Below are 72,089 nucleotides of genomic sequence, written 5' to 3'. Positions count from 1 at the left end.
AGGGAGCGATTCTGCCGGCCGGCACTCTGACTCCTTTTGACTTTCAAAAAATGAAGATTTATGATGCATATTCTTTGCCTTCTTCACTCCGTCCAAAACTTCAGCTAAAAACAATGGCGATTTTGTAATGTGCGCTGATTTTTGTTAAGTGCCCACCAGCATTTTTGGGAGTGCTCACAAACGCCGTCGTAGAAAATATCTAAGTTGGCCAAACTTGCTTAAATGTCAAACACTGGCGCAGACATCAGGTTATGCCCCCTATGACACAAAAAAATTGTAAGTGAATTACGCTGGCGCAGAAACTTTGGGGAAACTTGGGAGATTTTTATTTACTCCAAAAAAAACGGTGGACGCCAAAAAAAGGTACAGAAACTTGGGGAAATAAAGTGAAAACACAAAGGAAAATTAAAATTTGGGATTTTTAAGCTCAGACAAGCATCTGTCTGTGTTGGAGACACACAAATATTGACACATTGAGTTTTTACAACTTACAAGCAGTTCAAAGATAAATGTAAACAAACCCTTTCATTGAACCACAGTCATAAAACCTCACAATGAGCTCAGCTAACCAGATGATTAAGTCAGTTAACAATGGACTTTTAAATAGGTTAAAAACATTTGAAATTTCTAATAACTATACAAACGTGGCAGATCACTTCAAGGAAGACACAAATAACCTTCCGGATGTACTAGGGGACCAAGGGTCTAGTGAGAAGGAGGAACTAAAGGATATCCTTATTTGACGGGAAATTGTGTTAGGGAAATTGATGGGATTGAAGGCCGATAAATCCCCAGGGCCTAAGGAAGTGGCCCTAGAGACAGTGGATGCATTGGTGATAATTTTCCAATAGTCTATAGACTCTGGATCAGTTCCTATGGACCGGAGGGTTGCTAATGTAACACCACTTTAAAAAAGGAAGGAGAGAGAAAACGGGTAATTATAGACCGGTTAGCCTGATATCGGTGGTGGGGAAAATGTTGGAATCAATCATTAAGGATGAAATAGCAGTGCATTTGGAGAGCAGTGATAGGATTGGTCCAAGTAAGCATGGATTTATGATTTGGAATTTTTTGAGGATGTAACTAGTAGAGTGGACAAGGGAGAACCAGTGGATGTGGTGTATTTGGACTTTCAAAAGGCTTTTGACAAGGTCCCACACAGGAGATTGGTGTGCAAAATCAAAGCACATGATATTGGGGGTAATGTACTGATGTGGATGGAGAACTGGTTGGCAGACAGGAAGTAGAGAGTCGGAATTTCTGAATGGCAGGCAGTAACTAATGGAGTGCCGCAGGGCTCAGTGCTGGGACCCCAGCTCTTTACAATGTATATTAATGATTTAGATGATGGAATTGAGTTTAATATCTCCAAGTTTGCAGATGACACTAAACTGGGTGGCGGTGTGAGCTGTGAGGAGGACGCTAAGAGGCTGCAGGATGACTTGGACAGGTTAGGTGAGTGGGCAGATACATGGCAGATGCAGTATAATGTGGATAAATGTGAGGTTATCTACTTTGATGGCAAAAACACGAAGGCAGAATATTATCTGAATGGCGCAGCAGCGAGACCTGGATGTCATGGTTCATCAGTCATTGAAAGTTGGCATGCAGATACTGCGGGCGGTGAAGAAGGCAAATGGTATGTTGGCCTTCATAGCAAGGGGTTTTGAGTATAGGAGCAGGGAAGTCTTGCTGCAGTTGTACAGGGCCTCACAGTTTTGGTCTCCTAATCTGAGGAAGGACGTTCTTGATATTGAGGGAGTGCAGCGAAGGTTCACCAGACTGATTCCAGGGATGGCTGGACTGACATATGAGGAGAGACTGGATCAACTGGGTCTTTACAGTTTAGAAGGATGAGAGGGGATTTCATAGAAACATATAAGATTCTGACTGGACTGGACAGGCTAGATGCGGGAAGAATGTTCCCGATGTTGGGGAAGTCCAGAACTAGAGGACACAGTCTTAGGATAAGGGGCAGGTGGTTTAGGACTGAGATGAGGAGAAACTCGGGAATTCCCTGCCGCAGAGAGTTGTTGATGCCAGTTCATTGGATATATTCAAGAGGGAGTTAGATGTGGCCCTTACGGCTAAACGGATCAAGGGGTGTGGAGAGAAAGCAGGAAAGGGGTACTGAAGGAATGATCAGCCATGAATCTTATTGAATGGTGGTGCAGACTCGAAGGGCCGAATGGCCTACTCCTGCACCTATTCTCTATGTTTCTAAATCACTCAATGTATTGCGGCGTTGTTCCGCTGTCCGTGGAACGGTGGAGTTGGCGCTAACAACCATCGCAACTTCTGTCCAGAAATTCTGAGCCTTTTTCATGATGACATCGTTAGATACATCCATTTCACTCATCTATTTAATGATAATTATTTCAAACTATTTCAAGGTTTTTAAAAGTCTTTAAATTGTTTTAAATCACTTTTATTAAAGACTTTGGGCTCAAGTTTCCCCTCCCGCCCCCCACTGTAAAAACGGCGCACCTCCATGTGGTGTGGTGAGTTTCTGGTCGAAAAAGTGCGCAGAAAAATTAACTCAGGATTCTGTCCGATCCTCGGGTGTTGTTTACCCGCAGTGTGGTGCAGCACAATGAGAGGGGGGCGGAGCTAGGGCCGTGCTGGCTAAACAAAGCCGGAGGGTGGAGGGGGGACTAGGGTCCAGGGTCTGTTTCAGTGCCGGCAGCACATTGGCAGTCGGCCATTTTTGTGCCTAATTGATTTTTGGAGCCTGAAGGTAAGACACCCAAAGATCTTTTATTCTCTCCACCTCACCCCTTCAGTCATGTGATTTCTCTCTCCCTCCTCGTCACCACCCCCAGCCCCCCACCCCCAGCCTGCTGCGTTTAGCCTTCTCCCTCCTCCCCCCCCCCTTAAAATGCTGCGTTCTCCCGCACCTACCCCAGGCTGAAGGGACTCCCGCATGGATAGCCGCTGCCGACTTTAGTTCAAGGAGGATTTACTTCAGTTCTTGGGCTTGTTAATGTAATTATTTACTTCGAATGCTTATTACTTTTTGTGCTTTGTTTGGTGCTTGGTGGTGTTTTAAATGTAGTTCGGACAGAAGTGGCAACATGCACTGACCTAAGTTAGTTTGGAGCAACTATTTGCTGGCCAAACTCGCTTAAATGGCCAAAACAGGCATAAATGGCTGGAAACGCCTCCTTTTGAAACAAAAACTAAACTTAAAAAAAAACCTAACTAACTCACTTACACTGGCGCAAATTAAATGGCCAGAATTGCAAATCAAGTACCTCCTGGGGAAATTTGGGCCCTTTAATACGATGTAAAATCTTTCAAATCAATTTGACAGTCTTTTAAATTTTCTTAAAGATTGATAAAGTCTTTGAAAAATCTTACCTTGAAGCCTTTCCAGTGACCTTCAATGCTGCAAACTGGTGTAACAAACAAAGATGCATGGCCTATTTAAATGAGCTTCCTGACAGGCCTTGTGGGCAGGACTACTTTACGAATGAGGCCGCAGGCTTTGCGCGTGCAGCGTTCCTGAGGGTATGACATCATGCGCCGCCCGGGAATCTCCCAGAGAAAACCGCAATCGTAGGAGGGCGCAGGACGTGAAGGTAGGTGTGGATCGGATCGTAGGATTGCAGGCGAGCACTCGCAGGAGGCCTCTCACCGCAATTGTAGACCCAGCTCACTCTGCACACACAGACATTCTCACCATTCTCTCTCCTCCACTCCTGCCGCTCTTTTTAAGGCAGCTCTTCATGGAGAAAGTGAATACAGGGCTCATCGCTTTGAAGACTCAGCTTGAAATTAGTAAGCAAGGGTGATGTCACTTTGAAGATCATCAAAACAACAGCTGTAAGGGGATTTAAAAGCATCCTTTTGAATTGTCCTGAAGACCTTGAGGGGAATTTCCTGCAGGGAGGCGGGTTGGGGGCGAGGCTGGGTTTCCCACAGGCCCTGCCGACTTTAACGGCAGTTCCTGATTTGCGGGTGAGGCCGCGGTTTCCCGCCCGCAGTTAGTGGGGGGGAGGGCGTGGGCCTCGTGGTGGGGTCTCTGATCGCAGGGGGGTGGGTTCAGGAGGCCTCCCTCCTGGATGCAGCAATCCCCACCTCGGTTTAACTGTCGGGATTGTGGGAATCCCAGCCACATGCAGTTACATTCAAAATGCTTTATTACAATATTTAAATTGACGTACCACCCCCCTGGGAGCGGATTGGTCGCCCACTCCCTGTCCTGCCTCATGTACAAACACATTCTTACCTTGCATCTTAACGTTAATTGAGGGAAATCATTTTCTTTCCCCTGCAGCTCCAGAAAAGAGTGTGAATTTCATCTCTAAGCTCCCACAGTCGCTGCAATACTTTGTCAAGGCCAAACCAGTGGACAGTTGTATGGTAAAATAAGTCACGGTGTTCGGCGTCAGTGTCTTCAAGAAGCAAAACGAATTGTCGATTAAGTCCCCTTGCTCTTATGTAGTTCAGTATTTTCACTACTGTGCGAACAATATGATCAATGTCCAGGATTTGCAGAGGGCCTGCTGATATATAATACAATGCAGAAACATTGGGCCCAAAATTCCACTTTGTAAAATAGCTCCCTTTTTTTGGCGTTTTTTCCAATTAACTGACTTTTTTTAGTCCAAAATTATGGCCAAAAAAAAGTCCTAAGTTTCGCCAAAATTAGGTGGAGCTCATTTTTGGCACCGGAAAAGTGAGGAATCCAGCAATTCTTGCGAAGTCTGTAGTCCTTTCATGCTGTGCCTCCCTGGTCATCGGGAACTTGCATAGAGTACAGTAGTCACCTGGCGAATGCAGCTATGTGTAGCATGCTGTGAGATGCAACATACGTCCCCAGTTGATGCTTGAAAGGAGCCAGAGGCATAGAAGGCAAGTGCTGCAGTCACCTTCACCTCTACGGGCAGTGCAGTCCTCCTCCCGCTTCTAAACCTCCTTTCGAAGGCTGCTCAGTTGCAGATATGATCGCCTCTCCCTGTAAACATGATCTGGGTAACGCCTCCCGAGCTCTCTGATACCTCAGATATTGCTGACGAATTATCCTTCTTCTTTGAAAAGCCAGCATTCAATATGCACACACCACATTTGGCTTCGTTAGAATTGCCCCCATTGTTTAAAAATTTTTTTGAGAACGAATTCAAAGCACTCTAGAAAACCAAACACAGCCTACCCTCCAAAAGATTAATGCCCTAGTCGATCGGACCCACTCTGCGCATGCGCAACACTTGACTCGAAGTATTTAGGTTTCCAGGGTAACACGATGCACGATTGCAAGTCGGCAGAGATATCGGCAAAACAATACAAGAGAAATTCAACATTGGGGGCAAAATGTGTGATTTAAATGTTTGCACCGAACTGTTGACGTCCCGTCTCCGCTCGGCGCTCGTCTTCGAAAAACCCCGGGAGAGATGGAAGATCAGACCCTATGTGCCTCCAGCCCAGGAGCAGTGGAGACGGGATGTCAACAGTTCGGTGATGGAACTGAAGCACCTCTCGCAATTTCAGTTTTGAACTGCAATAAAGTTTGTCTTTTCCCTCCGTACAAACATTGTTAAGTAGTTTGTATATAATACAAGATTTGTTCACTTCCCTCCAAAAGCTAGAACTCAGCTCCGTTTCCCATGGTGGCGTCGATAATGCCGAGGCAAGGTTTTAAAAAGTCCTTATAAAAATCCTTATTGCCGAAACTCGCAAAAATGGCATCATGGGTAGGTTTGATTCCGAGTGACGGCAGAAAAATAGTACTTAAAAAAAAACGTCTGTTATCTGATAAGCACGGCGTTATATCATTGATGAAACTAGCAAAATCGCTTCAAATGAAATTAGCTCCAAAAAACTGATAGATCCAAAAAAATAGAGCTAAATGATAGTCTCAGGGTCTTTTAATCACCTACCTGCTGTCCTGTGAGGTCACTCCTTGATTTGTTTTTTGGTTTGTGAATTCGAATGTACCGCCACTCCTCCTTGCTGCCACTCATGTCCGCTCTCTAACCTGTTGTTATAGCGACAGTGGTTATGTGGTCAATGGTGACTTTTCTAATGTCAAATACTCTTGAATATTCAGTTCCCAGCCTTCAGATTATACCCATTTATTTCTATTTGTGCCATCAACTCATCTATCTTGTTACAAATGCTGTGTGCATTCAGATAAAGGGTGTCATGTATGTAGACCATGTATACTAACTATATAGTCACATAAGGTGTGCCACCAGAGGGAACTGCGGTGGGAAACCTGAGGGTCACGCCCACCATGCTTGTGCCTCACTCTGGAGTTACAATAAATGGGACTAAGGTCACAACAGCTCAAGTACAATACTCGACATTGTGGAGTCATTCATAAGAGTATTAAAGACATAACAACTGGCGATGAGATTACGAACTTTCATGCAAAAATGACTAACGTTGGTGCATTAGAAAAGTTCTCAGAGAGTGAAGATTGGGAAGCCTTTAGGGAGCGGCTCAACCAATATTTCGTAGCGCGATGATCTGGCCACGCTGGCAGATAAGCGGAGAGCTATCCTGTTGACCAATTGTGGACCCGCGGTCTACGGTCTAGTCAGGAATTTACTTGCACCAGAGAAAACAATGACCCAAGTCATACAAGGAGCTGAAAGTGCTAATTTGGGACCAACTCAAACTGAAGGAGAGCATCCTCATGGCCAGACATCGATTTTATACACACCGCCACTCCGAGAGCCAGGAAATCGCGAAGTACGCTGCCGACCTCAGACATAACTATCTTCCTTTGTGCTAGGTATGACTCCAGCCAGTGGAGAGTCTTCCCCGATTCCCATTGATTTCAATTTTACTGCTTTTTGTGGACAGGACATACCACGGCAGTTTTCCACATTGTTGCGCATATACCAGTGTAGTAGCTAGAGGACGGTGCCCGATGTTGTCGGGGCCCATAACTATGCTCAGCCATTTGATACCACGTGGAGTGAATTGAATTGGCTGAACACTGTCATCTGTGATGGTGGGGACCTCAGGAGGAGGGCGATATTGATCATCCACTCGGCCCTCATGGCTGAAGATGGCTGCAAATACTTCAGCCTTGTCTTTTGCACTCACTTGCTGGGCTCCACCATCATTGAGGATGGGCATATTCATGGAGTCTCCTCCTCCATAATTGTCCACCACCATTCACAACTGGATGTGGCAGGACTGGAGAGCTTTGATCTGATGGGAAAGCAAATTGTGAGGAGGACGCAAACTATCTGCAAAGGGGTATAAATAGGCTAAGTGAGTGGGCAAAGATTTGGCAGATGGAGTATAATGTGGGAAAAAGTATGGAAAATAAAAAAGCAAACAGGGACCTGGGGGTCCTTGTACATTAAACATAAAAAGGCAGTATGCAGGTACAGCAAGTAATCAGGAAGGCAAATGGAATGCTGGCCTTTATTGCAAGTGGGATGGAGTATAAAAGTAGGGAAGTCCTGCTATAACCATACAGGATATTGGCGAGACCACACCTGGAGTACTGCGTACAGCTTTGGTCTCCTTATTTAAGGAGGGATATACTTGCATTGGAGGCAGTTTGAAGAAAGTTCTTCATGAGATTGATTCCTGAGATGAACTTATGACGAAAGGTTAAGCAGGTTGGGCCTATACTCCCATTAAGAAGAATGAGAGGTGATCTTCTTGAAACATATAAGATTCTGAGGGGGCTTGCAGGGTAGATGCAGAGAGGATGTTTTCCCTCGTGGGGGAACAATTAGAAGGAATTTCTTCTCTCAGAGGGTCAGGAATCTTTGGAATTCTCTACCCCAGAGACTGGGTCATTGAATATATTTAAGATGGAGATATACAGATTTTTGAATGATAAGGGAGGCAAGGGTTATGGGGAGCGGGCAGGGAAGTGGAGTTGAGGCCAAGATCAGATCAGCCATGATCTCATTGAATGGCGGAGCAGGCTCGAGGGGCCAAATGACCTACTCCTGGTCCTATTTATGTTCTTGTGATCTGTTGATTGTGGAATTGCTCAGCTCTGTCTATAGCATGCTGCTTCCGATCTTTAGCATGCACGGTAGTCCTGTGTTGCAGCTTCCCCAGGATGGCACCTCATTTTTAGGTACGCCTGGTGCTGCTCCTGGCATGCTCCAGCACTAATTGAGCCATGGCTTAGGCTCTCATGTTACTAGTTCACCAATCAGTGAAAATAATCTTTTAATATGTAGTGTCTTAATCTCTTTGGCCCTTCCATTAGATCCCTCTCACCATCTCTGCTCCTGTAAATACAGATCCAGTTTTTCAAGTCTCACATAACTACTATGGAGGAAGTACTTGCATTTATATCACCATTCAGCTCTTCTGGATGTCCCAAAGCGCTTTACAGAAATTAAGCACATTTGAAATGTAATCAGTTATGTAGACAAATTGGACGGCCAATTTGTACATTTAGAAGTCCCAGAAACAGAAAACAATGTAAATGACCAGTTAATCTGGTTTAGGGATGTTGGTTGAGGGATAAATATTATGTGCTCAAATCTCTTGGAGTGAAGCCGTGACCTTGTGACTCGGGCCACTCCTTTGGTGCTTCCAGTGTTCTCAGAGCCCCTCTTGCGACCTCACCGATGGACAATCAGGCACTTAGTGCAAGTGCCACTGCCCACGAGAAATGCCAGATTGTGGACTTACTCCTTAAACTGTCGGAGCACACTAGTGAATCTACAATGCACTTTTTCCAAGATTCCAATATCCTTTCCGCCAAAATGCAGTGCTCCAGTGACAGTCTAACTCAATGTCTTGCACTGGCTTGCCACTTACCCCATGTAAACACTAGATCGTCCAAAAATGGGTATTATTTCCGGCATAGGTGGTAAAAATGGGTTTTCACATCGCCGGCTTCTCACCCATTCTCAAAGCCCCTAGTCTCCATTTTTGAAATTGGGCATTGACCTTCTGCCGGAAAGTGTTGCCGTCCTTAGGCATGGCAACGCTCGATTCCCACGATTCAGGTGGTCAAGGGTCATCATGACATGCGCAGAAGAGGAGACAGAGAGAGAGGGAGCTGAGAGGGACTGAAGGCGTGTGTAGGTGTGGCTGCTTTGGGAGGAAGGGGGGAGAGTTTAGAGCTTTACAGAAACTAGGGAAGCATTTACCAGCCACATATTTGCCCGAATTTGGCCTATAATGGAGGGAGAGGAGGAGGCGTCACAGCCGCTGTGGAGTCTGATGGTGGCAAAAGCAGTGAGCTTGGAGAGGAGCACATTGGAGGACGCAAAAGAGCGAGGAGGTTCTCGGATGACGCAAATTCCTCCCTCCTGCAGGAGATCGAGACACGCTGGGGTAATTTGACCCAGGAAAGGACCAGAAGATAAGGGCTGATCTCGTCAGCGACCAACGAGGTTCGTGAGGGCAGCCAATGCCGGAAACAATGGAATGGCCTTGTGGGGTCCGCAAGAGTAAGTATTACATTTATTTACAAATTTGATTTGTAACAGTCTTCTTTCACTTTTACCGGGAATGTTGTACTCAAAGCCTGCGGTCACAGTGCACATCTTTAGGTAAAGCATATATGTGTTGTATCAGTCTCTGTAGCACGCAATGATCTCATGCCATGTCATCCTGTCACCTTTTACAGAAGAAGCTATCAACGATGAGGTCCGTGCAGAGTCGAACGGGTCAGAGGCCACCAGTCCCCAGCGACATCACTGAACTGGAGGAGCGGGTCCTCGCACTCATTGGGACGCACCCCCGGACAGCCACGGAAACATCTGCAGACCCTGAAGTGAAGTGATGTGAGTAAAGTTGACACCAGTGGTGTAAAGTCAATAGATGCCATACCCACTCATAGATGATTTCTATGATTGTCCGAGAAATAATGCTGGCCTAATGAAAATCATTGCAATGTACCATGTGTTGATGGTCATGAAACGTGATGTCTGTGATGATCTTGAGAGCGGTGGTGCTTTTGTCGTGCATATGCTGTGTGTAGCTCTGGAATCACCTTGTGACCCGAGCACCCTCTTCTCCTCTAATAACCTCATTTGTGTTTTGCAGTTCAACCAGCAGCACAGCCCCAGGCAAGACCACAGAGGCCAGAAGGTGGGGGCGTGGGGCAGGAGTCGGCGGACGATTCTAGATCTGCTGAGGAGCTCCGATTCTCGTCGGGGAATCTGCTGGGTCTGTTCTCTATGGATGAGAGCGCAGACTTCGAGGAATCTTCATCGCCACGCTCCAGAAGCCATTCCAAGGCCATCTAGTGCTCCTCCAGTCATTCCCGCCTCCCACTGGAGGTACTGGGCCCCACAGGTCACCCCATTTGTCCCCAGGATGGCGCCAACACCACGACCACATGAGAGCGGAGAGATGGTACAGTTGTCCTCGAAGAATTGGTGCTCTGGCCACCATGACTGAGTACGTTCCGCGGATGGTGGGGGCCCTGGAGGCGATAGTGGTCCAGGAGCGTGGCACTCCTCCCCTAGGTTCCGCACCATCACTGCGAACGACAGATGAGAGGCAGGACCAAGATCCTGCTTCTGCATCAGAGAATGTTCCCCCCTCGACAACCCCGCCTCCGCTCCAGGATCCATACAACCACGGCCTCTGCCTTCATACCCCCCCAATGAGGCACCGCCTGAGGAGCTCCTCGGCCAGGCATCGTGGAGTGAGGAGGGGAAGGGCTGGAGGTGGTGAGAAGAAGGGGAGGGGGGGAAGTGTCATGTATGTAACCACAATGTAACACCACTGTATTACTGTATACACTCAACCTAGATGCACACCTTGACCACAAGGGGTGAACTTGTGGGAGACACTCCTTACCTGATCACACAGGCATAAAAAGGGAGGTCCCATGCAGGGTCATCGTCTTTGGAGTCCTGTGACCTCGTCCCCAGAATGTGCTTCGTGTGGTTTCATACTGTAGAGTAAGGACTTTACATTGGTGACGAGAAACGGGAATTCACGACCCACGAGAATGGCCACTGGTAGCACAGAGGAACGGTACTGTGTTGGAGAAGACTGGGATGATTTTGTCGTGAGGCTTCAGCAAAGCTTTGTTACGCTGTCCTTTGAATGAGATGTTAAACTGCGGCCCTGTCTGTCTGTCAGGTGTATATAAAAGATCCAATGGCACTTTATTTGAAGCTGCGGACCAAAGACTTACGCGCTCATGAAGGACTTACTAGCACCCGAAAAACCGGCGGACAAAACCTTTGAAGAACTTAGCAAATTGATCGGGGAGCACCTCAAACCGGTGAGTAGCATACATATGGCCCGTCACAGATTCTACACCCACCAACATTGTGAAGGACAGAGCATACCGGACTTTGTAGCGGACCTCCAGTGTTTGGGCAGTCTCTGTAAGTTCATAGATGCCTGCAGGGACTTCTTTATAGAGGGCATCGGTCATGCGGGAATTTTCCGCAAATTAATTGAGACCAAGGATTTGACATTGGAAGCGGCGGCGTTGATAGCTCAGACTTTCATGGCGAGGGAGGAAGAATGCGGCGATGGATCAGGGAGTCAACATCATCAATGCAACTCAGAGCTCCGCAAGCAGGCAGGGCCAGTCTGACACTCCCCAGGCAGCAATTGACCCCAGAGTAGGACTTCAACAGAGACAATGGCAGGCTGAACGGTCATTCACGCCACCATAGTGGACACTGCGGCCCGGGATGGGGCCATTGACACCCACTGATAGGGTACTTAAGAGCAGTCAAAGCGACAGTCAGCGCGGAATGCCTGGCCATAATCCCTTTGTTCCCAACAATGGAAACTTTAACTCATGCTGGAGGTGTGGGGGAAAACACTCAGCTAGAACTTGCAGATTTCAACAGTTTGTCTGCAGGAACTGCAATCTCAGTACCCACTTAGCTCAAATGTGCAGGATGTCGATGGACCAGAAGAGGGTTCTTTGAGGCAGGATGAGTTTTGGGCAAATCGATGGACGCCGAGGTTCAGCGGGTCCATGTGGCGACTATTCACAGTTCATACACCAAAATGCCACCAATGATGATGAGGGTTTTATTAAACGGTATCCCAGTATGCATGGAGCTGGACACTGGGGCCAGCCAGTCACTCATGGGTGTTCTCACTTAAAGCCAGTAGACCCAAATTAGCACATATTGAGACACAATTACGGACTTATACTAAAGAAATCATTCCGGTGCTAGGCAGTGCAATGTTGGCTGTCACACACAATGGGTTAGTGAATCGGCTTCCGCTCTGGATTGTCCCGGGCAATGGTCCCGCATTGTTGGGGAGGAGCTGGTTAGCCGAGATGAACTGGAAATGGGGGGGATGTTCACACTATGTCATCTGTTGAGCGAAGTTCGTATTCCAACCTGGCGTCGTAACTTTCAAGGGCACTAAAGTAGTGATACACATCACCCCGGACGCCAGGCCAGTGCACCAAAGCCAGAGCGGTGCCGTATGTGATGCGGGAAAAGATCGAGAGCAAATTGGACCGGCTGTTGAGAGAGGGCATCATCTAGCCTGTTGAATTCAGCGACTGGGCGAGCCCCATCGTTCCCATCCTAAAAGCGGATGGCTCTGTCAGGATCTGTGGCGACTACAAGGCCACCATCAATCGGGTGTCCCTACAAGATCAATACCTGCTCCCGAGAGCAGAGGACCTCTTCGCCACGCTGGCAGGTGGCAAGCTGTTCACCAAGTTGGACCTCACTTCAGCCTATATGACCCAGGAACTGGCCGACGAATCTAAACTACTGACCACCATCACCATGCACAAGGGACTATTCGTTTATAACAGGTGCCCATTTGGCATTCGATCAACGGCTGCGATTTTTCAAAGAAACATGGAAAACCTGCTTAAATCCATTCCTGGAATGATCGTATTCCAGGGCAGCATCCTCATCACCGGTCGAGACACCGAGGAACACCTCCACAGCCTGGAGGAGGTGCTACGCCGACTGGACCGGGTAGGCCTGCGACTCAAGATCCTGAGGTTGAGTTTCTGGGCAGGAGGGTTGCTGCAGATGGGATTTGGCCCACCGAATCCAAAACAGAGGCGATTCGACGAGCACCCAGGCCCTGCAACACATCGGAGTTGCGTTCATTCCTGGGACTGTTGAACTATTTTGGGAACTTTCTGCCGAACTTGAGCATGTTGTTGGAGCCGCTACATGTGCTCCTGCGTATGGGATGGGATTGGTTTTGGGAGGACTGTCAGGAACGGGCTTTTGATCGGGCGTGAAACCTACTTTGTTCAAATAAGTTGTTGACCCTGTATGACCCCTTTAAAAAAATTGGTTCTGACATGTGATACATCGTCCTATGGTGTAAAAAAAAAGCGGACCACAAGCAATTAACATCCCTGTTGTCAGACAGCAAGGCTATCAATGCCAATGCATCAGCTCGCATATGACTACTCCATCCGGCACCGACCTGGCACTGAAAATTGCACTGATGCACTCAGTAGACTTCCACTGGCCACCACTGAGGGGGCCGCAGAGCAAAGCGCCAAGATGGTCATGGCTGTCGATGCCTTTGACAGCGCAGGCTCCCCCATCACAGCCCGCCAGATCAAAATCTGGACAAACAGAGATCCCCTCCTATCCCTGATTAAGAAATGTGTCCTGACTGGGAATTGGGCGCCCGCACACGGAGCATGCCCTGAGGAGGTCAGACTGATGGATGAGCTCTCCATCCAAGCTGACTGCCTACTATGGTTCAAAGGGCAAGGAGGCATTCATCAGGGAACTCCACAGCGAGCACCCAGGCATTATGCTGATGAAGGCACGTTTGGTGGCCTGGAATTGCACGACGTGTGCCCAGCTGGGAAATGCCCCCAGGGAGGCCCCGCTCAGCCCGTGGCCCTGGCCCACCAGGCCATGGTCACGCATTCATGTTCACTACGCGGGCCCGTTCATGGGAAAGATGTTCCTTGTTGTAGTAGATGCGTACTCAAAATGGATCGAGTGCATCATTCTGAGTTCATGCACGTCATCCACCACCGTAGAAAGCCTACGTGCGATCTTTGCAACCCATAGCTTGCCAGACATCCTGGTTAGTGATAATAGCCCATGTTTCACAAGCTACGAATTCCAAGAGTTTATGTCGGGCAATGGCATCAACCACGTCAGGACTGCGCCATTCAATCAAATCATTAATCAAGGTATGCTCAGGATTCAAGGACCCTCCCTACAATGCCGCCTATCGCATCTCCTATAGATCCCGACCGCACTCGCTCACGCAGAGCTACTAATGAAACGGACACTCAAAACTCGGATGTCCCTCATTCACCCGGTCCTGACCGACATAGTTGAGGGCAAGCATAAGTCACAAAACGAGTACCATGACCGTAATTCGAGGGGGAGATGTATAGAAATAAATGATCCTGTATTCGTCCTCAATCACGCCATGGCTTGAGGGCACTGTAATTGACAAAGAGGGGAATAGGATCATCGTGGTAAAACTCAACAATGATCAGATATGCCGAACCTGAAGAAGACCATGAGATGGAGCTCACAAAACCGCCAGTGAACGAGCAACAAGAGCAATCAGAAGATTGCACAGTCCCTGTGGTCAGTCCGGACAGGCTGGAATCACCACAGGTGACAGACACACATCAGTGTCCAACAACCAGGGCCCCAACTGCGGTGCTCCACGATGGAGCGTAGACCACCTGAAAGACTAAATCTATGATCCCAATAAGTCTTTGCAGGGGGAGGTGATGTCATGTGCCGCAGGTGATGGCTGCGTTATATCTCCATCTGGGTGTATGCAATTTGTTGTAATGTATGGGGGCTGGGAACCACCCCCCTGCTTTGCATTTGTATTCTGTGTTGCTGGACATGTTGAACATTTGATTGATGTCAATGGTGGAAAAAGTGGGGTGTGGGCAGGGGTTGGGTGTTTTTGCCCGTGATATTTATGATTTCAGACCAATGTTGGTATAAATTTTTTTTTATTGAACATAACCTTGTTGCGCATTGTCTCCGATAGCTGGACTTTTACACACTGGTGATTCCTTAACATGAAAGGGTTAAATAGAACTTAACTTCAATCAACGTAAACTTTAACTGGTACCAACGTGACAGGCACCATTGATGTCTGAGCTGCACACACACAGCAGTGTATCAGCGTTGTCACTCACAGCGTTCAGATAGCAGCTCCTCATGTAAGAGTCTTGCAGCTATGTAGCCACCAAGGGCCCTTTCCTGCGGTCTGGAGGGGGTTATGGACATGGTTACATAGCCAGCCTGATTGTCTGGCCCTAGTTCAGCATCCAGCTCCTCATCGTCCTCTTCCTCTCTCTCCTGAGATGCAACATCAGTCCCTTCTGGCAATTCTTGTCCCCTCCTGATAGCCAGGTTGTGCAGCATGGAGCACACGACCATGAATTTATCTACTTGCTCAGGGTTGTATTGTAGCTCCCCTCCTGAGTGGTCCAGACATCTGAAGCACTGCTTAAGCACAGTTATTGTCTTCTGGACCACATTGCGTGTGGCTCTGGTTGTATCGCTTCTCGGCCTCGGTGTGGGTGTCGTGGGGGGGGGGGGGGGGCGCGGTGGGGGTCATCAGCCAGGTGGCTAGGATCACCAAGCATCAGCATTATCCTTGTGGCTGACTCTTTAAACATGTCAGAGACAGCGCTCTCACACAGGATGTGAGCCTCAAAGAAGCTGCCCGGACATTTGGCAGTCGACAACTCGTTGCACCTTCAGGGAGTGAAATCCTTTTCTGTTACGAAAAAGCTCTGGGTCCTGAGAAGGTGCCCACATGGCGATGTGAGTGCACTACATTGCTCCCTGCACCCTGGGGAACTGAGCAATGCAGTAGAGTGCTCCAGCCCTGTCAGTCTGAGCCTCCGTGGTCATGGGAAAGCTGATAAAGTCCATCCTAACCCTAACCCTCCATGGTTGAGTCACCATGCCACCCAGATGGGTGGCATGGTGACTCAACCACGGAGGCCCAAAAGGAACCGGATGTGTAGAAAGACAGTGCCATGGTGACCTTGACCTCGACCGACACTGATGTCCTGATGGGAGGCTGAATATCTGGCCCCACATATTTAATTGATCACCACCTTGTGGAAGCAGTCTCTGAAAGCAGGTGTGCTCGGACACGTCGAGGCAAGACCTCTTTTCCCTGTATATGTGGGGTGTATATGGTCTGGGCCTGCTCCTCATTCTTGCACGTCTTAAATTGGGGATGTAATGATGTGCATCACGAGCCATTTGCATTCTGCAGCATCTGCGTATTAACTGATGCAGGCTGAGAAATGGCTGGCCCCATGGCAATGAAAGTATAATAGCGATTGATCAGAAGCAATGATTTCCTCACTAAAATACACTTGTAGTAAACCCCCAATAGTCCAGAGTCTGAAGATATGTCTGTTGAGATGGTCACTTCACCTGAGAAGAACTCCAGAGTCAATGCAAACTCCCCCGAAACAGCCTTTTGAATGAAGCGACTTTGAAGAACAGTTCCACTTTGTCCGGGTGTTTTTTTGGGCAAGCGAGATTGTGGGCGATCTGTGTGCGAGGTGGTGAAAGTGAGAGGCGATCTCCTGGGCGTTAGTTTCGGCAAATGAGGTCTTTACGACAAAAAAAACTGGCCAGTCAGTATTATTGAATCTCGCCGTTAAATCCGTGCGGAAACTAACGCTGGGTGATATTATGGGCGTTGATTTCGCCCATTCTGATAATTCCGCCCGCTATTTTTTCTCGGCGTTAAGCACATGGGCATTTTTCTGGAACTTTCCCTATCAGTTTCCATTTTGTGGCTAAATGGGCGATATATGGGCGTTATACGTCATTTCAGCGGTAAAATGGACATTAAGTGGGCATTGAGCTTGCATAAAACGTGGAAAATCTAGCCCCTAGAAGCCTATTTAACCTCTTTATGTCCTTTGCACTTGCATTCCTATTTTAAAAATCCATCTATCTGTACCTCTCGCTCCTTCTGGAAAAGTTCTCATCCACGTCTATTGGTGGAAGAAGCAATGCAACAATAAGGTCGACCCCGAGCTTGAAATGGAGGAACTTGAGTGAAGCCGATAAGAACGAACCTTACACAGGGTTAGAGAAGCTGTTTGAGCAAATGGTCAGACTCAAACCAATAATAAACAAAAAATAACATCAGCGAGCTCTGCTACTGGAAGACACAAATACACAATAACAGGAGCAGCATTTCACTTAGCATTGGTAAGATTTAATTCAATGGATCAGATGCTTGACACCATCCTAGTAAAATGTTTACCAAACATCACACATTAACCCCAGAAATGTCCTTTTTAAAATAAAATATGATAAGCATGGGCCCAAAATGCATGACATCACCTTGATCACAAGGGGCATCGCGAGGGGACAAGGCAACTCAGCAACATGTGCCCCGGTGATGTTAAGTTTGGGTTTTAAAAGCCTCGAGATTGAAGGAGGAAAGGAGACTGAGGGAAGGGAGGAGTTTGGAGAGAAGGAGATGGAGGGAAGTGAGTTTGGAGAGGAGATGGAGGGAAGAGAGTTTGGAGAGAAGCGAGTTTGGAGAGAAGCGAGTTTGGAGAGAAGGAGGCGGAGCGAAGAGAGGAGTTTGGAGAGATGGAGACTAAGGGAATAGAGGAGTTTGGAGATGAGATGAAGGGAAGAGAGGAGTTTAGAGGGAAAGAGACCAGTTTGGAGAGAAGGAGATTTGGAGAGAAAGAAGGGAGGGGATTTGGAGAGAAAGAGACTGAGGGAAGAGAGGAGTTGAGAGAGGTTGGGACTGAGGGATTTGGAGAGAAGGAAACAATGTATTTGGAGGTTCTGGGAATGTTTGAGGTAGAGTCGCAGACGAGACTGATTTTCAAAGATGCCGGTGGGACAGGACAAGGAAATCTCACACAAGTTTAACCCAGTCCCTCTACCCTCAATGCTTGTTGTATTTTATTATTCCAGAGATACAATTTATTATAAAAGTGCACAAAAACAAAACAGACCGAGGGAAGAGAGGAGACAGAGGGAAGAGAGGAGTTTATAGAGTTGAGGGTAGAGAGGAGTTTGGAGAGAAGGAGATTGAGGGCAGAGAGGAGTTTGGAGAGAAGGAGACTGAGGGAAGGGAAGTGTGTATGCATTAACTGTTAGACTGAGTACTGTTTAACTCCAAGAGGTATGACCTTTGCTCTGCTTTATTAAGGCCCAGTGACAAATATACAACATGGCTGGCCTTTAATACTTCGGCTGCACACTTGTACGTGCAGCCCAATGGCCTCCAACAGTGATGCCATCTAGTGGCTAGTGATCCCTAAAGTACCACAGTCTTTTACAACTTGAGACAGTCCGGTGTTTTACACGAGTCTGTTGTGACTGGTGGCTGACCTGGTGGGAGTGGCAATGGCCATGTTAGGGATTGAAAGTCCATTTTCGTTGAACATGTCAGTGATTGAAAGTCCCAATTCACTGATGACCAATGAGTCCTCTGATGACTGGGGGTAGGTTGGTTGGTCGTCAATTGTCTCTTCCTCCGGCTGTTCCGGTTCGTCTATGTGCCACAGCTTTGTCTGAGCCATGTTTCCTGCATGTTTACCCATTTTTTAGCTTGACAAATACTCTGTTGTCTTCCTTGGCCATGACAGTACCAGCAATCCACTTGGGACCCTGACCATAATTCAGAACATAAACAGGATCATTTACAGAAATGTTGCATGACACAGCTGCGTGATCGTGATACCCTTGCTGACTTTGTCTTCTATATTCAATATGATTATTCAAGTCAGGGCAGCAGGCGAGACCCCGGTAAGCGTGTGTGGTCTTGTCCTGTAACTAAGCAGTATGCACGACAGGCGGCTCTGCAGTGACCCTAGGATTACTCGCTTCATACTCTGCTTTATGATTTGGACAGCATGTCCTGCTTGCCCATTGGATGCAGGCTTGAATGGTGCTGACCTTATATGTTTGATACCATTGAGTTTCATGAACTCTTGAAACTCCTGACTGGTGAAGCACAATCCATTGTCGCGAACAACGATGTCAGGCAGACCATGTGTCGCGTGGATGTGCTGGATGACATGATTATACACTCTATCCACTTCGAATATGCATCCACCACAACTAAAAACATCTTCCCCAGGAAGGGACCTGCAAAGTCTATGTGGATCCTGCTCCATGGTTTGGATGGCCAGGACCACAGACTCAGTGGCAATTCCACTGGTGCTTTGCTGAGCTGCATCAATTCCCAGCCGCAATGGCTCTCACTATTACAATGCCGGGATGTGTGCTATGTAGCTCATGTACAAATTTCTCTCTCCCTTTCTTGACCAGAACAACACGATTGCCCCACAGTATACAATCCGACTGAATAGACAGTTCGTCTTTGCAACAAATGTAAGATTTGGTCTCTTCGCACATTTGCTTGGGTATGGCAGACCAATCACCTTTGAGGATGCAACTCTTCAGCACCGATGAAATCGGGTCCTGGCTGGTCCAGGTCTTAACTTGTTTAGCCATGACAGGGGTTCCTTCACTCTCAAAAGCATCCATAACTAACAATAGGTCTTTTCCACCTCCCGTATGGGCAACGGCAGATGGATCAAAGCATCGGCACAATTCTCGGTGCCATGTCTATGGCGAATGACAATCATAAGCGGATAATGTCAGCGCCAACCCCTGGATGTGGGATGAAGCATTGGTATTGATACATTTATTTTCAGAGAACAGTGAAATGAGTGGCTTGTGATCTGTTTCCAGTTCAAACCGAAGACCAAACAGGTACTGATTTATCTTTTTAACCCCATACATCTACCATGCTGTAGGCTCTTTCCGCTTTAGACAAACTTTTTGGAGTATACGCGAATGGTTGAAGTTTACCCGACTCATTAGCTTGTTGGAGTATGCAACCAATTCCAAATGACGAAGTACCACAGACAAAGCTAAACGTTTACATGGGTCATAATGTACCAGCAGCTTCTTAGAGCAAAGCAGATTAGTGGCTTTCTCAAAAGCTGTCTTGAGATGCACCCCACACCCAGTTGGCACCTTTTCTTAGCAGCATGTGCAGTGGTTCTAATAAGGTGCTCAATTTAGGTAGGAAGTTACCGAATTAGTTGAGTAGACCAGGAACGAACGCAGCTCCGTCATATTCTGCGGCTTGGGTGCATTCTTGATGGCCTTGGTTTTTGCGTCCATGGACCGGATGCCGTCAGCGGCAATATTCCTCCCCAGGAATTCGACCTCTGGTGCTATGAAGACACACTTCGAGCGTTTCAGTCTGAGTCCCACTTTGTCCTGATGATGTAGAACCTCTTCCAGGTTGTTCAGATGTTTCTCGGAGTCACAATTGGTGATCAGGATGTGTCATCTTGGAACATGACGGTTCTGGGAGCGAACTTCAGTAGACTCTCCATGTTCCTCTGAAATATTGCTGCAGCCAAGCGAATTCCAAAAGGGCACCTATTATAAATAAACAGTCTTATATGCGCGTTAATTCACATATGTCTCTGACATCTCGACCAGCTCCTGTGTCATGTAGGCTCATGTCAAGTCCAGTTTGGTGAACAACTTCCCCCCAGCTAGCGTTGCAACCAATTCATCAGCTTTCGGTAACGGGTACTGAACAGATTCTGACTGTGCCATCACTTTTCAGCACAGGAACAATGGGGCTGGCCCATTCATTGAATTCAACTGGTGATATGATTCCCTTCTACCGCTGGAGGTTGTTCAGTTCGATTTCGACCTACTCCCTCATCATATACGGAACTGCCAGAGCTTTATGATGGACGGGTCTTGCATCCGAGTCCACGTGGATCTGCATCTTGGCTCCCCTGAAGTTGCCGATGCCTTTTTCGAACAGCGAGGGGAACTTGCTCAGTACTTGGGCACATGTATCTTTCTCTGATTCATTCCAATCACATCTGATTTTTTCAAGCCAGTTCCTGCCGAACAGCGTTGGGCCATTACCTGGGACAATCCATAGCGGTAACTCATGAACCGCACCGTCATACGACACTTTAATTTTTGCACTGCCAATCACCGTTATGAGTTCTTTGCTGTACGTGCGCAACTGGCCATTGACTGGACTCAGCCTGGGCCTCACAGCCTGCCGAATGCCCTCTGGCTTATTATCGATTGACTTGCCCCGGAGTCCAGTTCCATTGATACCGGCACCCCATTAAATTTCACATTGATCATTATCGGTTTGCTCTTAGTTAGGAATGAATACAGTTCCATACAATTCTTCCTCTGATATCTCGGATTGCATATCCGGATCCGCGCTAGTCTGACCATCCTCCTCCATGTGGTGTGTCGCAGCACGCTTTCTGGAGATACCCCATTCTCTATTGCTTAAATCGGCACTGCTGGTGGGAAATCAGATGCATTCCCGCTGGGCAGCCACAGGTTTCGCGTATCATGGGCCGCTCTGCCGAACCAATCATATTTACAGTACTTTCCTTATCTGCTTTAGACTTCCTCGATCGTGATGCCCCTGTTCAAGTCCAACCTCTCCACCACGTAGTTTACGCAGGATCACCTCGTGGTTGATGCTGATTACAAAGAAGTCCCGCAGCATGTCTGCCAACACAGCCCTGAACTTCTAGACGTCTCCGTTCCCCCCCCCGAGCGAACGCGAGTGTAAAATCTGTGTCTCGAGATGATGATGCCTTCGTCTGACTTAAGTTGGTCCTGTACCAGTGTACACAATTCTTCATACGTCTTCTCTGTTGGACTCACAGGCAAAAATAGATTCTTTATCAGACCATAAATTTTTGGACCGCAAACCCGTGAGGAACACCGCCCGGTGCCGATCTGCATCGCCGACCTCCTCCATTTTATTGGCCATGAAGAACTGGCTCAAATGGCTCAAAGTCTGCACAAACTTTTCCTTCCAAAAATCGCCCCAACAGTCCAATTGTGCTCATTTTTGCATGCAAAGGTCGCCAAATGTTGTGTATGCAATAACTATTAGACTGAGTACTCTGCTTTATTAAGGCTAATATACAAAATGGCTGGTCTTTTATACTTCGGCTGCACACACGTGCGTGACACCATCTAGTGGCTAGTGATCTCAAAAGTACATACATGACAGGAGTTTGGAGGTAAGGAGATGGAGGGAAGGAAGGAGTTTGGAGAGAAGAGAGGAGTTTGGAGAGAAGGAGATGGAGGGAAGAGAAGAGTTTGGAGAGGAGACTAAGGGAAGGGAGGAGTTTGGAGGTTCTGGGAAAGATTGAGGTAGAGTTGGAGACAAAGCTGATTTTCAAAGATGCAGGTTGGAACAGAACACCCAGTCCCTCTATCCTCAATACTTGTTTCTGTATTTTATTATTCCAGTATAAAAGTATACAAAAATCAACATTTACTCACGGAGGCATTGCCTCTTCTACATGTGTCTGTAAACACAGCTGCACGTGTCAAAGTGACCATTGCCTCACATATCAATTCACTCACCAGTTAAATTAGTATTCGTGTCATTATTCCGATATTGCAGCACTCATTCAGCAGCATTGGCAGGCCGCTATTGGTAGCTGGCGTAGTATCTTAATTATCCCCCTCTGACATTAGTAACCACGCCGTGTTCCTTTACAGCTGCAGTCCCCATGATTAGTCCACAAAGGCTCATTTCCAGAAACTTGACTGAAGCAAGGCTATCGGCCCCGCCCCCACAGGGCACAACTGGTTCCAGTGGTTTGTGACAGTCTGCTGTTTATTACAAATACAGAGCACGCAGACCAAAGCTCACTTCACCGTCACTGTCAAACACCACTGAAAAGCAGCTACTGCAGGGGATGGCAAGATCCCAACAGAAGTGGGGCCTGCTGAGCTTTTCCAACGACTCAGTTTCCCGTGGTTTGTTCCGAGTCCGTTGTTCACAGCAGGGCTGTTATTGTGCCCTGGGTTGGGGAAGAGAGAGTGAGAGAGCGAGAAACGGCTCTGCATCAACCCCTGCCGCAAAGGACTGGGTGGAGCTGTGACGCTGCCGTGGCTGAATAGCCAGTGAACTTTCACCCTCCGGCTTCACACATTGAACAGCCAAGTGGGCGAGGTGCTGGTTCTCGGGAGAACTGGGTCCAGGAAAAAGGAAGACTTGCATTTATATAGCGCCTTTCATGACCACCGGACCTCACAACGTGCTTTACAGCCAATGAAGTACCTTTTGGAGTACATTACTGTTGTAATGTGGGAAACACGGTAGCCAATTTGCGCACAGCAAGCTCCCACAAACAGCAGTGTGATAATGATCATTTAATCTGATTTTTTTGTTATGTTGATTGAGCGATAAATATTGGCCAGGACACCAGGGATAACTCCCCTGCTCTTCTTCATAGGATCTTTTACGTCCACCTGAGAAAGCAGATGGGGCTTCGGTCTAACGTCTCATCCGAAAGGTGGCGACTTTGCACGGGAGTGTCAGCCTAGATTTTTATGCTCAAGTCCCTGGAGTGGGATTCGAACCCACAACCTTCCACTAAGCCACAGCTGACACTAAGTCGAAGAGGGGAAAAAAAAGCCAGCCCAGAAATGAAAGTAGCGCCGAACAATCCAATGATGTAGTTAACTGTGGGACACACAGAACTCTGCTGCTGCTCACGAGGTTGGTGGCAGCTTTCACGACGAGTGTGACAGATGATGATCCGTGAGTTCGGAGCAGCATTTGTAGAATGACCGCCCGGCCTGGTTCTCCAGTTCAGCTGCGTGGAATTTCTTCCATTCCTCTCCACTATACCTTACGCATCAGCCTTTGTAAACCAATCAAAGGCCGATACTACACCAAACAAATCACCCATAATTGTGTAAAACATGAAATGAAGTCTGGCTATCTTCCTCAAAGCATTCATTTCTCGCTCATTCAGAAAAGGAGGCAGTCACTTCACAATATAGTATTTAGTCGGTACAAAGGCATCTTGGTGACAATTGCATCCACGATCTTATTCCTAACTTCCACCTTTATTGGCGTGCCTGGCTTGCTGTACTCCGTATCCACGTATCCCATGGCAACGTTCCGTTTCAGGCAGAGGGAGGGGCAGCCACTGGTCACCTCCCCTGTGTGTCAATGGAAAACAGGGTTAAGAGGTTAGCACAAATCCTATAGACTTCCTTATTCATTAATTTCTTTAACAAAATACTATTTATTTTTAATTTGAGGAACATCAGGAGGTATTTTATGCACAAGTTATACTATTATCCCCATCGGGGTTTAAAATAGGCGTGTGCTGTCTGACTGGGGGGCAGCCGACGTCAGATCCACTTGCTTCCGGCTCGTCTTCTCTTTGATCTGCCTCAGGTCGATGGCCGCTCCGGGCAAGTCTGCAGCAGCTCGTCGCACTTTCCTGCAGAGAGAAAGGGGGCAGGAGAGGGAGGGATGGAGGGGGAGAGGGAGGGAAGGAGGGAGAGGGAGGGAAGGAGGGAGAGAGAGGGAAGGCCCCCCGGGATTAGAAACGCTTCCCAGGCACGGTGACCGGCGATACCATCTCACTCGTTAACTGATGGAATCAACAATATAAAACCCCTTCGCCAAACGACGGGTGGGTAAAATACACACACCAGCCGCTGTGGGAGGTAAAGGCACCCAGAAACATAGCAGAGCGGCAATTGTGGGCCATTCTCGACTCCAAGAGGTAGCTGTGACGGACAGTCCCAAATGGCACGTTGCTTCCCAGATACCCAATCAAAGGCCTATCAGACCGGAGCAGAGGGAAAAACTTCTGGTAACAGAAGGACAATTTGTGGGAAATAATAACAGGAAACGGATTAGGATACAGGTGTTGCAAAGTGAGTTAGGTGCGAGGTTGAAGAGTAATTCCAGGGTTACTCTGCGCATCATTCACCAGGATAGTTAGGGACAGGCAGACTACACACTTCAATCTGTGGCTGCAGTTCTGCTTTAACATGGAGGGATCCAAGTGCCTCGAGCATTGGGACCAGTTCTGGGGCAAGGGGAAACTGTATCTGTCATGTATGTAACCACAATGTAACACCGCTGTATTACTGTATACAAACAACCTAGATGCACACCTTGACCACAAGGGGTGAATTTGTGGGAGACACTCCTTACCTGATCTCCCAGGTATATAAAGGGAGGTCCCACGCAGGGTCATCACTTGTGGAGTGCTGTGATTAAAGAGTTGAAGTCACAGAGTGACCTTGTCCCCAGAATGTGCCTCATGTGGTTTCATGCTGTAGAGTAAGCACTTTACAGTATCGATTGGACATGCTTCATCTAAACTGAACCAATATCCTAATGGAGAGGTGGAATAGGATTGTAGGAGGATTTTAACCAGCAAAACAGATGTGGGAACAAATCAAAACTCAAATCAAAATAGGGTTGTTGGAGGAGGGAAAATTTGGGGAAATGGAGTGAAAAATTCTTTAAAAGTTAGGCAAGTGGGCGAAAGTTGGAAAATCAGTCAGTGTCGTTCTAACAAGGCCAGGAGGCACTAGACACATGGAGAACATGTAGTAGCAATGAGAGAGGGGACCTGGCTGTAGTGTGGGCCAGAATGGGAGCGAAATATACTAACTCAAAGCACCAAGCAGCCAGGGCTGGTTTCTGACCCTCGAGATATGAAGCTAGGTCATCACATCCTATATAGACACACAGGGAAGGGGATCGGTGGAGTACCTATGGTCCATAAAAGGGCCGCTTCACTTCCATACAGACAAAGCCCAGCCTCCAGGCGTAAGCTATCCCTCGAGCCGAGGCCGGCGAGTCTCACCTCACCGTTCTTCAACAGCGACTCCGCCAGCTCAACAGTGCGGCCAATGGGGACCGAGATCTAACATTTATAGAGAAGATTCCTCACTCATCCCATATCACTGCAGCTCTTTGGTAGACCATGCTAAACCCAATCCCACTGCCCCGCTTTCTCCGCATAGGCCTGTATCAATCTCAAACTAATCCCACTGCCCCCCTCTCTCCCCATAACCCTGCATCAATCCCAAACTATTTTCACTGACCCCTCTCTCCCTATAGTCCTGCATCAATCCCAAACTAATCCCACTACCCCGCGCTCTCCCCGGGGCACTTTATCAATCCCAAACTAATATCACTACCTTGCTCTCTCCCCACAGCGTTATAACAATTCCCAACTAATCCCACTGCCCCGCTCTCTCCCCATAGCCCTGTATCAATCCCAAAGTAATTCCACTACCCTGCTTTCTCCCCATAGCACTGTATCAATCCCAAATCAATCCCACTCTCTCCCCATAGCCTATATCAATCCCAAAATAGGTCCACTGTTCTGCTCTGCCCATTGCTCTGTATCTATTCCAAACTAATCTCACTGACCTGCTCTCTACCCTTCGTACTGCATCAAACCCAATCCCACTGCCCCGTTCTCGACCCACAGCATTGTATCAGTCCCAAACTACTCCTACTGCCCTGCTCTCTCCTCTTAGCCCTGTATCAATCCTAAACTAATCCCCCTGCCCCGCTCTCTCCCCATAGCCCTGTATCAATCCCAAACTAATCGCACTGCTCTGCTCTCCCCATAGTGCTGTATCAATCCCAAACTAATCACAATGACCCCTTATTTCCCCATAGCCCTGTATCAAACCGAAACTAAACCCACTGCCCCGCTCTCGCCCCATAGCCCTGTATTAATCCCAAACTAATCCCACTGCCCCGCTCTCGCCCCATAGCCCTGTATCAATCCCAAACTAATCCCACTGCCCTGCGCTCTCCCCATAACCCTGTATCAATCCCAAACTAATCACAATGACCCCTTATTTCCCCATAGCCCTGTATCAAACCGAAACTAAACCCACTGCCCCGCTCTCGCCCCATAGCCCTGTATTAATCCCAAACTAATCCCACTGCCCCGCTCTCGCCCCATAGCCCTGTATCAATCCCAAACTAATCCCACTGCCCTGCGCTCTCCCCATAACCCTGTATCAATCCCAAACTAATCACAATGACCCCTTATTTCCCCATAGCCCTGTATCAAACCGAAACTAAACCCACTGCCCCGCTCTCGCCCCATAGCCCTGTATCAATCCCAAACTAATCCCACTGCCATGCTCTCTCCTCATAGCCCTGTATCAATCCCAAACTATTCCCACTGCCCTGCACTCACCCCATAGTCCTGCTCAATCCCACTACCCGGCTCTCTACCCATAGTCTTGTATCAATCCCACACTAATCTCACTGCCCTGCTCTCTCCCCAAAGCCCGGTAACAATTCTAAACTAATCCCAATGCCCCGTTCTCTGCCCATAGTGCTGTATCAATCCCAAGCTAATCCTACTCCCTTCCAATAGCCCTGTATCAATTCCAAACTAATCCCACTGCCCCGCTCTCCCCACAGCACTGTATCAATCCCAAACTAATCCTGCTCTCTCTTCATAGCCCTGTTTCAATCCCAAACTAATCCCACTGCCCCACTCCCCATAGCAATCCCAAACAAATTCTAATGCCATGCTCTCTCCCCATAGCCCTGTATTAATACCATACTCATCCCACTGCCCCACTCTATCCCCATAGTGCTGTATCAATCCCACACTAATCCCACTCTCCCCATTGCTCTGCATCAATCCCAAACTAATCCCACTGCCCTGTTCTCTCCACATAGCGCTGTATCAATCCCAAACTAATCCCGCTCTCTCCATAGCCCTATATCAATCACAAACTAATCCCACTGTCCTGGTCTCTCCCCATAGCCCCGTATCAATCCCAAACTAATCCCATTGCTCCGCTCTCTCCCCATAGCCCTGTATCAATCCCAAACCAATCCCACTACCCTCCTCTCTTCCGATAGCCTATATCAATATCAACCAGTCGCACTGCCCTGCTCTCCCATAGCCATGTATCTATTCCAATCTAATCCAACTGCCCCGCTCCCTCCCCATAGCCCTGTATCAATGAAAACTATTCCCGCTCTCACCCCATCGGCCTGCATCAATCCCAAACTAGTCCCAACGCCCTGCCCTCCCTATAGCCCTGTATCAATCCCAAACTAATTCCACTGCCCTGCTCTCTCCCCAAAGCCCTGTATCAATCCCAAACTAATCCCACTGCCCCGCTCTCTCCCCATGGCACTGCATCAATCCCAAACTAATCTTACTGCCCTGCTCTCTCCCCATAGCCCTATAACAATTCTAAACTAATCCCAATGCATTGTTCTCTGCTCATAGCACTGTATAAATCCCAAACTCATCCCAATGCCCTGCCCTCCCGACAGCCCTGTATCAATCCCAAACTAATCGCACTTCCCCACTTTCTCCCCATAGCCCGATATCAATCCCAAACTAATCCCACTGCCCCGCTCTCTCCCCATAGCCCTGCATCAATCCCAAACTAATCCCACTGCGTTGCTCTCTCCCCATAGCCCTGCATCAATCCCAAACTAATCCCACTGCGTTGCTCTCTCCCCATAGCCCTGTATCAATCCCAAACTAATCGCACTGCCCCACTCAGCCCATAGCCCTGTATCAATTCCAAACTAATCCCACTGCCCTGCACTTGCCCCATAGTCCAACATCAATACGAAACTAATCCCACTGCCCCGCTCCCTCCCCTATGCCCTGTATCAATCACAAACTCATCCCACTGCCTGACTCTTTCCCCATAGCCCTGCATCAACCCCAATCCCATTTTCCTCTCTCTCCCCAATGCACTATCAATCCCAAACGAATCCTCCTGCCATGCTCTCTCCTCATATCCCTGTATCATTTCCAAACTAATCCCACTGCCTTGATCTCTTCCCATAAGACCTGTATCAATCCCAAGCTAGTCCCACTGCCCTGCACTCTCCCCATAGTCCTGCATCAATCCCAAACTAATCCCACTGTCCCGCTCTCTCCCCATAGCCTATATCAATATCAACCAATACCACTGCCCTGCTCTCCCCATAGCCCTGTATCTATTCCAAACAAATCCAACTGCCCCGCCATCTCCCCATAGCACTATCAAACCCAAACTAATCCCACTGCCCCGCTCCCTCCCCATAGCCCTGTAGCAATCCCAAACTAATTCCACTGCTCCGCTCTTGCAGCGTAGCCCTTTATCAATCCCAAACTAATCCCAATGCCTCGTTCTCACCCCATCAGCCTGTATCAATCCCAAGCTAGTCCCACTGCCCTGCACTCTCCCCATAGTCCTGCATCAATCCCAAACTAATCCCACTGCCCTGCTCTCTCCCCACAGCACTATAACAATTCCCATTCTCTCCCCATAACGCTCTACCAATCCGAAACTAATCCCACTCTCTCTCCACAGCCCTGTATCAATCCCAAACTAATCCCACTGTCCCGCTCTCACCCCATAGCCTATATCAATATCAACCAATACCACTGCCCTGCTCTCCCCATAGCCCTGTATCTATTCCAAACTAATCCAACTGCCCCGCTCTCTCCCCATAGCCCTGTATCAATCTGTAGAATTTACCAATATCTCGCAAAGATTTCAGGTACCTTTCCCCTACAGAGGAGAATCATCCCTTTCTGGGCTTTTAAAATGAGTTTAAAGGGGCAGACGATGCCTACGGGGGATAAAAGGGGATGCATTCATGGAGACCCCCCCAGTGTTTGGACTCATAGGAAAGGGAATTCAAAATGGACCTAAATTCCAGAAGCTTGAGATCCCCTAAACATCTATGGGAAGGAGCATATCAATTTTAAGATTCTACAACATTTTGGCTGCAAAGTTACCAAATACAGGAGGTGGGGCCAAATTCGTGTATTAAAGACCCCAGACTGTCTGGGGGAACTATTCACCCTCTAAGAGATAATCGAATTACCCAATCAAGCACAATGGAAATCATGGTCAAGAAACTGGACAATTCTAAAACAATGCAAAACCACTGATAGCACATTCTCACACCCTAATCAAGTTACTGCTGACAAAGGAGACATTTGAAAATCAGTGGACAGTACAGTTTAAACAGAGCCCAGGAGATTTGATGGGAGAGAACGGAGCCTTTTTTTGGAATATATCTATCCCCCAGCTTTACAAGGAAAGACCAGCAAGGAGCAGCACGCAGACTAGCAGAACACAGGAGAGAAGCAGAGCACACAGACTGGAACACAGACACAGACATAAGCAGCCGGAGCTGGGGAGTGAAGAAATGGAGCAGTGAAGGAAACTACTAGAACTCATCAAGGACCGACCAAGCACGAGGCCCACGAAACGGAAGGTTGTCAGCAACCAAATTGACAACCCGGGCCATCGCAAACAGCGAAACGACCAACCGAAACCAACTCAGCAAAAACCGAAGAATCGACCTTTATTTCCACTCTACAATCTACTTCTGAACGACCCAATGGGTGAGAAATTACCAAAAGGGACTAACTAAAACTATTCCGAACCAAAGTGGGTACTTACCCCATACATCCAAAACGCAACTTACCGCCTCAACGGACGCACCCCAACCGAAGACTACGCAGTCCGAAGTCCTCTCCTCTGTCCGGGGTACGGCTCGCCTAGAAGGCCAAGTGCAGCGAACCCCGAAACCGCGATTCACCGGCAACTGTCAAAAAGGGGATTGGTGAGCATGGCCCCTGAACCCACAGAGCTATAACTTAGTTAGTTAGGGGAATTGGGGGAGGGAGGGAGGCTGGGATAACTTGTGTAAATGTATCTGCATTCTCCTCTTTACCCCATTTAGAGTTTAAGCTGTATTCTTTTCCCCACAGGCTGCAATTTGACATTTTATTCAATGTGTTGTACCCCTCAGTGTGTATTGGTCTGTGTGTATTATTAAAGGTGTGCCCTTTTACTTCTTTTTAAACACAATAAAGCCATACCTGCTTCCTACCTTGAAACTGATTGTCTGTCCAAGCCTGTCACAGTCCCTTCATAATTCCAGTGTCTAGAACCAAGGGTGTGGGAGCGATTCGGAACCGCTCATATAAGGTCAGAAGGGAAAGCTGACCCCCTGCAAACCACCCCTTACAAATCCTAAACTAATCCCACTGCCCCGCTCTCATCCCGTAGTCCTGTTGCAATCCCAAACTAATCCTGTTGCCCAGCTCTCTACCCATAGCACTGCATCAATTCCAAACTAATGCCACTGCTCTGTTCTCTCCCCATAGCGCTGTATCAATCCCACAGTAATCCCGCTCTCTCTCCATTGCCCTGTAACAATCCCAAGCTAATCTCACTGCCCTGATCTCTGCGCAGAACGCTGTATCAATCCAAAACTAGTTCCGCTCTCGCCCCATAGCCCTGTATCAATCCCAAACTAATCCCACTGCCACGCCCTCTCCCCAAAGCGCTGTAACAATCCCAAGCTAATCCCACTGCCCCGCTCTCTCCTGATAGCCCTGTATCAAACCCAAACTAATCCCACTGCCCCGCTCTCCCCCATTAGCCCTGTATCAATCCCAAACTAATCCCACTGCCCCACGCTCCCCAATAGCCCTGCATCAAACCCAAACTAATCCCACTGCCCCGCTCTCCCCCATTAGCCCTGTATCAATCCAAAACTAATCCCACTGCCCTGCTCTCTCCCCATATCCCTGCATCAATGTAAACTAATCGCGCTCTCACCCCATAGTCTTGCATCAATCCCAAACTAGTCCCAACGCACTGCCCTCCGTATAGCCCTGTGTCAATCCCAAACTAATCACACTGCCCCCCTCTCTCCCCATAGCCCTCTATCAATCTCAACTAATCTCTCTGCCCCGTGCTCTCCCTTTAGCCCTGTATTAATCCCAAACTAATCCAACTGCCCCGCTCTCCCCATTGTTCTGTATCAATCCCAAACTAATCCCACTGCCCGGCTCTCTCCCCATATCCCTGCATCCAGCACAATCCCACCTCCCCGCTGTCTCCCCATAGCACTGTATCAATCCCAAACTAATTCTTCTGCCGTACTCTCTCCTCATATCCCTTTATCAATCACAAACTAAGCCCATTGCCCTGCTCTCGCCCCCATATCCCTGTATCAATGAAAACTGATCCCGCTCTCACATCATAGTCCTGCATCAAATCCCAAACCAGTCCCACTGCCCTGCTCTCTCCCCATATCCCTGTATCAATCCCAAACCAATCCCACTGCCCGGTTCTCTCCCCATAGCCCTGTATCAATCCCAAACTAATCTCACTGCCCAGCGCACTCCCCTTAGCCCTGTATCAATACCAAACTAATCCCACTGCCCCGCTCTCTCCACAGGCCTGTATCAATCTGAAACTAAGTCCACGACCCCGTTCTTGCCCGATAGCCCTGTATCAATCCCAAACTAATCCCACTGTCCCGCTCTCTCCCCATAGCCGTGTATCAATCCCAAACTAATCCCACTACCCCGCTCTCTCCCCATAGCCCTGTATCAATCCCAAAATAATATCACTGCACCGCACTCTCCCCATAGCCCTGTATCAAACCCAAACTAATGCCACTGTTTTGTTCTCTCCCTAAAGCCCAGTATCAATCCCAATCCCACTGCCCCGCTCTCGCCCCACAGCTCTGTATCGATCCCAAACTAATCCCACTGCCCCGCTCCCTCCCCATAGCCCTGTAGCAATCCCAAACGAATTGCACTGCCAATCCCAAGCTAATCCCACTGCCCCGCTCTCCCCGATAGCCCTGTTTCAATCCCAAATTAATCCCACTGCCCTGGGCTCTCGCCACAACCCTGTCTCAATCCCAACATAATATCACTGCAGCGCACTCTCCACATAGCCCTGCATCAATCACAAACTCATCCCACTGCCATGCTCTCTCCCCATAGCCCTGTATCAATCACAAAATCATCCCAAAGCCCTGCTCTCTCTCCATAGCCCTGTATCAATCACAAAATCATCCCACTGACCTGCTCTCTCCCCATAGCCCTGCATCAATCCCAAACTAATATCACTGCACTGCTCTCACCCCATTGCACTGCATCAATCCCAATCCCACAACCCTGTTCTCGCCCCAGAGCCCTGTATCAATTTCAAACTAATCCCACTGCCCCGCTCTCGCCCCATAGCTCTGTATCAATCCAAAATTAATCCCGCTGCCTTGCACTCTCCCCATAATCCTGCATCAATCCCACTACACCGCGCTCTCCCCGTGACAGTGTATCAATCCCAAACAATTGCCACTGCTCCACTCCCTCCCCATAGCCTTGTAGCAATCCCAAACTAATTGCATTGCCCAGCTCTCGCTGCATAGCCCTGTATCAATCCCAAACAAATCCCACTGCCCTGCTCACTCCCCATAGCCCTGTATCAATTCCAAACCAATCCCTCTGCACCACCCCCTCTATCCCCATAGCCCTGTATCACTATCAACTAATCCCACTGCACTGCTCTCCCCATGGCCTTGTATCTATTCCAAACGCCCCACGCTCTCCCTATAGCCCTGCATCAATCCCAAACTAATCCCAGTGCCCTCCTCTCTCCCCATAGCCCTATATCAATCCCAAACTAATCCCAGTGCACAACTCTCTGCCCAGAGCCCGGTATCAATCCCACACTATTCCCACTACCATGCTCTCTCCCCATAGCCCTTTTCAATCCCAAACAAATCCCACTGCCCCGCTCACTCCCCATAGCCCTGTATCAATAACAAACCTATCCCTCTGCCCCCGCCCCCCTCCCACTATCAATATCAATCAATCCCACTGCACTGCTCTCCCCATACCCTTGTATCTATTCTAAACTAATCCAACTGCCCCACGCTCTCCCCATAGCCCTTTATCAATCCCAAACTAATCCCAGTGCACAACTCTCTCCCCATAGCCCTGTAACAATCCCAAACTAATCCCAGTGCCCTGCTCTCTCCCCATAGCCCTGTAACAATCCCAAACTAATCCCGCTCTCTCCCCATAGCCCTGTATCAATCACAAACTAATCCCACTGCCACGCTCTCTCCCCATAGTCTTGTATCAATTACAAACTAATCCCACTGCCCTGCTCTCCCCATAGCCCTGCATCAATCCCAGACCCACTGCCCCGCTCTCGCAGCATAGCCCTGTATCAATCACAAACTAATCCCAGTGCCCCCCTCTCTCCCCATAGCCCGCTATCAATCCCAAACTAATCTCACTGTCCCGCGCTCTCCCTTTAGCCCTGTATTAATCCCAAACTAATCCCACTACCCCGCTCTCCCCATTGTTCTGTATCAATCCCAAACTAATCCCACTGCCCGGCTCTCCCCATATCCCTGCATCCAGCCAAATCCCACCTCCCCGCTGTCTCCCCATAGCACTGTATCAATCCCAAACTAATTCTTCTGCCGTACTCTCTCCTCATATCCCTGTATCAATCACAAACTAAGCCCATTGCCCTGCTCTCGCCCCCATATCCCTGTATCAATGAAAACTGATCCCGTTCTCACCCCATAGTCCTGCATCAAATCCCAAACCAGTCCCACTGCCCCGCTTTCGCAGCATAGCCCTGTATCAATCCCAAACTAATCCCACTGCCCCGCTCTCTCCCCATAGCCCTGTATCAATTCCAAAATAATATCACTGCACCGCACTCTCCCCATAGCCCTATATCAAATCCAAACAAATCCCACTGCCCTCGCTCTCCCCATAGGCCTGTATCAATCCGAAACTAAGCCCACTCCTCCGTTCTTGCCCAAAAGCCCTGTATCAATCACAAACTCATCCCACTGCCCTGCTCTCTCTCCATAGCCCTGTATCAATCACAAACTAATCCCATAGCCCTGTATCAAATCTAAACAAATCCCACTGCCCCGTTCTCTCCTGATAGCCCTGTATCAATCCCAAACTAATCCCACTGGCCCGCGCTCCCCAATAGCCCTGCATCAAACCCAAACTAATGCCACTGTTTTGTTCTCGCCCTAAAGCCCAGTATCAATCCCAATCCCACTGCCCCGCTCTCGCCCCACAGCTCTGTATCGATCCCAAACTAATCTCACTGCCCCGCTCCCTCCCCATAGCCCTATAACAATTCTAAACGAATCCCACTGCCCGCTCCCTTCCCATAGCCCTGTAGCAATCCCAAACGAATTGCACTGCCAATCCCAAGATAATCCCACTGCCCCGCTCTCCCCGATAGCCCTGTTTCAATCCCAAACTAATCCCACTGCCCTGGGCTCTCACCACAACCCTGTCTCAATCACAAACTCATCCCACTGCCCTGCTCTCTCCCCATAGCCCTGCATCAATTCCAAACTAATATCACTGCCTTGCTCTCACCCCATTGCACTGCATCAATCCCAATCCCATGACCCTGTTCTCGTCCCAGAGCCCTGTATCAATTTCAAACTAATCCCACTGCCCCGCTCTAGCCCCATAGCTCTGTATCAATCCGAAATTAATCCCGCTGCCTTGCACTCTCCCCATTATCCTGCATCAATCCCACAACACCGCGCTCTCCCCGTGACAGTGTATCAATCCCAAACATAGCCCTGTATCAATCCCAAATCAATCCCACTGCCTTGCTCAGCCCACAGCCCTGTATCAATCCCAAACTAATCCCACTGCCCTGCTCTCTCCCCATAGCCCTGCATCAATCCCAGTCCCACTGCCCTGCTCTCGCAGCATAGCCCTGCATCAATCACAAACTAATCCCAGTGCCCTGCTCTCTCCCCATAGCCTTGCATTAATCCCAAACTAATCCCACTGCCCCGCAGACTCCCCATATCCCTGCATCAATGAAAACTAATCGCGCTCTCACCCCATAGTCTTGCATCAATCTCAAACCAGTCTCACTGCCCTGCTCTCTCCCCATTGTTCTGTATCAATCCCAAACCAATCCCACTGCCCGGTTCTCTCCCAATAGCCCTATATCAATCCCAAACCAGTCCCACTGCCCTGCTCTCTCCCCATAGCCCTGTATTAATCCCAAACCAATCCCACTGCCCGGTTCTCTCCCAATAGCCTTGTATTAATCCCAAACTAATCCCACTGTCCCGCGCTCTCCGAATTGCCCTATATCAATCCCAAACTAATCCCACTGCCCTGCTCTTTCCCCATAGCCCTGCATCAATCCCAGTCCCACTGCCCCGCTCTCGCAGCATAGCCCTGTATCAATCACAAACTAATCCCAGTGCCCTGCTCTCTCCCCATAGCCTTGCATTAATCCCAAACTAATCCCACTGCCCCGCAGACTCCCCATATCCCTGCATCAATGAAAACTAATCGCGCTCTCACCCCATAGTATTGCATTAATCCCAAACTAATCCCACTGCCCGGCTTTCACCCCATATCCCTGCATCCAGCCCAATCACACCTCCTCACGTTCTCCCCATAGCACTATCAATCCCAAACTAATTCTTCTGCCGTACTCTCCTCATATCCCTGTATCAAACTAAGCCCATTGCCTTGCTCTCGCCCACATATCCCTGTATCAATGAAAACTGATCCCACTCTCACCCCATAGTGCTGCATCAAATCCCAAACCAGACCCACTGCCCTGCTCTCTCCCCATAGCCCTGCATCAATCCCAAACCAATCCCACTGCCCGGTTCTCTCCCAATAGCCCTGCATCAATCCCAAACCAGTCCCACTGCCCTGCTCTCTCCCCATAGCCCTGTATCAATCCCAAACTAATCTCACTGCCCAGCGCACTCCCCTTAGCCCTGTAAATACCAAACTAATCCCACTGCCCCGCTCTCTCCCCATAGCCATCAATCCCAAAATAATATCACTGCACCGCACTCTCCCCATAGCCCTGTATCAAATCCAAACAAATCCCACTGCCCGCGCTCTCCCCATAGGCCTGTATCAATCCGAAACTAAGCCCACTCCCCCCGTTCTTGCCCCATAGCCCTGTATCAATCCCAAACTAATCCCACTGCCCCGCTCTCGCCCCATAGCCCTGTATCAATCCCAAACTAATCCCACTGCTACGCCCTCTCCCCATAGCGCTGTAACAATCCCAAGCTAATCCCACTGCCCCGCTCTCTCCTGATAGCCCTGTATCAATCCCAAACTAATCCCACTGGCCCGCGCTCCCCAATAGCCCTGCATCAAACCCAAACTAATGCCACTGTTTTGTTCTCGCCCTAAAGCCCAGTATCAATCCCAATCCCACTGCCCCGCTCTTGCCCCACAGCTCTGTATCGATCCCAAACTAATCCCACTGCCAGCGCTCTCCCCACAGCCCTATAACAATTCTAAACTAATCTCACTGCCCGCTCCCTTCCCATAGCCCTGTAGCAATCCCAAACGAATTGCACTGCCAATGCCAAGCTAATCCCACTGCGCCGCTCTCCCCGATAGCCCTGTTTCAATCCCAAACTAATCCCACTGCCCTGGGCTCTCACCACAACCCTGTCTCAATCCCAACATATCACTGCAGCGCACTCTCCCCATAGCCCTGTATCAATCACAAACTCATCCTAATGCCCTGCTCTCTCTCCATAGCCCTGTATCAATCACAAACTCATCCCACTGCCCTGCTCTCTCCCCATAGCCCTGCATCAATCCCAAACTATTATCACTGCCTTGCTCTCACCCCATTGCACTGCATCAATCCCAATCCCATGACCCTGTTCTCGCCCCAGAGCCCTGTATCAATTTCAAACTAATCCCACTGCCCTGCTCTCGCCCCATAGCTCTGTATCAATCCGAAATTAATCCCGCTGCCTTGCACTCTCCCCATAATCCTGCATCAATCCCACTACACCGCGCTCTCCCCGTGACAGTGTATCAATCCCAAACAAATGCCACTGCCCCACTCCCTCCCCATAGCTTTGTAGCAATCCCAAACTAATTGCATTGCCCAGCTCTCGCAGCATAGCCCTGTATCAATCCCAAACAAATCCCACTGCCCCGCGCTCTCCCCATAGCTTTTTATTAATCTCAAACTAATTCAACTGCCCCACGCTCTGCCCATAGCCCTACATCAATCCCAAACTAATCCCAGTGCCCTGCTCTCTCCCCATTGCCCTGCTCTCTCCCCATAGCCCACTATCAATCCCAAACTAATCCCAGTACACAGCTCTCTCCCCATAGCCCGCTATCAATCCCAAACTAATCTGACTGCCCCGCGCTCTCCCTTTAGCACTGTATTAATCCCAAACTAATCCCACTACCCCGCTCTCCCCATTGTTCTGTATTTATCCCAAACTAATCCCACTGCCCAGCTCGCTCCCGATATCCCTGCATCCAGCCAAATCCCACCTCCCCGCTGTCTCCCCATAGCACTATCAATCCCAAACTAATTCTTCTGCCGTACTCTCTCCTCATATTCCTGTATCAATCACAAACTAAGCCCATATCGCTGTATCAATGAAAACTGATCCCGTTCTCACCCCATAGTCCTGCATCAAATCCCAAACCAGTCCCACATCCCTGCTCTCTCCCCATAGCCCTGTATCAATCCCAAACTAATCTCACTGCCCAGCGCCCTCTCCTTAGCCCTGTATCAAATCCAAACAAATCCCACTGCCCGCGCTCTCCCCATAGGCCTGTATCAATCCGAAACTAAGCCCACTCCCCCGTTCTTGCCCAAAAGCCCTGTATCAATCCCAAACTAATCCCACTGCCCCGCTCTTGCCCCATAGCCCTGTATCAATCCCAAACTAATGCCACTGCCATGCCCTCTCCCCATAGCGCTGTAATAATCCCAAGCTAATCCCACTGCCCCGCGCTCCCCAATAGCCCTGCATCAAACCCAAACTAATGCCACTGTTTTGTTCTCGCCCTAAAGCCCAGTATCAATCCCAATCCCACTGCCCCGCTCTCGCCCCACAGCTCTGTATCGATCCCAAACTAATCCCACTGCCTCGCTCCCTCCCCATAGCCCTGTAGCAATCCCAAACGAATTGCACTGCCAATCCCAAGCTAATCTCACTGCCCCGCTCTCCACGATAGCCCTGTTTCAATCCCAAACTAATCCCACTGCCCTGGGCTCTCACCACAACCCTGTCTCAATCCCAACATAATATCACTACAGCGCACTCTCCCCATAGCCCTGTATCAATCACAAACTCATCCCACTGCCCTGCTCTCTCTCCATTGCCCTGTATCAATCACAAACTAATATCACTGCCCTGCTCTCTCCCCATTGCACTGCATCAATCCCAATCCCACGACCCTGTTCTCGCCCCAGAGCCCTGTATCAATTTCAAACTAATCCCACTGCCCCGCTCTCGCCCCATATCTCTGTATCGATCGGAAATTAATCCCGCTGCCTTGCACTCTCCCCATAATCCCACATCAATCGCGCTCTCCCCGTGACAGTGTATCAATCCCAAACAAATGCCACTGCCCCACACATAGCCTTGTAGCAATCCCAAACTAATTGCATTTGCCCAGCTCTCGCAGCATAGCCCTGTATCAATCCCAAACTAATCCCACTGCCCCGCGCTCTTCCCATAGCTTTTTAATTAATCCCAAAGTAATCCCACTGGCATGCTCTCCCCATAGCCCTGAATCAATCCCCCTGCCTCGCTCAGCCCATAGCCCTGTATCAATCCCAAACTAATCCCATTGCCCTGCTCTCTGCCCAGTGTATCAATCCCAAACTAATTCCACTGCCACGCTCTCTCCCCATAGCCCTTTTTCAATCCCAAACAAATCCCACCGCCCCGCTCACTCCCCATAGCCCTGTATCAATCCCAAACCAATCCCTCTGCAACCCCCTCCCTCTATCCCCATAGCCCTGTATCAATATCAACTAATCCCACTGCACTGCTCTCCCCATAGCCTTGTATCTATTCCAAACTAATCCAACTGCCCCACGCTCTCCCTATAGCCCTGCATCAATCCCAAACTAATCCCAGTGCACAGCTCTCTCCCCATAGCCCTGTAACAATCCCAAACTAATTCCATTGCTCTGATCTTTCCACATAGCGCTGTATCAATCCCAAACTAATCCCGCTCTCTCCCCATAGTCCTGTATCAATTCCAAACTTAATCCCACCTCCCCGCTGTCTCCCCATAGCACTGTATCAATCCCAAACTAATACTTCTGCCGTACTCTCTCCTCATATCCCTGTATCAATCACAAACTATGCCCATTGCCCTGCTCTCGCCCACATATCCCTGTATCAATGAAAACTGATCCCGCACTCACCACATAGTCCTGCATCAAATCCCAAACTAATCTCACTACCCAGCGCACTCCCCATAGCCCTGTATCAATACCAAACTAATCCCACTGCACCGCACTCTCCCCATAGCCCTGTATCAAATCCAAACAAATCCCACTGCCCGCGCTCTCTCCCATAGGCCTGTATCAATCCGAAACTAAGCCCACTCCCCCGTTCTTGCCCCATAGCCCTGTATCAATCCCAAACTAATCCCACTGCCCCGCGCTCTTCCCATAGCTTTTTAATTAATCCCAAAGTAATCCCACTGGCATGCTCTCTCCCCATAGCCCTGAATCAATCCCAAATCAATCCCACTGCCTCGCTCAGCCCTTAGCCCTGTATCAATCCCAAACTAATCCCACTGCCCTGCTCTCTGCCCAGAGCCCTGTATCAATCCCAAACTAATCTCACTGCCACTCTCTCTCCCCATATCCCTGTTTCAATCCCACACTATTCCCACTGCCATGCTCTCTCCCCATAGCCCTTTTTCAATCCCAAACAAATCCCACTGCCCCGCTCACTCCCCATAGCCCTGTATCAATCCCAAACCAATCCCTCTGCAACCCCCCCTATCCCCATAGCCCTGTATCAATATCAACTAATCCCACTGCACTGCTCTCCCCATAGCATTGTATCTATTCCAAACTAATCCAACTGCCCCACGCTCTCCCTATAGCCCTGCATCAATCCCAAACTAATCCCAGTTCACAGCTCTCTCCCCATAGCCCTGTAAAAATCCCAAACTAATTCCATTGCTCTGATCTCTCCACATCGCGCTGTATCAATCCCAAACTAACTGCACTGCTCTCCCAATAGCCCTGTCTCTCCCCAGAACCCTGTATCAATCCCAAACCAATCCCACTGCCTCGCTCAGCCCATAGCCCTGTATCAATTCCAAACTAATCCCGCTCTCCCCATAGCCGTGTATCAATCCCAAACTAATCCCACTGCTCCGCTCTCTCCCCATAGCCCTGTATCAATCCCAAATATCACTGCACCGCACTGTCCCATAGCCCTGTATCATTTCCAAACAAATCCCACTGCCACGCCCTCTCCCCATAGCGCTGTAACAATCCCAAGCTAATCCCACTGCCCCGCTGTCCTGATAACCCTGTTTCAATCTCAAACTAATCCCACTGTCCTGCTCTTGTGCCCAGAGCCCTGTATCAATCGCAAACTATTCCCACTGCCACGCTCTCTCCCCATAGTCCTGTATCAATTACAAACTAATCCCACTGCCACGTTCTCTCCCCATAGTCCTGGATCAATTACAAACTAATCCCACTGCCTTGCACGCTCCCCATAATCCTGCATCAATTACAAACTAATCCCACTGCCTTGCACGCTCCCCATAATCCTGCATCAATCCCACGAACCCGCTCCCTCCCCATGACACTATCAATCCCAAACTAAACTCACTGTCCTGTGCTCTCCCCATAGCCCTGTAACAATCCCAAACTAATTCCATTGCTCTGATCTCTCCGCATAGCGCTGTATCATTTCCGAACTCATCCCACTCTCTCCCCATAGTCCTGGATCAATCCCAAACTAATCCCAGTGCCCCGCTCTCTCCCCATAGTCTATATCAATAACAACCAATCCCACTGCCCGACTCTCCCCTTAACCCTGTATATATTCCAAACTAATCACACTGCCCCGCGCTCTCCCCATAGCCTTGTATTAATCCCAAACTTATCCCACTGTTCCGCTCTCTACCCATAGCCCTGTATCAATCCCAAACTAATCCCACTGCCCCGCTCTCCCAATAGCCCTGTATCAATCACAAACTAATCCCAGTGCCCTGCTCTCTCCCCATAGCCTTATATTAATCCCAAACTAATCCCACTGCCCTGCACTCTCCCCATAGTTCTGCATCAATCCCACTATCCCGCTCGCTCCCCATATCCCTGTATCAATCCCAAACTAATCCCACTGCCACGCGCTCTCCCCATAGCCCTTTTTCAATCCCAAACAAATCCCACCGCCCCGCTCACTCCCCATAGCCCTGTATCAATCCCAAACCAATCCCTCTATCCCAATAGCCCTCTATCAATATCAACTAATCCCACTGCACTGCTCTCCCCATAGCCTTATATCTATTCCAAACTAATCCAACTGCCCCACGCTCTCCCGATAGCCCTGCATCAATCCCAAACTAATCCCAGTGCCCTGCTCTCTCCCCATAGCCCTGTAACAATCCCAAACTAATTCCATTGCTCTGATCTCTCCACATAGCGCTGTATCAATCTCAAACTAATCCCGCTCTCTCCCCATAGTCCTGTATCAATTCCAAACTTAATCCCACCTCCCCACTGTCTCCCCATAGCACTGTATCAATCCCAAACTAATACTTCTGCCGTACTCTCTCCTCATATCCCTGTATCAATCACAAACTATGCCCATTGCCCTGCTCTCGCCCCCATATCCCTGTATCAATGAAAACTGATCCCGCTCTCACCCCATAGTCCTGCATCAAATCCCAAACCAGTCCCACTGCACTGCTCTCTCCCCATAGCCCTGTATCAATACCAAACTAATCTCACTGCACCGCACTCTCCCCATAGCCCTGCATCAAATCCAAACAAATCCCACTGCCCCGCGCTCTTCCCATAGCTTTTTAATTAATCCCAAAGTAATCCCACTGGCATGCTCTCTCCCCATAGCCCTGAATCAATCCCAAATCAATCCCACTGCCTCGCTCAGCCCATAGCCCTGTATCAATCCCAAACTAATCCCACTGCCATGCTCTCTCCCCATAGCCCTTTTTCAATCCCAAACAAATCCCACTGCCCCGCTCACTCCCCATAGCCCTGTATCAATACCAAACCAATCCCTCTGCACCCACCCCTATCCCCATAGCCCTGTATCAATATCAACTAATCCCACTGCACTGCTCTCCCCATAGCATTGTATCTATTCCAAACTAATCCAACTGCCCCACGCTCTCCCTATAGCCCTGCATCAATCCCAAACTAATCCCAGTGCACAGCTCTCTCCCCATAGCCCTGTAACAATCCCAAACTAATTCCATTGCTCTGATCGCTCCACATCGCGCTGTATCAACCCCAAACTAATCCCGCTCTCTCCCCAGAACCCTGTATCAATCCCAAACCAATCCCACTGCCTCGCTCAGCCCATAGCCCTGTATCAATTCCAAACTAATCCCGCTCTCCCCATAGCCCTGTATCAATCCCAAACTAATCCCACTGCTCCGCTCTCTCCCCATAGCCCTGTATCAATCCCAAAATAATATCACTGCACCGCACTCTCCCCATAGCCCTGTATCATTTCCAAACTAATCCCACTGCCACGCCCTCTCCCCATAGCGCTGTAAGAATCCCAAGCTAATCCCACTGCCCCGCTCTGTCCTGATAGCCCTGTTTCAATCTCAAACTAATCCCACTGTCCTGTGCCCAGAGCCCTGTATCAATTACAAACTAATCCCACTGCCTTGCACGCTCCCCATAATCCTGCATCAATCCCACGAACCCGCTCCCTCCCCATGACACTATCAATCCCAAACTAAACTCACTGCCCTGTGCTCTCCCCATAGCCCTGTAACAATCCCAAACTAATTCCATTGCTCTGATCTCTCCGCATAGCGCTGTATCATTTCCGAACTCATCCCACTCTCTCCCCATAGTCCTGGATCAATCCCAAACTAATCCCAGTGCCCCGCTCTCTCCCCATAGTCTAAATCAATAACAACCAATCCCACTGCCCGACTCTCCCCTTAACCCTGTATATATTCCAAACTAATCACACTGCCCCGCGCTCTCCCCATAGCCTTGTATTAATCCCAAACTAATCCCACTGTCCAGCTCTGTGCCCAGAGCCCTGTATCAATCGCAAACTAATCCCACTGCCCTGCTCTCCGCCCATAGCCCTGTATCTATTCCAAACTAAGCCCACTGCACCGAGCTCTCCCCATAGCCCTGTATCAATCCCAATCTAATCCCACTGCCCTGCTCTCTGCCCATAGCCCTGTATCTATTCCAAACTAAGCCCACTGCACCGAGCTCTCCCCATAGCCCTGTAGCAATCCCAAACTAATCCCAGTGTCTGCTCACTCCCCATAGCCCTGAATCAATCCCAAACTAATCCCACTGCCCTGCTCTCTCCCCATAGCCCTGTATCAATGAAAACTAATCACGCTCTCACTCCATAGTCCTGCATCAATCCCAAACTAATCCCACTGCCCCCACTCTCTCCCCATTGTTCTGTTTCAATCCTAACTAATCCCACTGCCCTGCTCTGCCCCAAAGCCCTGTATCAATCCCAAACCAATCCCACTGCCCTGGCCTCTCACCACAGCCCTGTATCAATCCTAAAATAATCCCAATGCCCCATTCTCTTCCCATAGCCCTGTATCAATCCCAAACTAATCCCACTGCCCCGCTCTCACCCCATTGCTCTTTATCAAACCCAAACTATTCCCACTACGCCGCTCTCTCCCCGTGGCACTGTATCAATCCCAAAGAAATCCCACTGCCGTGCTCCCTCTTCATATCCCTATATCATTTGCAAACTAATCACACTGCCCCGCTCTCATCCCATAGCCCTGTAACAATCCCAAACTAATCCCTCTGCCCTGATCTCTCCGCATAGCGCTGTATCAATCCCAAACTAATCCTGCTCTCTCCCGATAGCCCAGTATCAATCCCAAACCAATCCCACTGCCCCTCTCTCCCTACAGCCTATATCAATACCAACCAATCCCACTGCCCCGCTCTCTCTCCCCATAGCCCTGTATCGATCCCAAACGAATCCCACTGCTCCGTGCTCTCCCCATAGCCTGAATCAATACCAAACTAACCCACTGCCCCGCTCTCTCCCTATTGTTCTGTATCAATCCAAAACTAATCTCCTGCCCTCTCTCCCCCACAGCCCTGCATCAATCCCAAACTACCAGAGCCCTGTATCAATCCCAAACTAATTCCACTGCCACGCTCTCTCCCCATAGCCCTGTATCAATCCCAAACTAATCCCACTGCCTTGCATTCTCCGCATAATCCTGCATCAATCCCACTACCCCGCTCTGTCCTCGTGACCCTGTATCAATCCCAAACTAATCCCACTGCCCTGCTTTCTCCCCATAGCCCTGTAGCAATCCCAAACCAATCCCACTGCCCCTCTCTCTTCCCATAGCTCTGTATCAATCCCAAACTAATCCCAATGCTCTGCTCTCTCCCCACAGCCATGTATCAATCGCAAACTAATCCCAATGCCCCGCTCTCTCCCCATAGCCTTGTATCTATTCCAAACTAATCTAACTGCCTTGCACTCTCCCCATAATCCTGCATCAATCCCACTATCCCGCTCTCTCCCCATTGTACTGTATCAATCCCAAACTGATCTCACTGCCCTGCTCTCTCACCATAGCCCTGTATTAATCCCAAACTAATCCCACTGCCGTGCTCTCTCCTCATATCCCTGTATCATTTCCTATCTAATCCCACTGCCTTAATCTCTCCCCATAAGCCCTGTATCAATCCCAAACTAATCCCACTGCCCTTAGTCCTGCATCAATCCCACTACCCCGTTTTCTCCCTGTGGCACTATCAATCCCAAGCTAATCTCACTGCCCTGCTCCCTCCCCATAGCCGTATAACAATTCTAAACCAATCCCAATGCCCCGTTCTCTGCCCATAGTGCTGTGTCAGTCCCAAACTATTCCCACTGCCGCGCTTCCTCCCCATAGAGTACGAGAGGAAGCTTGCAAGGAACATAAAAACTGACTGCAAAAGCTTCTATAAATGTGTGAAGAGAAAAAGATTAGTGAAGACAAAGATTCAGGTGAATTTATAATGGGGAACAAATGTTTCGGTTCTGTCTTCACGAAGGGAGACACAAATAACCTTCTAAATGTACGAGGGGATAGTGGGTCTGAGAATGTGTACAGAAGGATTGCGAATGTGGCAGAGGGATGGTGGGAAAATAGCTAAAGAAATGTCAAGATGCAGACAATTGCAGTGTCGACATAAAAAGGGGTCAGCACGAGTCACGCGAAAGGCAAAGTTAGGTATGAGTCAGGGGCGCATGATTTCAATAAACCTCAAATAGGGAAAGACAATGTAGAGCGAAACTGTAAACAAGAACCCTGGAGCCCGCCCTAATTAGGAGACATTTTGGTCTGCCATTGGACGTACTCGGGGGGGAGGCAGAAAGGGATTGGATGAACCAAGTGCTATTCAACTGTATTATGTTCTGAAATTGTATAACTATTGAGCTTTTGCATTGTAGCGGGGCTTGTGTGTTCCTTTGTCTTGACAAATCCCGGCCGGAGAATCTTCAATAAAGGTCTTTTACAGAAAAGGCAACAAGGTATTCGTGTCAGTGTATTCGCTGAAATAGATCGAGGGAAAAAGAATCCATATTAACAGGTCCAGTGAGGAGGAACTGTTGAAGGCCGACAGAGTACTTAAGGACGTGGCCCTAGAAATAGTGGATGCATTGGTGGTCATTTTCCAACAGTCTGTCGACTCTGGATCAGTTCCTATCCACTGGAGGGAAGCTAATATAACACCACTTTTTAAAAAAGGAGGGAGAACAATCGGGTAATTATCGACCGGTTAGCCTGACATCAGTCGTGGGGGAAATGTTGGAATCAATCATTAAGGATGAAATAGCAGCGCCTTTGGAAAGCAGTGACAGGAGCGGTCCAAGTCAGCATGGATTTCTGAAAGGGAAATCATGCTTGATGAATCCTCTAGAATTTTTTGAGGATGTAACTAGCAGAGTGGACAAGGGAGAACCAATGGATGTGGTGTATTTGGACTTTCAAAAGGCTTTTGACAAGGTCCCGCACAAGAGATTGTTGTGCAAAATCAAAGCACATGGTATTGGGGTTAATGTACTGATATGGATATAGAGAACTGGTTGGCAGACAGGAAATGGGTCCTTTTCAGAATGGCAGGCAGGGCTCAGTGCTGGGACCCCAGCTCTTTACAATATACATTAACGATTTAGATGAAGGAATTGAGTGTAATACCTCCAAGTTTACAGATGACACTAAACTGGGTGGCGGTATGAGCTGTGAGGAGGACGCTAAGAGGCTGCAGGGTGACTTGGACAGGTTAGGTGAGTGGGCAAATACATGGCAGATGCATGGGGCAAAAACACGAGGGCAGAATATTATCTGAATGGCGGCAGATTAGGAAAAGGGGAGGTGCAACGAGACCTGGGTGTCATGGTTCATTAGTCATTGAAAGTTGGCATGCAGGTACAGGAGGCTGTGAAGGCGGCAAATGGTATGTTGGCCTGCATATCTAGCGGATTTGAATATAGGAGCAGGGAGGTCTTACTGCAGTTGTACAGGGCCTTCGTGAGGCCTCACCTGGAATTATTGTGTTCAGTTTTGGTCCCCTAATCTGAGGAAGGACATTCTTGCTATTGAGGGAGTGCAGCGAAGGTTCACCAGACTGATTCCAGGGATGGCTGGACTGATCAACTGGGCCTTTATTCATAGAAACGTATAACATTCTGATGGGACTGGACAGGTTAGATGCGGAAAGAATGTTCCCGATCTTGGGGAAGTCCAGAACCAGGGGACATAGTCTTAGGATAAGGGGTAGGCCATTTAGGACTGAGATGAGGAGAAACTTCTTCACTCAGTGAGTTGTTAACCTGTGGAATTCCCAGCTGCAGAGTTGTTGATGCCAGTTCATTGGATATATTCAAGAGGGAGTTAGATAGGGCCCTTAATGCTAAAGAGATCAAGGGGTATGGAGAGAAAGCAGGAAAGGGGTACTGAGGAATTGATCAGCCATGATCTTATTGAATGGCGTGCACTCCTGCACCTATTTTCTATGTCTATGTCTATAGCCATGTAGCAATCCCAAACAAATCCCACTGCCCCGCTCTCGCCCCATAGCACTGCATCAATCCCAAACTAATCCCTCTGCCGTGCTTTCTCCTCATATCCCTGTATCATTTCTAAACTAATCTGATTGCCCCGCGCTCTCCGCAAAGCCGTGTATCAATCCCAAACTAATCCCACTGCCCTGCTCTCTCCCCATAGCCCTATAACAATTCTAAACTAATCCCAATGCCCGGTTCTCTGCCCATAGCCCTGTAACAATCCCAAACTAATCCCACTACCTTGATTTCACCCCATAAGCGCTGTATCAATCCCAAACTAATCCCGCTCTCCCCATAGCCCTGCATCAATCCCAAACTAATCGCGCTCTCTCCGCATAGCGCTGTATCAATCCCAAACTAATCCCGCTCTCTCCCCATAGCCCTGTATCAATCCCAAACCAATCCCACTGCTCCCCTCTCCCCATAGCCCTGTATCAATCCCAAACCAATCCCACTGCCCCCCTCTCTCCCCATTCATTATAATCTACCAAAATTCTCTGGACTCTGGAGAGGTACCAGCGGATTGGAAAGCAGCTAATGTAACGCCTCTGTTTAAAAAAGGGGGCAGGCAAAAGGCAGGTAACTATAGACCGGTTAAGTTTAACATCTGTAGTGGGGAAAATGCTTGAAACTATTAAGGAAGAAATAGCGGGACATCTAGATAGGAATAGTGTAATCAAGCAGACGCAGCATGGATTCATGAAAGGGAAATCATGTTTAACTAACTTACTGGAATTCTTTGAGGATATAACGAGCATGGTGGATAGAGGTGTACCGATGGATGTGGTGTATTTAGATTTCCAAAAGGCATTCGATAAGGTGCCACACAAAAGGTTACTGCAGAAGATAAAGGTACGCGGTGTCAGTGGAAATATATTAGCATGGATAGAGAATTGGCTGGCTAACAGAAAGCAGAGAGTCGGAATAAATGGGTTCTTTTCGGGTTGGAAATCGGTGGTTAGTGGTGTGCCACAGGGATCGATGCTGGGAACACAACTGTTTACAATATACATAAATGACCTGGAAGAGGGGACAGAGTGTAGTGTAACAAAATTTGCAGATGACAAAGATTAGTGAGAAAGCGGGTTGTGTAGAGGACACAGAGAGGCTGCAAAGAGATTTAGATAGGAAGGTTTGGCAGATGGAATACAATGTCGGAAAGTGTGAGGTCATCCACCTTGGGGAAAAAAAACAAAAAAAGGTGAATGGGGAGAAATTACAACATGCTGCAGTGCAGAGGGACCTGGGGGAGTTTGCGAGAGGGATGGAGTACAAAAGCAGGGAGGTCCTTCAGCAACTGTATAGGGTATTGGTGAGGCCGCACCTGGAGTACTGCGTGCAGTTTTGGTCGCCTTACTTAAGGAAGGATGTACTGGCTTTGGAGGGGGTACAGAGACGATTCACTAGGTTGATTCTGGAGATGAGGGGGTTACCTTATGGTGATAGATTGAGTAGACTGGGTCTTTACTCGTTGGAGTTCAGAAGGATATGGGGTGATCTTATAGAAACATTTTAAATAATGAAAGGGATAGACAAGATAGAGGCAGAGAGGCTGTTTCCACTGGTCGGGGAGACTAGAACTAGGGGGCACAGCCTCAAAATACCAGAATTTCTTCTCCCAGAGGGTTGTGAATCTGTGGAATTCTCTGCCCAAGGAAGCAGTTGAGGCTAGCTCATTGAATGTATTCAAATCACAGATAGATAGATTTTTAACCAATAAGGGAATTAAGGGTTATGGGGATCGGGCGGGTAAATGGAGCTGAGTCCACGGCCAGATCAGCCATAATCTTATTGAATGGCGGAGCAGGCTTGAGGGACTAGATGGCCAACTCCTGTTCCTAATTCTTAAACTAATCCCACTGCCCCGCTCCCTCCCCATAGCCAACTAATCCCACTGCCCCGCTCCCTCCCCATAGCCCTGTAGCAATCCCAAACAAATTCCACTGCTCCGCTCTCGCACCATAGTCCCGTATCAATCCCAAACTTAGCCCACTGCCCTGCACTCTCCCCAGAGCCCTGTAACAATCCCTATCTAATTCCACTGCCCTGATCTCTCCGCATAGCGCTATATCAATCCCAAACTACTCCTGCTCCCTCCCCATAGCCCTGTATCAATCTCAAACTAATCCCACTGCCCTGCTTTCCTCCCCATAGTCCTGTATCAATCCCAAACTAATCCCAATGCCCCGCTCTTTCCCCATAGCCCTGTATCAATCCCAAACTAATCCCACTGCCCCGCTCTCTCTCCATTGCTCTGTATAAATCCCAAACTAATCCCACTACCCTGCTCTCTCCCCATAACCCTGGAGCAATCCCAAACAATCCCACTGCCCTGCTCTCTCCCCATAACCCTGGATCAATCCCACTGCCCTGCTCTCTCCCCATAACCCTGGATCAATCCCAAAATAATCCCACTGCCCCTCTCGCCCCATAGCACTGTATCAATCCCACTGCCCCACCTTCCCCAGTGCCCTGTATCTTGCTGCATCCACTTTTTCCTTAAATGATGGAATGATCTCTGTAGATCCATCCAGTTTTGGAAAGCATTCAATGCTCCAACAATCCTTTTGTAAAGAAATGTCTGCTAACTTCTCGCCTCACTCTCGGTGCTCATTTTAAATTGATGGACCCCACATGACTGACACCCCAGAATAAATAGTCTTTCCCTGTTCACACTTTCAAAACCATCCATTACTTAGAAAACTCCAATTAAAGCGCCTCTTAGCCTCCGATGCTCCAGTGGAAATAGTATCCTAACTCTGTTCATGTTAATCGTTTCCCATCCCTGGTCGCACTCTGGTGAATCTACACTATATGCTCTCTGGTTTTACAGCTTTCTATAATCGTATCCCAAGTTGCATGCAGCACTCTAACTGTGGCCTAACCACTGCCCTGCACAGATTTATCATCACCTCTTTGCTCCTGTACTCCAGGCCCACATCTAAAAACCCTAAGACACTGCCGATCTTTACGGCTTCATCTACCTTAAATCACACTGCTCTGTTCCTGCAAACCATTCAGCATTTTCCCCATTGAGTGTATGTTTCAGTTTCCGTGTATCTGCTCCCAAAATGCATTACCCCCAACTCCTCAGCATCATATCGCTTCTGTCACCCGTTAGCCCTGCCCGCTAACCTGGCAAAGTGCTCCATAGCCCATGATGCTGTTTGCACAACCCTTACTCATGTCCTCAGAAAATGTACCAATCGTGCTCCCTATATCCAAGCCCATATAAACTACATATAGTGAATAAAAGCACACCACTAACAACCCTTCTACAATCCGAGCTAAACCAGTTAAGCCTATCTCTTCATTTCCTGTTGGTCACTCAACTTTCTACCCATGCTGCTACATTTCATCACAGTATGTGCCCGAATTGTTTTGAAACAAGCCGTGTTACAACTACTGATTACATTTGGCAAACACAAGTTGCCTTTAACAGTCCTGCGTAACTCTTAAATGCTCACAAATTAGATCCTGAATTATGAATTGTAAAAGAATTTGCCCACACCGGACGTTAAATTAGTTGGTCTGTAGTTACCTGGATTATCCTTCTGTTACATCTACCCTCCGGTCTCACGGCACAATTTACATATTGAAGGAGGATTGAAAAACTGAGACCAGAGCCTCTGCTATCTCCTCTCTCGACTCCCTTTAACAGCCGAGGGTCCGTACCATCAGTGCCCAGTGACTGATCCACAGTAACTTGTACCTTGTAATTCCCACATTACAACAGTGACTACATTCCAAAAAGATACTTTATTGGCTGGAAAGCTCTTTGAGACGTCCGATGGTCGTGAAAGGTGACAATTCCTTTCCCACGGTTCCAGCAAGAGGGATGGAGTATAAAAGCAGAGAAGTCCTGCTACAACTGTACAGGGTATTGGTGAGGCCACACCTGGAGTACTGCGAACAGGTTTGGTCTCCGTATTTACGGAAGGATATACTTGCATTGGAGGCTGTTCAGAGAAGGTTCACTAGGTTGATTCCGGAGATGAGGGGGTTGACTAGGTTGGGCCAAGACTCACTGGAGTTCAGAAGAATGAGAGGTAATCTTATAATGAGGGGGCTCGACAAGGTGGATGCAGAGAGGATATTTCTACTCATAAGGGAAATTAAAACTAGGAGACATGGTCTTAGAATAAGGGGTCGCCCATTTAAAACTGCGATGAGTGGGTGCTGTATGGGGGAGGGAATGGGTGCTGTATGGGGATGAGGGCGGAGGAAGTGGGTGGTGTATGGGGGGAGGGAGCGAGTGCTGTATGGGGAGGAGGGCGGAGGGGACTGTCTGTAATGCCGATGTTCCTGCTCTACGGGATCCGTTCCAGTTGCCTTCCCTTCTCCCTCCAACTTCTTAATTTTACCCCGTGCCCCGGGTATTGAAATCCTGGATCAATTCACGAGAAGGTTCTGGGTGGTGAGTGGCCTTCTTGAACCGTGCAGTCCGTGTGGTGAAGGTGCTCCCACAGTGCTGTTCGGGAGGGAGTTCCAGGATTTTGACCCAGTGACGATGAAGGAACGGCAGAGATATTTCCAAGTCAGGATGGTTTGCCTTGGAGGGGAACTTGGTTTGTGACTTGGAGGGGAACTTGGAAGTAATGCTAATGGTGGAGGAAGTGAACGTTTAAAGTGGTGGATGGGGTGTCAATCAAGCGGGCTGCTTTGTCCTGGATGGTGTCAAGCTTCTTGAGTGTCGGCAAGTGGAGAGTATTCAATCACACTCCTGACTTGTGGCTTATAGATGGTGAAAAGGCTTTGGGGAGTCAGGAGATGAGACACTCACCACAGAATACCCAGCCTCTGACCTGCTCTTGGCTGGTTCTGTCAATAGTGAGGGGATTCGGCGATGGTAATGCTGATGATTGTCAACTCGCTTGTTGGAGATAGTCATTGCCTGGCACTTATGTGGCGAGAATGTAACTTACCACTTATCAGCCCAAACGTGAATGTCATCCAGGTCTTGCTGCATTCGGGCATGCACTGCTTCATTATCTGAGGAGTTGCAAATGGAAGGTTCATAATTACAGCAGTATCATTGGTTACTACAGTTACATTAATTTTATTGGTTACAGCAATTTCTAATGATTGCAATTTCTAATAATTTCATTGGTATATTCAGTTATGGCCACTGTTGCTAGGGAAAAGGTTATGTGTTTTTACATTTCTGTGAACATGTTCCACCTGGCAATACTGATTTCAAAAGGGGCCTTATTTCTGCTATCTCGTGTGACTTAAATTATCAGTTCCGCTAGCTGTCTACATTTATCTTGTTACGCTCTGACCTTAGTCCTCGCTCTTGAGGCCCGTTGATCTGTGTTATAGCTATTCTACCATGAACGCATTAAACTTTTCTCTCAGCCTGTCTTGCTTTATGTTTTAATTTTACTAAATTACTTTTTCCCTGATTAAGGTATTCGCTCCTACAATCCCCCATTTGATCAGGTGGTAACCCCAAATACCCACCATGAACAACAATTTTCCTTTCCCCGCCTTGATTCGTGTGTCTCCCGCCCCGGTTTCATTGATCAGGCGATAGGATTAAGACACTCGCGACTCGTACCAGGTACTCGTACCAGGTACTCGTACCCCTTTTTGGATCTAGCAAAGGCTTTGTGCATTCTTGATTAAGGGCCTTGGCCAATGTCTTCGTTCTGCGTCTCTTGTATTTGCCTGCACATTCTCCCAAGAGCATCAGCACTACTATCAGCTGCACTATAATTCTGATGCAAGGGTGTATGTTTAGATTCAGTCCAAAATGGTAGAGTCGAGAATACCACAGCGGGTCAGTCAGTTCTTTATCAGTGTCCTTTTGTAGTTTGTCAATTTGGTCCTTTAAGAAAACATATTTCCTTCATTGGTCAAACACACTCCTTTCCAGTGCCATCTGCTCTTCCCTCAACTTAGGGGTCGATTGTCCTTGTTCTCCAAAATCTTTATACCCCGATGGTCTCTTCCTTCAGCTCCGGGTATATTGTATATCCTTTGACGTTGATCTCGTGTTTAGGCTTCATACAGAAGTCAGGGCGTTCGATGGGACACCATCAGGTTAGCGACTGTTGTGCTGACGCACCACTGGCCATCTCCTTGTGATGCCACCATAGTCGCATAGTGATGCTTAGGATGCATCCCTCTTTTTGGCAGTATCCAGTCATCTTTTCCCTCCTGAAACGACTCTCGACAAAACACAACTTGGTTATTCTTATAACAATCTGTTATAGATATTCCCATTTTTAATAACATACTGATGCAGCTTGTGCTAGCTTACTCGTGCTTCCTTTCTTACTTCCTGTTTGTAACTTTGTATAGACTTTGTCCTTCAGTAAGTTTATACTGGGGAATGCTTACTACGAACCCTATTATATTCTGGTGGCCAGTGACGCATCTATTCTCAGGGACCCATGCGTGGCTATTCCTCCGAATGTGACAGGCTTCCAGCATCCAAGTTTTAAAAACGTTGTTGGTTATTCAGTCCCCGTTCTGTAACTGTTCCAAATTATGTTCCACTGAGGCCAGCATCATGCTCCATACCCCGCACACACATCGGCCGCACTTGCCTTAGCGGTTCAGTCGTTCTGGTCTTTTAAAGTGTGGGCTACTTGCAGTATTTCTCTTTCGGTCCCATCCCGATTGGGCCTGCAGCTGGTTGTTAGCTCCTCTTTCTGACAGCCCCTTTAAGGTACGGGTTAAAGTACTGACTTGCTCATTTGTGGCCTGAAGGTCTACCGTGTTAACTGTCGCCACCCCGGCCTACCATATGCCCCTTTTTCTCCTCGCCCTTCGGGTCACCATAAGTTTCATGGTGTTAGACTCCGGCCCCTCTATATTCTGGGCAGGCAGAAACTGGGGGTAGTTACATCCGTAATGTTTAAAAATACTGTAATCACCGCTGTTGCACCCTGTTTGTTTTCCCTGGTCATATTTGGGGAATCCAGAGGTTCCGGTGGGGGGGCAGTAGTAACAAGGGCTGTGGTAGTTGGTGGGGCAGTGGTTGTGGGTCTACCGCGTGCATTTGGAGGGCGGGCACAACTTTTGCTTGTCCTCTCCTGGTTGAGGTACTCCTGAGAATTCAGTGTCCCGTGGCGTGCATCTTAGCTGCACCCCTTCATTATGTATGCATTTTTCCCTCTCACCCCCAGTCTATCGGACACCAATTGTCATCTTTGTATGGGTCCATGTCCATGGGTTCAGTATTCCGACGCTGCACTTTAAGTCTATTTCTGTTTCAACCGCCACCGTTAGCTTTCCAGTCTCACACCCAACGTCACCCGAATCCAGGTAATACACGCCTTGCTGTCTCCCAGGCGAGTGAGGATTAAGGCACTTTTCAGAATCTTTGCAACGAGCCACATTCTTTTTCTGTTGAGATTACAGCCTGGCGTCCCAGGGGTTAAATTCTTATCATTTCCATTTCAACTGGATTGCTTGCACCGTTTCTCCGCAGATCCATTTTATATATCCTAAATCCTCTAAAAAGTCCATCTGTCAGTTCGTCCTTCCACTCCTTGTATTCTAAGGTGTATCTTAGAGTGTTTTACTGGGATTACTCTAGGTTCCACCATCTGTCGTACCTTTATATTCTTTCAGCTGGGACCAGTGCTTCCACCAGCCCCTACCTTGCATATTATTATAGCCGAGGCGGTTGTTTCATTGCCTTCGTTCTCCTCCTTCTGCCTTTCTCGGACCTCTTGTCGCATAGCTTTCAACTGTTCACTCAATTCCCTCACATACTTTCTGATTCTGTCTCGTAGGGGGCCCAAGTCGACTCCTCCCGTCACTGCAAAAGCTTCTGTAGATATGTGAAGAAAAAAAGATTAGTGACGACAAATGTAGGTCCCTTGCAGTCAGATTCAGGTGAATTTATAATGGGGAATAAAGAAATGGCAGACCAGTTGAACAAATACTTTGGTTCTGTCTTCACAAAGGAAGACACAAATAACCTTCCGGAAATACTCGGGGACCGAGGGTCTAGTGAGAAGGAGGAACTCCCCGGGACCTCAGTCTGCATTCCAGAGTACTTAAGGAAGCACTTAGAAATAGTGGATGCATTAGTGATCATTTTCCAACAGTCTATCGACTCTGGATCAGTTCCTATGGACCTCGGAGGGTAGCTAAGGATGGAGAAAGAAAGCGGGTAATTATAGACTGGTTAGCCTGACATCAGTAGTGGGGAAAATGTTGGAATCCATTATTAAAGATGAAATAGCAGCGCATTTGGAAAGCAGTGACAGGATCGGTCCAAGTCAGCATGGATTTATGAAAGGCAAATCATGCTTGACAAATCTTCTGGAATTTTTTGAGGCTGTAACGAGTAGAGTGGACAAGGGAGAACCAGTGGATGTGGTGTATTTGGACTTTCAAACGGCTCTGGTGTGCTGTACTGATGTGGATAGAGAACTGGTTGGCAGACAGGAAGCAGAGGTCCTTTTCAGAATGGCAGACAGTGACTAGTGGGGTGCCACAGGGCTCAGTGCTGGGACCCCAGCTCTTTACAATATACATTAATGATTTGGATGAAGGAATTGAATGTAATATCTCCAAGTTTGCAGACACTAAGCTGGGTGGCAGTGTGAGCTATGAGGAGGAGGCTAAGAGGCTGCAGGGTGACTTGGACAGGTTCGGTGAGTGGGCAAATGCATGGCAGAATAAATGTGAGGTTATCCACTTTGGGGGCAAAAACATGAAGGCAGAATATTATCTGAATAGCGGCAGACCTGATACATCAGTCATTGAAAGTTGGCATGCAGGTACAGCAGGTGGTGAAGAAGGCAAATGGTATGTTGACCTTCATATCTAGGGGATTTGAGAATAGAAGCAGGGAGGTCTTACTGCAGTTGTACAGGGCCTTGGTGAGGCCTCACCTGGAATATTGTGTTCAGTTTTGGTCTCCTAATCTGAGGAAGGACATTCTTGCTATTGAGGGAGTGCAGCAAAGGTTCATCCACTGGAGTTCACAAGAATGAGAGGGGATCACATAGAAAAACATAAAATTCTGACAGGACTGGACAGGTTAGATGCAGGAAGAATGCTCCCGATGTTGGGGAAGTCCAGAACCAAAGGAGAGAGTCTAAGGATAAGGGGTAAGCCATTTAGGACTGAGATGAGGAGAAACTTCTTCAGTTGTTAACCTGTGGAATTCTCTACCAGAGAGAGTTTTTGATGCCAGTTCATTGGATATATTCAAGAGGGAGTTAGATATGGCCCTTACGGCTAAAGGGATCAAGGGGTATGGAGGAGGTACTGGAGGTAAATGATCAGCCATGATCTTATTGAATGGTGGTGCATGCTCGAAGGGCTGAATGGCCTACTCCTGCACCTATTTTCTATGTTTCGGTTGCACAAACATTCTCCACGGACGCCTGTGCATGCGCACCGTTACCTGGGCCACACATGCACAATACCCCACAGTTACGGCCAGCAGGAGGCCATGGTTTCTTCAGCTCCGTGGGGAGGTGGGGGGAGGAGAAAGAGAGGGGATCGGAGGGGGGAGCGCGAGAGAGAGGAGGGTGGTGGGAGGGAAGGTGGATAGAGAGAGAGGAGGGGGGAGCGAGAGAGAGGAGGGGGGAGCGAGAGAGAGGAGGGGGGAGCGAGAGAGAGAGAGAGAGAGAGAGAGAGGAGTGGGGGAGCGAGAGAAAGAGAAAGAGAAAAAAAGAGAAAGAGAAAGAGAAAGAGAAAGAGAGAGAGAGAGAGAGAGAGAGAGAGAGAGGAGTGGGTTGGAAGGAGAGCGAGAACATGATCCAGATGGTATATCCGTACTACCTTCTCCCTCTCCCGTGTGTGGGGACTGGGATAATAGGCATATAAATAGTAAACGGGCAGTAAGAGGACGAGTGGGGCCAATTAGGGACCGAAAAGGAGACCTATGCATGCAGGCAGGGCTGAGGTACTACACGAGTACTTTGCATCTGTCTTCAAGTAAGAAGATACCGCCATAGACATAGTAAAGGAGGAGGCAGACAAGATGCTGGTTGGGATAAACATTGATCGAGGAGGGACTGGAAAGGCTGGCTGTACTTTAGGTAGATAAGTCACCAGGACCGGATGTGATGCATCAGAGGACACTGAGGGAAGTGAAGGAAGAAATCGCGGAGGTACGAGCCATAATCTTCCAATCCTCTTTAGAAATGGGGGTGGTGCCAGAGGACTGATTGCAAATGTTACACCCTTGTTCAAAAAAAGGATGTAAAGATAAACCCAGCAACTACAGACCAGTCAGTTTAACCTCGGTCGTGGGGAAACCTTTAGAAATAAACAGGGACAAAATTACAAGTCACTTGGACAAGTGTGGTGCTAAACCAACCTGATCGAGTTTTTTGAGGAGGTAATAGAGAGGGTTGATAAGGGCAATGTGTTTGACGTGATGTATATGGATTTCCAATTGGTATTCAACAAAATACCGCATTATAGGCTTCCCATGGAATAAAAGGGACAGTGGCAGCCTGGATACGAAATTGGCTCAGTGACATGAAATAGAGAGTGGTGAATGGTTGTTTTTCAGGGGGTTGGTACTAGGACCACTGCTTTTTTTGATATATATTAATGACTTGGACATGGGTGTACAGGGCACAATTTCACAATTTTCAGATGACACAAAACTTGGGAAGTACAGTGAACAGTGAGGAGGATAGTGATAGACTTCAGGAGGACGCAGAAAAGTGTGAAGTGAGGAGATGAAATATAAACTAAAGGTTACAATCCTAAAGGGGGTGCATGAACAGAGAGCTAGAGAGATGTGCACAAATCGTTGAAGGTGGCAGGGCAGGTTGAGAAAGCAGTTAAACAAGTTTACGGGATCCTGGGCTCCATAAATAGAGATGTCGGGGCTAGAATTTCCCCAAAGCCCACCAGCGCCCGATCGCCGCCCAAAAGACTGCAAAGACTGGGAAGATAATCGCCGGCGAAAACTTCCCCCCAAAAAATAAAACAATCCACCCAGCGAAAAAAAAAACCTCCCCCATTCTGGGCACGAAATGTAATTTAGGGTCAATTGGGCAGTTCCTAAACAAAATGGGCACCAAATAAAAAAATCACTAAAAATTTACCCCGAGGCTGCGGGTTGACAAGAACAATCATTTTTCAAAAAACATCACCTAAAAAATCAAAAAAACTTGCCTAAGATATTTTAAAATTAAATAACCACAACATTGTTGCAGAGCTACTCACCTGCCGCCCAGCTCCACTGATCCTTGTGGACGTTTTTTTATACTCAGCCCCGGGTCATCGCTGGGCCAAATATTGCGTGTGGTCCACTCCCCGGCCATACCTCGAAACCACCGGCGTAACTCAGGTAGGGAATTTCTCACTCACCTGATTACCGCCCACAATGGCCAATACCCCCAGAAACTGGGCAGTGAGCCCACAGAGCGCAAAAGTGTGGAAATTATGATGAACCTGTAAAAACATTGGGGTATTGTTGGGCACCGCACTTTAGGAAAGATGTGAAAGGGTTTAGAGAGGATGCAGAAAAGATTTACGAGAATAGTTCCAGGGATGAAGGACCTCAGTTGCATGGATAGAATGGAGAAGCTGGGGTTTTTCTCCTTAGAGCAGAGAAGATTGAGAGGAGATTTGATAGAGGTGTTCAAAATCATGAGACAGAGCATATAGCGAGAAACTGTTCCCATTGGTAGAAAGGTCGAGAACCAGAGGACACAGATTTAAGGTGACTGGCAAAAGAGTAACAGAAGGAAAAACCTTTTTACACAGCAAGTGGTTAGGATCTGGAATGCACTGGAGGCAGACTCAATCTCGGCTTTCAAAAGGGAGTTGGATAAGTACCCGAGAAAAGGAATGTGCAGGGCTACGGGGAAGGGCTCTATATAACATTGTCACTATTCACTCAACAATCTGTGGGCCATACACAATGCCTGCCCCATGGTGGGGGGTGGGAGGTCGAAGTTGGGCAGGGGGAGGTGGTCAGGAACTTGTTTGGCAGGGGGAGGGGGGTTGGAAAAGAGAAGGTCTTAACCAGAGAGGGTGAGCCCTGTGCTGTCTGCAGTGGGAAGTCAGACTGGCTCGAGTTACACTTTGCATAGTAATTGATTACGTAGACAGGCAGGATCTAATTACACATCCTGGGTGTGTCTTGTCCTCCAGGGGGCCCAATCAGCAATCAGGTCTCGTCCTCCAAGGGAACCAATCAGAACTTTGGTGTTGCAAATACACACAATTAATTAAAATCCTAAACAGGAGGGGGACTGGGTGACCGGTGCGCTAGTCACTGGCCTTTCACCTCTTGGACCCGGGCTTTGTCCACTGGCTGTAAGGATCCTGTGTAGAATGGGTCTGCGTGGTTTCAATCTAGTTGCGAGTGGGCAATGGCCAAGAGCACAAAAATCCCCCTCGGCCATCCAATGGCTCGACCTGTAGGGGGCGCTCTGTGGCATCTCATTGGGGTGCAGTAGAGGGAGTTGTACTCTGCATCCAACCACTGTATAAACTATTTGGGAATGCTGATGTACAACTCTGAGATCTCTGTGTTCCCTATGTCCCCCCAACTCTGGCCTCTTGAGTCTCCCCGACTTCCGTCGCCCCACCATTAAGCTCTGGAATTCTGTCCATAAACCTCTCCGTCTCTCTCTTCGTCATCTGACAACACTCCTGTGAAGCCTAAATGCAAGTTGCTGATGCAGGAAAGCACTTCTTTCAGCGTTACGGACACCGATTCCCTCGATGAACACAAAATAAAAGAAACCCGTTTACCCGGAGTTTATCGGCACTTCCCCTCAGTGGGTCTCACTGTATCTGTCAGGAAGATGTAACTTACCTCAGCCCCGTCCTCTCCGGTGTAGCCACAACAGGTCACTCTGCAGCCCTGTACCCCGAACACCGTCATCACAGCGCTCCACATGAAGGGCAGCTTGCCGAGGTCATCGGACACACCCTCCTGCAGCACCCTCACCGCAGATGGACCTGAGCAACATAAACAACAGCTGCATATTATCCACAACGTTCCAGCACTCTGCAAGGGGAAATAAATAACTGCAGTTTTGTCGCAATAAAGAACGAACCTACGGACAGAACGGGGAGGGCCGGGGTCCGGGGCGGGCTCTGAGGTCCCCTAGTGTGCCTCGGTTCGGTCGATTAGGTTGCTGGGAGAGGCGACTTCCAGCTATAGAGGGCAAGATGCTGGCTGGTCGGAGTAAGTGTGGAAAGTATTTTTATCTAAGCTGATACCATACGGTATTTGTGTGCCTTTTGATTAAAATGGAGTCCTGGCCCTTCCAGAACTTTCTGCATTTTAGCAGTCAGCTTGCATAAACAGCTAAACCTGCTGTTAGATGGCTGATGGCCATCAGACAGCTAGGAGACAAGTCATGCTGAGACAAGTAACCCCCCATGGTGCTCTCCTATTGTCTACACTACAGGAGTTCCATGTCACCCCACCCTTATCTTCTAGCCATTATCTCTTTCCGAGACCTCATCCATTTGATGCAAACAGATAAACTGACCAGGAAATTGAAACAATCCTGACACAATACAAGACAGGTGATAGCCCATTACCTATGACTCATGGAGTAATGGCCGTTTGGCTTCCTGATTACCCTGACAAAAGGAAATATCTGTAAACCATGTCAGGACCAGGATATAGTAATTAACTCTTTATCTGTATTCACTGACTGAGACAGAGCAATACACAGGGAGAGGCCAGAACTTTGGTTTTACTGTATAAATATCTTGTTAAACTGAACCATTTCGGAGGTGTTCACTTAGCCCTTGACTGAGTGTGACCTACCCCTTGCGAGCAAGTAAATTAAAAAGAAACTTCTACCGGAGCTGTAAGTGTCGGAGTCATTCTTTTCGGAGGTCGAGATTTCGACATAAGACAAATTGGCTGTGGCTCAGTGGATAGCACTCTCGCCTCAGAATCATAAGGTTGTGGGTTCCAATCCCACTCCAGGGACGTGAGCTAAGCTCACACTCCTGTAGAGTGCTGAGGGAGCACTGCATTGTCAGATGTGCAGTCTTTCGAATTGAGATGTTAAACCGAGGCCCAGTCTGCTCTCTCAAGTGGATGTAAAAGATCCCATGGCACTATTCGCAGAAGGGCAGTGGAGTCCTCCTGGCTAATATTTATCCTTCCATCAACATTACTAAGACATGGGAGCTTGCTGTGTGCAAACTGGCTGCTGTGTTTCCTGAATTACAAATGTGACTACACTTCAAAAGTTCTTCATTGGCTCTAAAGAGGTCGTGAAAGGCGACAGATCATTGGACAATCACCTCAGGGAGGCGGAATGGATGGAATTCTGCCTCTCCCATGCGGCTGCTCAACAGGAGGCTGGGCCAATGTTGTACGTGACTACTTCGTGTCCGGATGAGGTGGGCAGGCTGGATGGTCCATTGCTCATGTGTGTATTAGACTGGGCCCTCTGGAGGATGGAGCAACAGCAGACATTTTTCAATTCCTCCAGCTCGCAAATGATTTTAGTGAAGAGAGAGTCTGTAATGTCTGGAGCTCCACACTGTGGACACTTGTGTTACTGCAGCTAGTGCTGTTTAATAAAGAGGTCACCTGACCTGGAACCTGCAGCCATCTTAAAGATTGTGTGTGTGTGCGTTCCTTGAAGATGACATTTGGCGACAAGAATGAAATTGTTGTCGGTGAAGGATTCAGCCAGGCGACAGAACAGCTACAAATCCGAGGTAAATTACGAGCACACTTGGTTCAACTGCCAGTCAAAATGGCTGTCCCTATATATGGATCGGCTACAAATGTTTTTCACTGCAAATCATATCATCGAAATCATGGTAATGAATACAATAACCGTGAGGTGGTAACGGGGGCCAGGGCAGAGTTGCATAAAACGCTGATAAATTTGCTTGTGCCTGACAAACCAAAGGGTACAACGCTGAAACATATTCTAACTAAGTTATAATAGAAATTGCTGGAAGTTATAGTTTCGGATTACGAAATCAGAAGGCCGATGAAAATATCAGAGAGTAAAAAAGCTATCTATTCACTGTAATTTGGGAAACTTTCAGGACTGAACATTGCGGGACCGCTTTGTTTGTGGGGTGAGAAACGATGCAAAGCTTGAGTATGGCCAACCAATATGCCCAAGAATTTCATACAAATTTCAGTCATCAGACAACCAAGGTGAATCGCCTGCAGGTTCAAAGTAAAAGGTAGTGGGACTCCAAAGTCACAGAAACTGGAAATGGGAACAGAGCATTGCCTTCACAGACAGACAACTTTGAGCACAGCGTTTCTTCGGCAGGAAAAGTGGGCATCTTGCGAAGGCATGCCGACTGAAGGGTAAACCAGCTTTCAAAGCTGTGAATAGAAATCCCCAGAGACTACCTAGCATGGAAGATCAACAACAGGATGAGATGTTAAGAGTTAAACGTCATCAGGAGTTCGAGTTTAACGGATGGCGAATAGATGTTGCAGGATTTAAGATATCCGTGAGTGTAGTACCGGAGTCGCTATACCTCGACAAATTGTGGGATTTCCCATTGGAGAAAGCCAAGATAGAGCTGTGAGACTACTCGAGAGAGAACATTCCGGTGGTAGGTCGCATCACCGTACAGGTGTGAGCTTCTAATAGTAGTGGCAGGAGACAAGCCTGCCTTACTAGGAAGAAACTGGTTGGGATCACTGAAGTGTCATCAAGAATTAGCTGCAGTCCGATCCAAGGCTTCAAGGTGAGTGTCAGGGTACAGAAGGACGCTAGATCGGTTTACTACAAGCCACGTTCCGTACCATATGCACTCAAGGAGAAAGTTGAGCAAGAACTCAAAAAACTAGAGACTGAGAACATTATTTCTAAGATACATTGATGTAATTGGGTTACACCCATTGTTGTTGTACCTAAGTCCAATTATAAAGTAACCGTAAACCAAGTTCTAGAGGGTAATGTCCCCAATACATTGCCAAATATCGAAGATTTGTTCACAACACTGACAGGGGGTCAGATTTTCTCAAAGTTGGATCTGATGAATGCCTACTTACAGCTTGGCTTGAATATAAATACCTGTATCAACTTAATAGGCTATGGGTAATGAACGAGATTTTGCAAGGTATTGAAGGGGTAGTATGTTATTTGGATGACTCAGCACCAAATAGGCAAATTCATAACATATTGAATGAAGTCCTCAAACAGCTAGAGAAGCACAGAGTACGTGTGGCTGCTTGCAAGTGAGAGTTATTTCAAAACTCAGTGGAGTACTTAGGGTACAGAGTAGACAAAGATGGTTTACATCCAACCAAGGAAAAACTGGATGCAATCAGAATGAATTTCAAAATTTGGCTGCAGTATGACCTATTGAAAAAACAGGTCCATTGCAAGTGGTCAAAAGAATGTGATACAGCATTCAAGGAGTGCAAAAGCAACTTGGTAGAGAGCACCATGTCAGTTCACTATGACGTATTTCAGGAGATCAAGATAGCATGTGATGCTTCTCCATATGAAGTTGGGGCAGTAATCTCTCGGAGACCAATTGCTTTTGCTTCATGCACTCTCGGTTCCAGCGAGCGTAATTATGTGCAAATCAAGAAATGGTCGTAAGTTTAATCTCATTACGGACAGCAATCCTCCATTCAAAGTTCCCAGTTCCAACATTAGCTGCAGCCCGAATGGCATATACATCATAGGCAGTCCCTCGAACGAGGATGACTTGCTTCCATGAGTTCACAGATGTTCCAGTCCCGAACTCCAATTGAGGGGGTGGAAGATGCCTGTGCGTGGATTTTTTTTTAAACGTGTGGTGCACACGGGCTCGAAAGAGCTAGGCCTTTATCCAGTGGCAAGGGTTGAACCAGGATGACTGGAGACCTGATCTGCTGCACGGACCTAGTGCGCGCACATATCGCCGTGTGGGCTGGGTCCTCTATCCCCCATTTACTGGTGCCCCTCCCTATCCCCCATTTACTGGTGCCCCTCCTCTATCCCCCTCATTTACATAACAAAAACAGACTACTTGCTGTATCTGCATACTAAGCTTTTGTGTTTCATGCACAAGAACTCCCAGGTATCCATATACACTGCATCAAACGCACTACCCTCACTGAATTTTTTTTTGAGAAGGTAACCAGGAGGTTCAATATAACAGGAATGTACTGATATCGGGGATACTCTGTCAGTCAGTTTAATATGCCACAGTAGACATACCACAGCTGCAGTTGAACAATAGTTAGATGGATTTAGCATTGTGGACCCAATGGAAACTTCACACATCATTCGGTCCAATTGACCTGTGCATGTGTGTGTGTGTATGCATGTCTCTGTCTGTGAAGGTGTACGGTGTCTCTGCCTGTCTGTGTCTGCGTGCGTATGTCTGTGGGTCTGTACACACCTGCATGTCTCTGTCTGATAGTGTGTGTGTGTGTGTGTGTGTGTGTGTGTGTGTGTGTGTGTGTGTAGCAGGTTATTTCAGTAATAGATGCAATGGTAGTGATTTAAACCTCATTATAGCACAGCTGATCACTTCCCCATCACAAGTTACACCAAATAGGGAAGGGGTGTTCTATTTTTCATACATTGATGAACTGCCAGTCACAGTTGAAGAGATTGGGAGGGCAACCAAACGTGACCCAGTTATGTCAAAGGTGTATGATTATATTACAAACGGATGGCCAAACCAGGCGGAGTAATGAATTATCAGTCGATAAGTGGTTATACCAAATAAATTCAAGTCCAAATTATTAGGAGACCTCCATGACCAGCATCTGGGAATGTGCTTGACCAAGAGTTTTGCACGCAGTTACTTATGGTGAGAGTACAGTCAGTCAATTGGTAAGCAAGCAACCATTATCAGGACAATTATAGCCATGGAAATGGCCCCCCCAGGGTGGGTCTCGGGGGTCAGGTTCACATCTGGCCTTCTGACTTTGGATTTATTTGGGGATGTGAGAAAGTGCAGCAGACAACTGGTATTGGTGCAAAAAACTTCGATTTTATTCAGGAACAGAAAATACAATGTCAAAGCATACAATCACTAGAAGAAGAAACACTTTATCACACATTCAAAAGGGGTTACAGAAAATAATACATCTCCCAACTCCCACCGCCTCACTCTGACTAGGTTGAACTCTAGGGCAAACAGGGATAATGCTCACCAACCCTTTTATTGTCAAGTTAGCGGTGATTCGCAGTTTCGGGGTTCGCTGGACTCTGTAGGTTCTGCTTGCCGTACCCTGAATGTCGCGGAAGACTTCTGGTGTCCGCTGATGCGGTAGGGCGCGTATTGGATTTGTCAGCAGTAGGTTTTGAAGTTATTTTAGGTAATGTTTCACCTGTTGGTAGCTAGGAACAAATTGTAGAGTGCTTCTTGAGGAGTCTTTTCTTAGAATTTGTCAATCGCGGTGGTTTGATGTTACCACATTGGCTGTGGTCAGTTGTTGCTGCAGTGATGATATCCGAAGTTACTGCTTTTCTCTGCCGGTTTGATGATGTTCTTCTTCCTTCTTCGATGGCAGAGCAGTGCAGCCCAGGAGTGTCGATGAGGCTGAAGACGTTGATCTCTCTGAAAGTTGTTCTCAGAAAGCTGTTCCCCTGACCCGTAAAACATGGCCCCAATTATTCTTTGGGAGCCGTTCTAATCTGCGCGCCAAATCAACCCCGATTCTTTGTCTTGATTTTGGCAGGCTCAGTAATTCTTTTGTCATATTTTGGCAGGCTAGTTAAGGATAACTTGTTTCAGATATGCTGATCTGTGGATTTGTTGTTCGATTGGGAAAATTAGTTTTGGTATTTACGTTGTCTGCCTAGGCCTGGGTTTTCCATGCGGACTGGATGGACGATTAACAATATGCATGCACTGGATGGGTTTCATTCTTAGAGCTATGGCTGGCTATCTCTGGGTCGAGGAGAAGGATTTTTGAGTTTACATAATTCTCCAGACAATTTGCTTTAGGTCGAATATCCCAGACAGCTCCAATACCCAAAACTGGTCCTTTCAGAGGTTAATGTTCTCCCTGGTTTTTGCAGTCCTTTACCCTTGCAGACCCATGCATCCCTTAAAATCCCAAACTCGGTTAAAACGCGTAGATTTCTTCCATAGATATCTTAGGATCCCAAACTTTCTGCTTGATAGTCCCAAATCGAATTTCCTTTTCAATGAGTCCAAACACTGGGGGGTTTCCCACGAATTTTGCAACCTTACAGTTACATATCGATTTGCAATTTTTCATTGTGATTGATAGCCATTCGAAGTGAGTCGAGGTGTTTCCAATGTGGAAAACAACAAGTAAAACATTTGACATTTTGCGAAGATTATGTTCTTCATGTGATGGTCCAGAAGAAATTGTCAATTTCATTCAGAAGAATTTGCACAGTTCACGAGCAACACCACCCTGCTTCGAATGGTGACTGTACAAATTGTAAAATGTGCCCTCATCAAACAAATGTTGGATCTAAATCCAAAGATTTTCTAATAACGTATCGTAATACTCCTCACAAAACTACTGATAGAACACCAACAGAGTTGTTTCTCAAACGACAGCCTGGAACCAGATACTCGTTGTTAAAACTAAACTTGGTACAGTCCGTAAAAGAGTCACAATTAAGACAGAAAGAGAATCATGATAGAGGTAGAGTAAAAGAGAGAAGTGTGAAATTAAACCAGAAGGGTGAGTAAAGTAGTTACCAGGAAAAGTGGTGAAGATGTGGTCTTCGCACATATTTGGTCAAGATGTTTGATAATGGACAGGTTAGGTTTGTTCACATTGATCATATTTTACCCACAGACATGGAAGTAGTTGAAGGTGGGAGTGATTAGTTTTGATACACCAGTAGCATATCCTGAGAATGCATACTGAGAATGTATATTGAATGTATACAGACATTGAAGTTGACAATATGGGAAATGTATAGGGACAGTGAAAAGTTAAGGATTCATGGAGGAATAGCCATAAAAATCTCAGACTGGAGACTGCAAATGTTACAATATTGACACAGCTAACAAACTAACTCCAAGGTCGTAATAGATCACACCACTAACTTGAAACATTAATAGAGGAACAATGGCTCTTTGTGTAAAAACAGACCATACAGAAGTCGGCTCATGAGTGGACAAAGGGAAGGAGGGATCAAAGGGGATAGGCTGAACTAGGATGTCACTAATTGTATCGTTATCTTGTACCGAAAATGTATAACCATTGTGCCTTTACAATGTAACGTCACTTTGTCCGTAGGAAGTGGGTGCGCTCTATCAAGAAAGCATTCCTTCTGTCTGATAAAGTCCTGGCCGGTGATTGAAAATAAAGCCTGCTTTGTTATAAGCAATAACGGTATCCGACTCAGTGAATTCGCTGAACCAGATTGAGGGAAAAGAATCCACATTATACAATATATCCAATTCACTGGAAACAAATCCAAGAGTCCAAGTCAGGAAAACAAACAGTCTGAAGTTAGAGAGTTCAAATGGAAATCAAGGGCATCCCTTGGAGGAAAACTTCCCTCAGGATCAGCCTCGAATGAGTTTAAATTCAACACCATAGGTTTCCTCTTCGAAACAGAAAACAAGTGGTTAAGCTTGATTTGTAAATATGGCAAAATAAGTCCATATCCTTTGTCATATATAACAATGCAAGTTATGTATGATGATTGTTTGTTATAACAACTCTTCATTAAAGAGGGAGAAGTGTAATGTGTTTAATAAAGTAGTGTTGTGTGTGCTCTTTGAAGATATGACAGAGTCAGTCACTGGGGTCGTGACCTACGCACTCATGGGGTGAAGGGTGATTCAAGGGGCCTTTACACTTTACCTATAGTTCCCAGGTACCATGGTAGTTACAGTTTTGGGGTGCTGGGCTACTGTTTAATTGGAACTGGAACGGTTCTGCTCCAGTGGGAGCAATGCACAAACCTGCCCCCTAGAGGTTAGAAGTTTAATCTGCAGTGAGTGTCGGCTGGGGAAATCTCTTCCCCCTAAACATTGAAATGTTAACGCCACACTGGAATTACATTCCACGGGATTTCAGAGCGAAGTGGTGTGAGACCACCCCCTCCAAGGGGTCTCATCCTGCAAGCTGGGGTCCCCACTCTGCATTTATACTGAAAAAACAGACACTTGCATTTATATAGCATCTTTCACACCCACCGGACATCTCATTTTCACTCCCCCTGAGGGTCATAGTCAAATGGATTTTTAAAAGCAAAAACAGTATTTCTATAGGGCTAGATTTTCCACTGATGATCGCCGAGCGATCGCCCATTTTAGCTCAAAAGTAGAAAGTTGGGCCGGATCAATCCCCAAAGATCACTGGCCCAACTTTCGGCAGCTGCGGTGAACGCCCAACGCAACTTTTGCCACATCACCCACACATTGCCGGGCTGATCGCTCGTCGAGAAGATCTGCTCACAGTGGGCACTACGAGAAGGAAACTACTGGACAGAAATCAGTGCAAACCACATTTCAGGTTAAAAACAGCTTGCACACACATGTCCGTACTGAGGGCAGGACGTGTCAGGATTCGTTGCCAACCTACGACATCTTGATGAGCCATTTAAGTTCAAGAACACACTGGAAGACATGTTGAGTGACCTTTTCGTGATAGGCATCAACCATCACGATTGCCCAAGCGTGCATGACGACTGATGAGAACTTGAGGCAGATATCAAAAGGTCGGAGCTCTATGGCAAGCTTGTCAGGTACTGTAAACAAGACTGTGTCGTCTTCTGGCAAAGCTGCTCATGGCAGGGCCAAGTCAACTCTGTGTGAAACCTGTAGCTGCTCAAAGCCTGACAACTGCTACGAAGCGGAGTTCACCCTGTTGGCTTTGTGGGGCCAATCGGTGTTTAAACAATACAAAAAGTGGGTGCCCACAACTGAGCAAGTGTGATGACCAGTCCAGTGCTGACAGACGGCCGGTAACTGTTAATGTGAAAGTGAATGGCGTTCCTGCACAGGTGCAAGTCAGTCGATCATGAGCCAATTGTCATTTGACAAGCTGTGGGACACTGAGGCTGTGAAGCCTTAGCTGAGTCCAGTCAAGGCAAAGTTGCGTAGGAACTCAAAGCGGTGATTGGCAGTGCAGTATGATGGCGTGATCCAAGATCTACCATTATGGATCATCCCAGGTAATGGTCCAACGTTGTTCGGTCGTCTTCTTGTGCTCAAGTGTTGAAGAAGTTTCCTTCTTTGTTTGAGCCTGGCATTGGCAAGGTGCAGATTCACCTGGATTCTGATGCAAGGCTTGTCTATCGGTCTGTCCTTTATATGATGAGGGAGAAGATTGAGATTGAGTTTGACAGACTCCAACGTGAAGGGGTCATATCAGCCGTCGAGTTCAATGAGTGGGCCAGCCCTATTGTTCCTGTGTTGAAGAGTGATAGCACTGTAGGATTTGCGGAGGCTACAAGGTTACGATTAACTGATTCTCGAAATGTGACGTCGGCCTACCTGACACAGAGCTCGTCGATAATTCGAAGAAACTGACCTGCATCAATTTGTCTACAACAGGTGTCCTTTCGGAATTCGTGCTGCAGCCATATTTCAGAGTTATATAGAGTCTACTGAAGTCCGTTCCTAGAACTGTCGTGTTCCAAGACGACATTCCGCTGAACATCTGAACAATCTTGAGGAAGTTTTACATCGTCTGGACAAAATGGGACTCAGGCTGAAACGTTCAAGTGTGCCTTCATGGCACCTGAAGTTGAATTCCTTGGTAGGAAGATTTCTGCCAATGGAATCAGGCCTACTGATTCAAACACCAAGGCCATCAAAAATGCACGAGAGCTGCGTTCATTCCTTGGGTTACCAGATTGAGCACTTTATTAGAGCCACTGCATTTGCTACTGAGAACGAGTCTGCTCTGTTCAAACAAGTTGTTCATTATGATCCATATAAGCGTCTTGTATTAGCCTGTGATGTTTCATCATATGGTGTTGGCTGTATACTCCAAGAAGCCAATGAGTCGGGTAAGCTACAACCTGTTGCGTATGCTTCTGAAGTTTATCAAAAGCAGAAAGAGCTTACAGCATTGGCCTGTGTGTATGGTGCAACAAAGATGCATTAATACATGTTTGGTCTCCATTTTGAAACAGATCACAAGCCACTCATTTCATTGTTTTCTGAAAACAAAGATATTAATACCAATGCATCGTCCCACATTCAGAGGTGGGTGTTGACATTACTCGGTACTGAGAATTGTGCTGATGCACTGAGTCGTTGCCTTTGTCTACACCTTAGATAATGGATGCTTTTGAGTGATAAAACTCCTGTCACTTGATCTGATATACCTACGGAGATGTGTGAAGAAACCAAACCTTACACCCGTTGCAAGGATGAGCTGTCCATTCAGTCAGATTGTTTACTGTGGGGTAACCGTGTCATCGTGCCCAAGAAAGGTAGAGAAAGATTTGTACATGAGCTACATACCACTCATCCCAGTATTATGATATACAGTGGCCTGGAATTGACTCGGATCTGGAATCATGTGTCCAAAAGTACCAGAGGAATCTCCGTTGAGTCTTTGGTCGTGACCATCCCACATCGATTTTGCGGGTCCATTCCTTGAAAAGATGTTTTCCAGTAGCCTGTGTGTCATGTTTGCTACTCATGGTTTACCTGACATTGTTGTGTGCGACAACGGATCTTGTTTCACATATCTTGAGATTCAGAAGTTCATGAAACTCAATGGTATTAGACATGAGGCCAGCTGCATTCAAACCTGCTTCTAAGGGGCACGCAGAGCGTGCTGTTCAAACTATCAAAGTATGCAACGTGTAAACTCAGGGTTCACTTCAGATTTGTTTGTCATGTATATTGTTCAGTCACAGGACAAGACCTCATACTGTTACTGGTGTTTCCCCTGAACTACATCCTGATTTGAATGATCATGTTGAAAACAGATGTCAAAATCAACAGTCGTATCATGATCATACTGCTGTGTCACAAGATATCTCTGTCAATGATCCAGTGTTTGTACTGAACCATAGAAACATAGAATTGAATGTAGTATCTCCAAGTTTGCAGATGACACTAAGCTGGGTGTCTGAGTTGTGAGGAGGATGCTAAGAGACTTGGACAGGTTAGGTGAGTGAGCAAATGCATGGCAGATGCAGTATAATGTGAGGTTATCCACTTTGGTGGCAAAAACAGGAAGGCAGAATATTATGGTGACAGATTGGTGCAACGAGACCTGGGTCTCATGGTACATCAGTCATTGAAAGTTGGCATAAGAATCACTCAACACTCAGTCGGTTCCAACGCCAAAGCGGCCTTTATTTTCGCCGGCGGGGAGAGAGCCTTTGATTAACTCCAGGCACTCTAACGAACTGTTTTACAATAGTTCTTTACAGTTACTCAGCCCACTTCGGCTGGACACAATCCAATCATAACGATTATAGATTACATATAGGTTTCTATGTTCGTTTTTTGTCAGCTCGGGCTGATTAATGACCTCGTTATGTGAGGTGGGCCTCCCCCTTATCTCTGTTCCTCGGGCTCTACTGTGTGAAGTCCTTCGTCAAAGGACATTCCACATCAGGTACTAT

The 72,089-nt window shown here is 47.7% G+C and overlaps 1 protein-coding gene across 1 annotated transcript; it reads right to left on the bottom strand.

The window, feature by feature from the left end:
• Positions 1-22,158: 22,158 nt before the first annotated feature.
• On the bottom strand, positions 22,159-61,997 carry LOC139276823 (aminomethyltransferase, mitochondrial-like). Its single transcript, XM_070894821.1, has 5 exons — positions 61,953-61,997; positions 60,413-60,706; positions 25,440-25,633; positions 24,072-24,187; positions 22,159-23,900 (listed from the first exon to the last, which is right to left on the bottom strand). The coding sequence occupies exons 1-5, from the start codon at positions 61,995-61,997 to the stop codon at positions 23,728-23,730; spliced, it is 822 nt and encodes a 273-aa protein (XP_070750922.1). The 3' UTR covers positions 22,159-23,727.
• Positions 61,998-72,089: the final 10,092 nt, after the last annotated feature.

The sequence above is a fragment of the Pristiophorus japonicus genome, chromosome 12 (genome assembly GCF_044704955.1).
Source record: "Pristiophorus japonicus isolate sPriJap1 chromosome 12, sPriJap1.hap1, whole genome shotgun sequence".
Taxonomy (NCBI): domain Eukaryota; kingdom Metazoa; phylum Chordata; class Chondrichthyes; family Pristiophoridae; genus Pristiophorus; species Pristiophorus japonicus.
Note: the sequence above shows the minus strand (reverse complement) of the source record. Positions and strands in the feature narration are given on the sequence as shown.

Excerpts from the sequence above, each read along its gene's own strand:
- LOC139276823 (XM_070894821.1), bottom strand. The coding sequence starts at position 61,997 with ATGAGCAATGGACCATCCAGCCTGCCCACCTCATCCGGACACGAA. Across the intron at positions 60,707-61,952 it reads CCACCTCATCCGGACACGAA|GGGACCTCAGAGCCCGCCCC; the intron begins GTAGTCACGTAC and ends GAGGCACACTAG. Across the intron at positions 25,634-60,412 it reads CCGGAGAGGACGGGGCTGAG|ATCTCGGTCCCCATTGGCCG; the intron begins GTAAGTTACATC and ends TATAAATGTTAG.